Below are 67,504 nucleotides of genomic sequence, written 5' to 3'. Positions count from 1 at the left end.
GTCATACTATACTATGTCGTCGACCTCAATGTCATACTACACTATTTGTCCAAAATCTGACCATTTTTTTGAAAAAACAATTTTGGTCCAAAATTTGACAAAAACGACATACTATACTATGTCGTCCAAAATCTGTAAAAAAATTTGAATTGTTTTTTTTAGCCCAAAATGTGACTGAAACGTCATACTATACTTTGTCGTCGACCTCAATGTCATACTACACTATTTGTCCAAAATCTGACCATTTTTTTGAAAAAACAATTTTGGTCCAAAATTTGACAAAAACGACATACTATACTATGTCGTCCAAAATCTGTAAAAAATTTTGAATTGTTTTTATTAGCCCAAAATGTGACCGAAATGTCATACTATACTATGTCGTCGACCTCAATGTCATACTACACTATTTGTCCAAAATCTGACCATTTTTTTGAAAAAACAATTTTGGTCCAAAATTTGACAAAAACGACATACTATCCTATGTCGTCCAAAATCTGTAAAAAAATTTGAATTGTTTTTTTTAGCCCAAAATGTGACTGAAACGTCATACTATACTATGTCGTCGACCTCAATGTCATACTACACTATTTGTCCAAAATCTGACCATTTTTTTGAAAAAACAATTTTGGTCCAAAATTTGACAAAAACGACATACTATACTATGTCGTCCAAAATCTGTAAAAAATTTTGAATTGTTTTTTTTAGCCCAAAATGTGACTGAAACGTCATACTATACTATGTCGTCGACCTCAATGTCATACTACACTATTTGTCCAAAATCTGACCATTTTTTTGAAAAAACAATTTTGGTCCAAAATTTGACAAAAACGACATACTATACTATGTCGTCCAAAATCTGTAAAAAAATTTGAATTGTTTTTATTAGCCCAAAATGTGACCGAAATGTCATACTATACTATGTCGTCGACCTCAATGTCATACTACACTATTTGTCCAAAATCTGACCATTTTTTTGAAAAAACAATTTTGGTCCAAAATTTGACAAAAACGACATACTATACTATGTCGTCCAAAATCTGTAAAAAAATTTGAATTGTTTTTTTTAGCCCAAAATGTGACTGAAACGTCATACTATACTATGTCGTCGACCTCAATGTCATACTACACTATTTGTCCAAAATCTGACCATTTTTTTGAAAAAACAATTTTGGTCCAAAATTTGACAAAAACGACATACTATACTATGTCGTCCAAAATCTGTAAAAAATTTTGAATTGTTTTTATTAGCCCAAAATGTGACCGAAATGTCATACTATACTATGTCGTCGACCTCAATGTCATACTACACTATTTGTCCAAAATCTGACCATTTTTTTGAAAAAACAATTTTGGTCCAAAATTTGACAAAAACGACATACTATCCTATGTCGTCCAAAATCTGTAAAAAAATTTGAATTGTTTTTTTTAGCCCAAAATGTGACTGAAACGTCATACTATACTATGTCGTCGACCTCAATGTCATACTACACTATTTGTCCAAAATCTGACCATTTTTTTGAAAAAACAATTTTGGTCCAAAATTTGACAAAAACGACATACTATACTATGTCGTCCAAAATCTGTAAAAAATTTTGAATTGTTTTTTTTAGCCCAAAATGTGACTGAAACGTCATACTATACTATGTCGTCGACCTCAATGTCATACTACACTATTTGTCCAAAATCTGACCATTTTTTTGAAAAAACAATTTTGATCCAAAATTTGACAAAAACGACATACTATACTATGTCGTCCAAAATCTGTAAAAAATTTTGAATTGTTTTTTTTAGCCCAAAATGTGACTGAAACGTCATACTATACTGTGTCGTCGACCTCAATGTCATACTACACTATTTGTCCAAAATCTGACCATTTTTTTGAAAAAACAATTTTGGTCCAAAATTTGACAAAAACGACATACTATACTATGTCGTCCAAAATCTGTAAAAAATTTTGAATTGTTTTTTTTTACCCCAAAATGTGACCGAAACGTCATACTATACTATGTCGTCGACCTCAATGTCATACTACACTATTTGTCCAAAATCTGACCATTTTTTTGAAAAAACAATTTTGGTCCAAAATTTGACAAAAACGACATACTATACTATGTCGTCCAAAATCTGTAAAAAATTTTGAATTGTTTTTTCTTGGCCCAAAATGTGACCGAAACGTCATACTATACTATGTCGTCGACCTCAATGTCATACTACACTATTTGTCCAAAATCTGACCATTTTTTTGAAAAAACAATTTTGGTCCAAAATTTGACAAAACGACATACTATACTATGTCGTCCAAAATCTGTAAAAAATTTGAATTGTTTTTTTTAGCCCAAAATGTGACTGAAACGTCATACTATACTGTGTCGTCGACCTCAATGTCATACTACACTATTTGTCCAAAATCTGACCATTTTTTTGAAAAAACAATTTTGGTCCAAAATTTGACAAAAACGACATACTATACTATGTCGTCCAAAATCTGTAAAAAATTTTGAATTGTTTTTTTTTAGCCCAAAATGTGACTGAAACGTCATACTATACTATGTCGTCGACCTCAATGTCATACTACACTATTTGTCCAAAATCTGACTATTTTTTTGAAAAAACAATTTTGGTCCAAAATTTGACAAAAACGACATACTATACTATGTCGTCCAAAATCTGTAAAAAATTTTGAATTGTTTTTTTTTACCCCAAAATGTGACCGAAACGTCATACTATACTATGTCGTCGACCTCAATGTTATACTACACTATTTGTCCAAAATCTGACCATTTTTTTGAAAAAAACAATTTTGGTCCAAAATTTGACAAAAACGACATACTATACTATGTCGTCCAAAATCTGTAAAAAAATTTGAATTGTTTTTTTTAGCCCAAAATGTGACTGAAACGTCATACTATACTATGTCGTCGACCTCAATGTCATACTACACTATTTGTCCAAAATCTGACTATTTTTTTGAAAAAACAATTTTGGTTCAAAATTTGACAAAAACGACATACTATACTATATCGTCCAAAATCTGTAAAAAAATTTGAATTGTTTTTTTTAGCCCAAAATGTGACTGAAACGTCATACTATACTATGTCGTCGACCTCAATGTCATACTACACTATTTGTCCAAAATCTGACCATTTTTTTGAAAAAACAATTTTGGTCCAAAATTTGACAAAAACGACATACTATACTATGTCGTCCAAAATCTGTAAAAAATTTTGAATTGTTTTTATTAGCCCAAAATGTGACCGAAACGTCATACTATACTATGTCATCGACCTCAATGTCATACTACACTATTTGTCCAAAATCTGACAATTTCTTTGAAAAAACAATTTTGGTCCAAAATTTGACAAAAACGACATGCTATACTATGTCGTCCAAAATCTGTAAAAAATTTTGAATTGTTTTTATTAGCCCAAAATGTGACCGAAATGTCATACTATACTATGTCGTCGACCTCAATGTCATACTACACTATTTGTCCAAAATCTGACCATTTTTTTGAAAAAACAATTTTGGTCCAAAATTTGACAAAAACGACATACTATACTATGTCGTCCAAAATCTGTAAAAAATTTTGAATTGTTTTTTTTAGCCCAAAATGTGACTGAAACGTCATACTATACTATGTCGTCGACCTCAATGTCATACTACACTATTTGTCCAAAATCTGACAATTTTTTTGAAAAAACAATTTTGGTCCAAAATTTGACAAAAACGACATACTATACTATGTCGTCCAAAATCTGTAAAAAATTTTGAATTGTTTTTTTTAGCCCAAAATGTGACTGAAACGTCATACTATACTATGTCGTCGACCTCAATGTCATACTACACTATTTGTCCAAAATCTGACCATTTTTTTGAAAAAACAATTTTGGTCCAAAATTTGACAAAAACGACATACTATACTATGTCGTCCAAAATCTGTAAAAAATTTTGAATTGTTATTATTAGCCCAAAATGTTACTGAAACGTCATACTATACTATGTCGTCGACCTCAATGTCATACTACACTATTTGTCCAAAATCTGACCATTTTTTTGAAAAAACAATTTTGGTCCAAAATTTGACAAAAACGACATACTATACTATGTCGTCCAAAATCTGTAAAAAATTTTGAATTGTTTTTTTTAGCCCAAAATGTGACTGAAACGTCATACTATACTATGTCGTCGACCTCAATGTCATACTACACTATTTTTCCAAAATCTGACCATTTTTTTGAAAAAACAATTTTGGTCCAAAATTTGACAAAAACGACATACTATACTATGTCGTCCAAAATCTGTAAAAAATTTTGAATTGTTTTTTTTTACCCCAAAATGTGACCGAAACGTCATACTATACTATGTCGTCGACCTCAATGTCATACTACACTATTTGTCCAAAATCTGACCATTTTTTTGAAAAAACAATTTTGGTCCAAAATTTGACAAAAACGACATACTATACTATGTCGTCCAAAATCTGTAAAAAATTTTGAATTGTTTTTTTTAGCCCAAAATGTGACCGAAACGTCATACTATACTATGTCGTCGACCTCAATGTCATACTACACTATTTGTCCAAAATCTGACCATTTTTTTGAAAAAACAATTTTGGTCCAAAATTTGACAAAAACGACATACTATACTATGTCGTCCAAAATCTGTAAAAAATTTTGAATTGTTTTTTTTAGCCCAAAATGTGACTGAAACGTCATACTATACTATGTCGTCGACCTCAATGTCATACTACACTATTTGTCCAAAATCTGACCATTTTTTTGAAAAAACAATTTTGGTCCAAAATTTGACAAAAACGACATACTATACTATGTCGTCCAAAATCTGTAAAAAATTTTGAATTGTTTTTTTTTACCCCAAAATGTGACCGAAACGTCATACTATACTATGTCGTCGACCTCAATGTCATACTACACTATTTGTCCAAAATCTGACCATTTTTTTGAAAAAACAATTTTGGTCCAAAATTTGACAAAAACGACAAGCTATACTATGTCGTCCAAAATCTGTAAAAAATTTTGAATTGTTTTTTTTAGCCCAAAATGTGACTGAAACGTCATACTATACTATGTCGTCGACCTCAATGTCATACTACACTATTTGTCCAAAATCTGACCATTTTTTTGAAAAAACAATTTTGGTCCAAAATTTGACAAAAACGACATACTATACTATGTCGTCCAAAATCTGTAAAAAATTTTGAATTGTTTTTTTTAGCCCAAAATGTGACTGAAACGTCATACTATACTATGTCGTCGACCTCAATGTCATACTACACTATTTGTCCAAAATCTGACCATTTTTTTGAAAAAACAATTTTGGTCCAAAATTTGACAAAAACGACATACTATACTATGTCGTCCAAAATCTGTAAAAAATTTTGAATTGTTTTTTTTTACCCCAAAATGTGACCGAAACGTCATACTATACTATGTCGTCGACCTCAATGTCATACTACACTATTTGTCCAAAATCTGACAATTTCTTTGAAAAAACAATTTTGGTCCAAAATTTGACAAAAACGACATACTATACTATGTCGTCCAAAATCTGTAAAAAATTTTGAATTGTTTTTTTTAGCCCAAAATGTGACTTAAACGTCATACTATACTATGTCATCGACCTCAATGTCATACTACACTATTTGTCCAAAATCTGACCATTTTTTTGAAAAAACAATTTTGGTCCAAAATTTGACAGAAACGACAAACTATACTATGTCGTCCAAAATCTGTAAAAAATTTTGAATTGTTTTTTTTAGCCCAAAATGTGACTGAAACGTCATACTATACTATGTCGTCGACCTCAATGTCATACTACACTATTTCATCCAAAATCTGACAATTTTTTTTTAAAAACAATTTTGGTCCAAAATTTGACAAAAACGACATACTATACTATGTCGTCCAAAATCTGTAAAAAATTTTGAATTGTTTTTTTTAGCCCAAAATGTGACTGAAACGTCATACTATACTATGTCGTCGACCTCAATGTCATACTACACTATTTGTCCAAAATCTGACCATTTTTTTGAAAAAACAATTTTGGTCCAAAATTTGACAAAAACGACATACTATACTATGTCGTCCAAAATCTGTAAAAAATTTTGAATTGTTTTTATTAGCCCAAAATGTGACCGAAACGTCATACTATACTATGTCGTCGACCTCAATGTCATACTACACTATTTGTCCAAAATCTGACCATTTTTTTGAAAAAACAATTTTGGTCCAAAATTTGACAAAAACGACATACTATACTATGTCGTCCAAAATCTCTAAAAAAAATGTTGAATTGTTTTTTTTAGCCCAAAATGTGACTGAAACGTCATACTATACTATGTCGTCGACCTCAATGTCATACTACACTATTTGTCCAAAATCTGACCATTTTTTTGAAAAAACAATTTTGGTCCAAAATTTGACAAAAACGACATACTATACTATGTCGTCCAAAATCTGTAAAAAAATTTGAATTGTTTTTTTTTACCCCAAAATGTGACCAAACGTCATACTATACTATGTCGTCGACCTCAATGTCATACTACACTATTTGTCCAAAATCTGACCATTTTTTTGAAAAAACAATTTTGGTCCAAAATTTGACAAAAACGACATACTATACTATGTCGTCCAAAATCTGTAAAAAATTTTGAATTGTTTTTTTTAGCCCAAAATGTGACTGAAACGTCATACTATACTATGTCGTCGACCTCAATGTCATACTACACTATTTCATCCAAAATCTGACCATTTTTTTGAAAAAACAATTTTGGTCCAAAATTTGACAAAAACGACATACTATACTATGTCGTCCAAAATCGGAAAAAAATTTTGAATTGTTTTTATTAGCCCAAAATGTGACCGAAATGTCATACTATACTATGTCGTCGACCTCAATGTCATACTACACTATTTGTCCAAAATCTGACAATTTTTTTGAAAAAACAATTTTGGTCCAAAATTTGACAAAAACGACATACTATACTATGTCGTCCAAAATCTGTAAAAAATTTTGAATTGTTTTTATTAGCCCAAAATGTGACCGAAATGTCATACTATACTATGTCGTCGACCTCAATGTCATACTACACTATTTGTCCAAAATCTGACCATTTTTTTGAAAAAACAATTTTGGTCCAAAATTTGACAAAAACGACATACTATACGATGTCGTCCAAAACCTGTAAAAAATTTTGAATTGTTTTTTTTAGCCCAAAATGTGACTGAAACGTCATACTATACTATGTCGTCGACCTCAATGTCATACTACACTATTTGTCCAAAATCTGACAATTTCTTTGAAAAAACAATTTTGGTCCAAAATTTGACAAAAACGACATACTATACTATGTCGTCCAAAATCTGTAAAAAATTTTGAATTGTTTTTATTAGCCCAAAATGTGACCGAAATGTCATACTATACTATGTCATCGACCTCAATGTCATACTACACTATTTGTCCAAAATCTGACCATTTTTTTGAAAAAACAATTTTGGTCCAAAATTTGACAAAAACGACATACTATACTATGTTGTCCAAAATCTGTAAAAAATTTTGAATTGTTTTTTTTAGCCCAAAATGTGACTGAAACGTCATACTACACTATGTCGTCGACCTCAATGTCATACTACACTATTTGTCCAAAATCTGACCATTTTTTTGAAAAAACAATTTTGGTCCAAAATTTGACAAAAACGACATACTATACTATGTCGTCCAAAATCTGTAAAAAATTTTGAATTGTTTTTTTTAGCCCAAAATGTGACCGAAACGTCATACTATACTATGTCGTCGACCTCAATGTCATAATACACTATTTCGTCCAAAATCTGACCATTTTTAAAAAAAAACAATTTTGGTCCAAAATTTGACAAAAACGACATACTATACTATGTCGTCCAAAATCTGTAAAAAAATTTCAATTGTTTTTTTTAGCCCAAAATGTGACCGAAACGTCATACTATGCTATGTCGTCGACCTCAATGTGATACTACACTATTTCGTCCAAAATTTGACCATTTTTTTGAAAAAAACATTTTGGTCCAAAATTTGACAAAAACGACATACTATACTATGTCGTCCAAAATCTGTAAAAAAAATTTCAATTGTTTTTTTTAGCCCAAAATGTGACCAAAACGTCATACTATACTATGTCGTCGACCTCAATGTCATAATACACTATTTTGTCCAAAATTTGACCATTTTTTTGAAAAAACTATTTTGGTCCAAAATTTGACAAAATCGACATACTATACTATGTCGTCCAAAATCTGTAAAAAATTTTCAATTGTTTTTTTTAGCCCAAAATGTGACCGAAACGTCATACTATACTATGTCGTCGACCTCAATGTCATAATACACTATTTCGTCCAAAATCTGACCATTTTTTTGAAAAAACTATTTTGGTCCAAAATTTGACAAAAACGACATACTATACTATGCCGTCCAAAATCTGTAAAAAAATTTCAATTGTTTTTTTTAGCCCAAAATGTGACCGAAACGTCATACTATACTATGTCGTCGACCTCAATGTGATACTACACTATTTCGTCCAAAATCTGACCATTTTTTAAAAAAAACAATTTTGGTCCAAAATTTGACAAAAACGACATACTATACTATGTCGTCCAAAATCTGTAAAAAAATTTCAATTGTTTTTTTTAGCCCAAAATGTGACCGAAACGTCATACTATGCTATGTCGTCGACCTCAATGTGATACTACACTATTTCGTCCAAAATTTGACCATTTTTTTGAAAAAAACATTTTGGTCCAAAATTTGACAAAAACGACATACTATACTATGTCGTCCAAAATCTGTAAAAAAAATTTCAATTCTTTTTTTTAGCCCAAAATGTGACCGAAACGTCATACTATACTATGTCGTCGACCTCAATGTGATACTACACTATTTCGTCCAAAATTTGACCATTTTTTTGAAAAAAACATTTTGGTCCAAAATTTGACAAAAACGACATACTATACTATGTCGTCCAAAATCTGTAAAAAAAATTTCAATTCTTTTTTTTAGCCCAAAATGTGACCGAAACGTCATACTATACTATGTCGTCGACCTCAATGTCATAATACACTATTTTGTCCAAAATTTGACCATTTTTTTGAAAAAACTATTTTGGTCCAAAATTTGACAAAATCGACATACTATACTATGTCGTCCAAAATCTGTAAAAAATTTTCAATTGTTTTTTTTTTCCCAAAATGGGACCAAAACGTCATACTATACTATGTCGTCGACCTCAATGTCATAATACACTATTTCGTCCAAAATCTGACCATTTTTTTGAAAAAACTATTTTGGTCCAAAATTTGACAAAAACGACATACTATACTATGTCGTCCAAAATCTGTAAAAAAATTTAAATTGTTTTTTTTACCCCAAAATGTGACCGAAACGACATACTATACTATGCCGTCCAAAATCTGTAAAAAAATTTCAATTGTTTTTTTTAGCCCAAAATGTGACCGAAACGTCATACTATACTATGTCGTCGACCTCAATGTCATACTACACTATTTCGTCCAAAATCTGACCATTTTTAAAAAAAAACAATTTTGGTCCAAAATTTGACAAAAACGACATACTATACTATGTCGTCCAAAATCTGTAAAAAAATTTCAATTGTTTTTTTTAGCCCAAAATGTGACCGAAACGTCATACTATGCTATGTCGTCGACCTCAATGTGATACTACACTATTTCGTCCAAAATTTGACCATTTTTTTGAAAAAAACATTTTGGTCCAAAATTTGACAAAAACGACATACTATACTATGTCGTCCAAAATCTGTAAAAAAAATTTCAATTGTTTTTTTTAGCCCAAAATGTGACCAAAACGTCATACTATACTATGTCGTCGACCTCAATGTCATAATACACTATTTCGTCCAAAATCTGACCATTTTTTTGAAAAAACTATTTTGGTCCAAAATTTGACAAAAACGACATACTATACTATGTCGTCCAAAATCTGTAAAAAAATTTCAATTGTTTTTTTTACCCCAAAATGTGACCGAAACGTCATACTATACTATGTCGTCGACCTCAATGTCATACTACACTATTTCGTCCAAAATCTGACAATTTTTTTGAAAAAAACATTTTGATCCAAAATTTGACAAAAACGACATACTATACTATGTCGTCCAAAATCTGTAAAAAATTATCAATTGTTTTTTTAGCCCAAAATGTGACCGAAACGTCATACTATACTATGTCGTCGACCTCAATGTCATACTACACTATTTCGTCCAAAATCTGACAATTTTTTTGAAAAAAACATTTTGATCCAAAATTTGACAAAAACGACATACTATACTATGTCGTCCAAAATCTGTAAAAAATTATCAATTGTTTTTTTAGCCCAAAATGTGACCGAAACGTCATACTATACTATGTCGTCGACCTCAATGTCATACTGCACTATTTCGTCCAAAATCTGACCATTTTTTTGAAAAAACGATTTTGGTCCAAAATTTGACAAAAACGACATACTATACTATGTCGTCCAAAATCTGTAAAAAATTTGAATTGTTTTTTTTAGCCCAAAATGTGACCGAAACGTCATACTATACTATGTCGTCGACCTCAATGTCATAATACACTATTTCGTCCAAAATCTGACCATTTTTTGAAAAAACTATTTTGGTCCAAAATTTGACAAAAACGACATACTATACTATGTCGTCCAAAATCTGTAAAAAAATTTCAATTGTTTTTTTTAGCCCAAAATGTGACCGAAACGTCATACTATACTATGTCGTCGACCTCAATGTCATACTACACTATTTCGTCCAAAATCTGACCATTTTTTTGAAAAAACAATTTTGGTCCAAAATTTGACAAAAACGACATACTATACTATGTCGTCCAAAATCTGTAAAAAAATTTGAATTTTTTTTTTTTAGCCCAAAATGTGACCGAAACGTCATACTATACTATGTCGTCGACCTCAATGTCATACTGCACTATTTCGTCCAAAATCTGACCATTTTTTTGAATGAACAATTTTGGTCCAAAATTTGACAAAAACGACATACTATACTATGTCGTCCAAAATCTGTAAAAAATTTTCAATTGTTTTTTTTAGCCCAAAATGTGACCGAAACGTCATACTATGCTATGTCGTCGACCTCAATGTGATACTACACTATTTCGTCCAAAATCTGACCATTTTTTTGAAAAAAACATTTTGGTCCAAAATTTGACAAAAACGACATACTATACTATGTCGTCCAAAATCTGTAAAAAAAAATTCAATTGTTTTTTTTAGCCCGAAATGTGACCGAAACATCATACTATACTATGTCGTCGACCTCAATGTCATACTACACTATTTCGTCCAAAATCTGACCATTTTTTTGAAAAAACAATTTTGGTCCAAAATTTGACAAAAACGACATACTATATACTATGTCGTCCAAAATCTGTAAAAATTTTGAATTGTTTTTTTTTAGCCCAAAATGTGACCGAAACGTCATACTATACTATGTCGTCGACCTCAATGTCATAATACACTATTTCGTCCAAAATCTGACCATTTTTTTGAAAAAACTATTTTGGTCCAAAATTTGACAAAAACGACATACTATACTATGTCGTCCAAAATCTGTAAAAAAATTTCAATTGTTTTTTTTAGCCCAAAATGTGACCGAAACGTCATACTATACTATGTCGTCGACCTCAATGTCATACTACACTATTTCGTCCAAAATCTGACAATTTTTTTGAAAAAAACATTTTGGTCCAAAATTTGACAAAAACGACATACTATACTATGTCGTCCAAAATCTGTAAAAAATTATCAATTGTTTTTTTAGCCCAAAATGTGACCGAAACGTCATACTATACTATGTCGTCGACCTCAATGTCATACTGCACTATTTCGTCCAAAATCTGACCATTTTTTTGAAAAAACAATTTTGGTCCAAAATTTGACAAAAACGACATACTATACTATGTCGTCCAAAATCTGTAAAAAAATTTCAATTGTTTTTTTTAGCCTAAATGTGACCGAAACGTCATACTATACTATGTCGTCGACCTCAATGTCATACTACACTATTCCGTCCAAAATCTGACCATTTTTTTGAAAAAACAATTTTGGTCCAAAATTTGACAAAAACGACATACTATACTATGTCGTCCAAAATCTGTAAAAAAATTTCAATTCTTTTTTTTAGCCCAAAATGTGACCGAAACGTCATACTATACTATGTCGTCGACCTCAAAGTCATAATACACTATTTTGTCCAAAATTTGACCATTTTTTTGAAAAAACAATTTTGGTCCAAAATTTGACAAAAACGACATACTATACTATGTCGTCCAAAATCTGTAAAAAATTTTCAATTGTTTTTTTTAGCCCAAAATTGTGACCGAAACGTCATACTATACTATGTCGTCGACCTCAATGTCATAATACACTATTTCGTCCAAAATCTGACCATTTTTTTGAAAAAACTATTTTGGTCCAAAATTTGACAAAAACGACATACTATACTATGTCGTCCAAAATCTGTAAAAAAATTTGAATTGTTTTTTTTAGCCCAAAATGTGACCGAAACGTCATACTATACTATGTCGTCGACCTCAATGTCATACTACACTATTTCGTCCAAAATCTGACAATTTTTTGAAAAAACAATTTTGGTCCAAAATTTGACAAAAACGACATACTATACTATGTCGTCCAAAATCTGTATAAAAATTTCAATTGTTTTTTTTAGCCCAAAATGTGACCGAAACGTCATACTATACTATGTCGTCGACCTCAATGTCATACTACACTATTTCGTCCGAAATCTGACAATTTTTTTGAAAAAAAAATTTTGGTCCAAAATTTGACAAATACGACATACTATACTATGTCGTCCAAAATCTGTAAACAATTTGGAATTGTTTTTATTTGCCCAAAATGTGACCGAAACGTCATACTATACAATTTCGTTGACCTCAATGTCATACTACACTATTTCGTCCAAAATCTGACAATTTTTTTGAGAAAACAATTTTGGTCCAAAATTTGACAAAAGCTTCATACTATACTATGTCGTCCAAAATCGGAAAAAAATCTTTAAATTTTTTTTGGCCTGAAATGTGACCAAAACGTCATACTATACTATGTCGTCGACCTCAATGTCATACTACACTACTTCGTCCAAAATCTGACCATTTTTTTGAAAAAACAATTTTGGTCCAAAATTTGACAAAAACGACATACTATACTATGTCGTCCAAAATCAGAATTTTTTTAGAAATTCTTTTTTTTAGCCCAAAATGTGACCAAAACGTAAAACTATACTATGTCGTCGACCTCAATGTCATACTACACTACTTCGTCCAAAATCTGACAATTTTTTTGAAAAAAAAATGTTGGTCCAAAATTTGACAAAAGCTTCATACTATACTATGTCGTCCAAAATCAGAATTTTTTTAGAAATTTTTTTTTAGCCCAAAATGTGACCAAAACGTAAAACTATACTATGTCGTCGACCTCAATGTCATACTACACTACTTCGTCCAAAATCTGACAATTTTTTTGAAAAAAAAATGTTGGTCCAAATTTTGACAAAAGCTTCATACTATACTATGTCGTACAAAATCGGAAAAAAATCTTAAACATTTTTTTTGGCCCAAAATGTGACCAAAACGTCATACTATACAATGTCCTACTACACTAGTTCGTCCAAAATCTGACCCTTTTTTGAAGAAAAGAATTTTGGTCCAAAATTTGACAAAAACGACATGCTATTCTATGTCGCCCAAAATCTGATTTTTTTTTAAAACATTTTTTTAGCCCAAAATGTGACCAATACGTCATGCTATACTGTGTCGTCAACCTCAATGTCATACTACACTACTTCGTCCAAAATCTGAAAACATTTTTGAAAAAAAAGGTTTGGGTCCAAAATTTGACAAAACGTCATACTATACTATGTCGTCCAAAATCTAAACTTTTTTTTGAAAACATACAAAATTTGACAACATTTAAAAAAAAAAAATGTGGGGTCCAAAATTCGACAAAAACGTCATTCTGTTCTACTATGTCGTCCAAAATGTGACAAATGTTTTGCAAGAAAAATGTTGGTCCAAAATTTGACAAACGCGTCATACTGTGGTATGTCACCCATAATTTAAAAACATTTTGGGGAAAAAAACTTCTTCCAAAATTTGACAAAAACATCAAACTTCAGTTAGTATGTTTTGGGAAAAAAAAATTTTGGGACCAAAATTTCACAAAAACATCATACTATACCATACTAAGTAAGTTTTACCAAGACAAAAACTAAGCACATTTTCGCTACAATTTGAGTTTTGTAAACACACAATAAAGTTTCAGTTAGCTATCATTTTGTCTTTTTAGCCTTTATTTTTATTTTAGTTCATGTTAAATGTTTTTAAAATTTTAGTTTTTGTTGGCTTTTGTTAACTACAATAACCTCAGTGTGTGAACATATTGTTGCCTTGTTTTGCTCTTTGTGGTTTAAATCAACCAGAAGGCCAGAGAAACTTAACGTTACCACGATATCCTCCTCTATAGGTCCAGATCCCATGAACAGTGTCAGAGTCTTTGCACTGTGCTGTAACAACCTGCTTCGCGTTAAGTGAAACCTATTCACCCATAAATGTTGACCTTTGGACCCATTAACCAGGCACTAAAATTAGGTGTCTTATGGTCTTAGACCATATCAAACTCAAAGATTCATCTCACACATTTGGCAATGTAATCTGATAAAGGAGGAGGTAAAGAAGGTAAAGAAATGCTGTGATAAAGTCAAATATCTGATGAAATAAATTGATTGAACATTCTATTCATGGATTGTTTGTATGGTTCTGCAAGCAGAGCGCACAAATATTCAATGGTTTCTGTCCAGTTGCAAATGTGGAGATCTACTACGAGGATAACAAACTGGACATCTGCTCGTTTATTGTAAACGACTCCGGCCTGTGCACAGTCTCCATGGAAATGATCGTTTCTGCCCGCGGGACGAAGACGGCGAAAAAGAACATGATGTATTGATGACAGAGAGTTTCCTGTGTGTCGGCGCAGGAGACGAGGGTATGCTAATGGACGGCACATCTCAACAGATGGGGTTTGTTTGTGTCCACGGCCGCACAGGTGAGGTCAGCAGAGTGGGGCTGAGAGTGTGAGTGGAAAAGAGGAAGACACGTCTCACCTAAGTGCACTTTAGTGATTAACCCCACACGTCACATGGGAGGGTGTTAGATGATTCATAATCATATGTTGTTCTGAAATTGTGAACAAATATCACAATTTTGAAAGGTCATTCTATGATTCTACGTGTTTTTGTTTATGATAATATCTCACAGAATTGTATTTTATTTTATTATTTTTGAATATTTCTCAGTAACATTTACTTTACATGAACATTTAAAGGTGCATTATGTAATAAATCTAAAGCAACTGGCCATAAAATCCTCCTAATATGTCACAGAGACTCAGGAATAATGTTCATATAACAAACTGAACTCACCAACAACAACAGTACAGACACAATAGTTGCATTAAAAATAACATTTTGCAGACTGCAAATCATGTTTTGGCATGTGGCGCCACCTACCGCCGTCCACCAATCATTGCAGTCAGTAGAGTCTCAGCTGCCGGGCAACCACGGGTCCCCAGTTATGTCAGAAAACGAAACCTAAAAAGACCTCAGTATTTTGAATTTGAATGTAGTAACCGTTTTTGGCCACATTCTTACATATGGCACCTTTAAAGGTATTTTTGAATTATTCAGCGTTCAAATCCACGACTAATCTGCATTAATGTGTCAGATATTCTGACAAATAGTGACGGGCGCACAGAATGAAATCAGTTTTATGTCCTGACGCCTGTCCATGTGAAATAATGAAAGACTCTGTAAACATGAAAATAATCGTGTATAATAAAAAAAAAATTAAAAAAAATGTGTAATTCAAAACTAAAAACAGTGCAGATAAGTCAGGTGATGTTTAAAATTAAATATTAGAATTAAAAACAAAACAATTATGTCATCATGTCACTTAGTCAAATTGAATATGTGTTATTAAGGCTCACAAATAGTCTGATAATTATTTGCACTTATCAATGATATTGTCTCTAATAAACAAAAAAAAATTCTGATTGTCAACAGCAGCAATTTATATGCAGACGTTGGACACTTTTTCCCGCTGAGCGTCCGTCGATGCAGCTGTTTTCAGTACAATAGGTCAGACCGATTATTCGCCGTGCTGTCGCTAATCCCAGAGGTTCCAATCTCAAATCTGTTACAGGGAGGGGGAAAAAAACAAAAAATGAAAAAAAACACAAAATTAAATAAATTGATTGTCAGTACAGATAATCCCTTCTCCATCATTATACAAAAATATATGTGACATGAACACGAGCATGCAAATTTATTCTGCCATTATTCTGGCTTTGGCTCCTTCACCATCATCACTTTATGTGTGTAAACCTGTGCAGTTACAGTTTGAGGGTGATAACGTGTCACACCTTTCTCACTCCTTCTCCCATTATCACCCTGGTCTGTGATGTGAGCCCGAAGAGAGGCTCCTCAGACCTGAAGTAGAAGCCCACGGCAGCAGGAGAACATTGAGTGGGGTCTGTGTGTTTGATCTGCCATGAATGTACGCTTTGAAAAAAAAGAGACGCACAAAGAGTCGATGTTATTGTCCTGATTTAATACGAGTGGTCACTCACCGAGGTGGGAGGTGTTTCACTTTAATGAGCAACTTATGAAGAACTGACCCGGCTCAAATATTCATTAAACTGAGCGACGCGCTGCGTGGAAGTGGGAGGATGAAACAAGCAGTCAGTGCTTTGAAGTGTTAACCTTATCTCACATGTTTCACTGACTGATGTGGAGCGGGTTTCGTTCTTTTCGCCTATGGATTTCTGCGACGCTCTTATTGTCTCATTAAAGCTGCAGTGTTGTTGTCATTGTTATTTTGTTGTTGTTAAAGGTGACATAGAGTGGTCCTGTTGCACATAAATGTTAGTAATGGAGGTCTACTTACATACATTAACTTGTTTTTATGGTCAAAAACCTCCTAGTTGCTGTAAACGAGCCGATAGAAATCCTCTTTTCTGAAGCTGTTTTTCTGCTGCGAGATTTCAGAGTGAACTTTCACCCCCAGAAGACAGAGTCTTGTGATTGGCCAGTACTATCCAGCACAACAGCTCTCAGAAGCGCAGCGCCCCCCTCTGGAACGGTGGATGCACTGCTCCTCATTATCAAATCATTGTTTTAACAGTGTTTAAAAATAGCTTCGTCACGACTCCCCGCCGCAGTCCCTTTGACGACCTTTGACCCAGAGTCAGACCCAGAGTCAGAAGACACTGTCGCTCGTGAAACACCTGCACAACGGACGTTATTCTTCTTCTGCGGTTCAATGTACGCAACCGGATGTGCCCGGACTAGTGCCCGGAGCAGGACGATCGGTTGTTCAGGAGAACCGCTGTTTACGTAACTATTACGGGATTTTCAGTGATCTCGTTGAGCCCAGAGATTACAATAAAACACAGCGTTCTCAGCAGTGGCTGAACTGTTTGTTTCGAACCGTCAGGGCTTCATAAACAAGGTAATGACGCAGATACACACCAAAAAAACAGCGTTAATTGGAACTTCCGGTCTAGTTCCGCTTTAATTCATTTACTTATATACTTATATTATATTATATATGATATTTGCATTATTAAGTAATTAATATAGTGGAACATTTTGCCATTAGCATGTTTAACCCTTTGTGCACCATGGTAATGTATGTAAATAATACATAACTCCTTATATGGACATCCTGGGGGTATGTGTTTTTGGTCACATATTCAGGCTTAAAAAAAAATTCTTATTGAGTCAAAGTTATGATTGATTTTGATCACATTTTTAATCGTGATATAAAGTAGAAATAATTGTGCAGAATTCTCAAAATAAGAGCGTTTTTCTTTTCTTTTTGTTCATAAAAACGAGCCGAGTGAACTTTGAACTGTGACGTATTTTACTAATTCAATCCGATTTTAAACATTTTGAGTACTTTTTTGCTCAGGTGTGTTTATGTAGTTGGTGAAAATGACTTTTTTTTCATGCAAAAAGGATATAAGACACTCTATATTGTGTATTGTGCATGTGTGTGCGTGCATCACTACCTGTATTTTATTATATTGGCTTTGATAATAGCTGTACCGCTAGTGAAGTTGCACTGATTTTCTGCAGCTCTTACACAACACCATCTAGTGCCAGAGATCATAAAATGGCACAGTGTTATCTTGCTTTTAACATATCTGGATGTCAATAAATTACCGTACGTGTGTGTGTGTGTGTCTGTGTCTGTGAGAAAGTGCATGTGTGTTACTCATGTTGTAGGGACCTACATCTGTTTACACAGCCACATTATGGGGACTTGTCTTCCCTTATGGGGAGAAAAATCCAATCCCCGTCATGTAAATTACTACATTTTAAGGCGAGGACATGTTGTATGGTTAGGTTGAGGTTAGGGTTAGGTCAGAAGTTGATATGGTTAAGAGTGAGTCTCCAGGAAAATGAATCTGAGTCAATGTAATGTCCCCTAAAGTCATGGAAACCAGACTGTCTCTCTCTAGCCTGTTTATCTATTTGTGTTTACAGGTTTTAGATACCAGTTATCATCACATCTATCCAATATTATCCCCTAAGTGTAATCTGCACATTCCCTCAAAAACTTTCACCACATAAACATCCCAAAACAAGAACAAACTGCATGTACCATTATTCACTGTCATATTCATCAACGAACACATTATTATACAGATTCATCTGCTGGTGCACATACTGGTGATCATGAAGGTATTAAATACATCCGCTACAGCTGTAATGAAATGGCATTTTCCTCTTATGTAATCACCAGTTAACTAAATGTGCTCAGCCTGAGTCAGCGAGCTCGTCACATATTGACATGAATGTCCTGAACCAGAAAATCCCTGCTTATCTAATCAGAGAGAAAACGGCAAAATATATATATTTTTTTTTTTGGTTAGTTTTTTTGCACAATCGTACGCTCCGTGACAGAAAAAAAATTACAAAAAAACCCCCTGAAATCTCGAGTTTCAAAGTCGAGATCTCGAGTTTCCAAAAAAAGAAAGAAAAAAAACATTTTCAATTTCAATTTTTTTTTCTTAATTTTTTTTTTGGGGGGGGGGGACTCGACGTATTGTGTCGCTAACACATCTTGGGGGTTTTTTTGGGAGCACATCTTTTTTATTTTTTCTCATGTCACTTCGGGGCAATCGTGTGTTGTCTGCTTGTTTTACTGCCTTTGTAGAATTTGTAGAGAGTGGTGGGAACAAAATGACATGAGATCAGTCGTATTTGAACAGTACCACATAACTGAAATGCACAACTTGCACTAATGTTGTGTGGTGTCAGTATGTGTGTGTGTGTGTGTGTTTGTATAGATACATCTGTGCTTAAGTGTTTCAATGGCGCTTTTATTGCACTGTGACTCGAGATAAATAAAGTGATTGAATCGACGCGCTGCTAACGCGCAGCGGGATTAAAAATGATGACTTAAGTGCATTGATTTACGTGAAGAATCAAAGTAACTATTGTTTATTTGCACGTTAAAGACTCAATATGAAACAAAACAAGATGACAACATTGACACTTGTCCAAGAAAAAAGACTATTGCTGGTGTATTTGTAAAAATCCCCTGATTTTACGGATATTGTGAGATACCACCACTCTAAGTCATTTCATTTTGACATAATTGTCAGATCTTATACTAACTAGAAAAGCACTCGGAGAGCGCAGACCTCCGCCAAGGCAGCTCAGCACCCTGCAAATTAGCAATAAAAATAGTGATAGCTTGTACGGATCACGCCCAAAATTGAATCACTTGTTCCTGGTAAACATAAACCTCTTGTCGGAGGTCAACTAATGACTTATTGTTCAAGTGTGATCATTTTCAATTACAGAAAACTACTGATTGCAGCTAAACAGCTTTAGTGTTGAGCAAAAATAAAGTGTTCTTTATTAGATTGGTCACTGTTTACGTTGTGGTTTTGCCCCTAAAAACAGAAGCAACCATTTAAAAACAGTCCTTAGGAGAAGGAACAGGAACCATTAGTTCCTATTTTATGATCATCTTCAGATTCCTTGACGCTATATCTTAACTTGGTGAAGTAAACCTAAATCTAGCCAAACTCTTCTGGGATCTGTCCTGGTATTCTGAAGCCGGTCTGTCCGGTCTGATCCAGAGTGCTCCTCGGGCTGGATGCGGCAAAGCTCCCTCGTGTCTCTAAGGTGCAGCTGGTCCTGTACAGGAACTGCAGGAAGTTCTCGTGGCCTGAGCCCTCATGGCTGGAGATGCCCAGATCCACTGGCTGTGTGGAGTAGCATCGCCTCAGCTTACACAGTTCCTCTCTGATCTGTCGGTTGAGGAGGCCGTAAAAGAACGGGTTCGCGGCAAAGGAGGAATAGGCCAACCAGGTGATGGTCCCGTCCAGGTCTGCAGGGATGTTGGGCGTTGCGTGTATGGACAGGTGGAGGTGGAACGCAAAGTAAGGCAGCCAGCAGATTAGAAACTGGCCAACGATGAGCACCAGCGTGAGAGCAGCTTTGCCGCCGCCAAAAGGTCGATCGCGCATAAACCTGCGCGGGGCGTTTTGGGTTGTGATGATGGTAGTCTGGCTGTTTATCGAGTCCGAGCGTTGCTTCAGTTGATTGTTTGTCCACGAGGGCAGAGTTCCGTGCTGGCGAGCGGCCACCCGGGCCACTTTGTAGACGTTGCAGTACACGGTGAAAATCACGACAGCCGGCAGGCAGAAGCACGCCACGCTGAAGAGCACCGAGAAGATCCGCCTGTGATTGCTGTGGCTCCAGTGCAGGGAGCAGTGTGCGGCGCTGATGGTGCTCAGGCTGCCGTAGGCCGGCCACCCAAACACCGTGGACAGGCCCAGCACCGCCGAGGCCACCCACACCACCGCCACGACAGCTGCCGTCAGCCTCAGCGTCATCTTCACCTCGTAGCGCATGGGGTGGACGATGTAGTAGTAGCGCTCGACGCTGATGGCCGTGATGGTGAAGATGGAGGCGGCGATGAGGACGACGTTGAGGAACACGTACACCTGACACTCGAGCACGTTGAACGTCACGCCGGACAAGTACGGAGAGCTGGACACGATCCCGAGCGGCATGATCACGATGGCGCACAGCAGGTCCACCGCGCACAGGTGACAGACGAAGGTGAATTTCCTGAGATGAGGCGCCTTTATGACGACGACCAGCACGGCAGTGTTGGCCAGCAGAGCCAGAACGTTCATGGTCACCATGAAAAAGATCCCCGCCAGGTCCTTGAAGAGTGTCTGAGGGTTTGGAAGGGTGCCATGGTGTCTGCTGGGTCCTGAGGGCGTTTGTGCCCAAGCGGTGGCGTTCTCATTGCAGCCAGGGGTCGGAGATGAGCCGAGTTCGTCCATGATTCATAATAAAGGTTTTAAAGTGCGCGTGTGTGTTCCATTGTGCAGTCATGAGGCGAATGAAGGATCCTTCAGACGAATTCACTCCTGTAAAGAGAAAATAAATGAGGTTTAACATCTATAAAAAGCTGACGGAGGGAGCATTTGTGTGAATACAGCAGCAGTGCAGGGGCGGACGGAAGCAGGAAGCATCTGTCATGTCAAACTGTTGAACGGTCAGGTTTATTGAAGCAGTAGAATTCAATTCTTGAAATTTACAAAGGTGTTTTTTTGGGTTTTCAGTCATACGCCAACCTTTTTTTTGCCCTTGTCTGTCTTTACGAGCACAGTATTTGCTGTTTCCTGTCTGCCATTTGCTTCTGAAAAACCCTTTTCCCGAAGAAAGGGTTTTTCAAGGGTTCTTGGTAACACTAATGGTTCCAGTAAGAACCATTTTGATCCAGAGAACCCTTTAAAACCCCTTTACCTGAATAAAGGATTTTAATTAAAAGGTTTCTTGGAGGAACCTTTATGAAAAGGTTCTACCTGGAGCCAAAAAGGGTTCTACTATGAGGACAAGCCGAAGAACCTTATATGGTTCTACTTAGCACTTTTATTTCTGAGAGTGTACCGTTCAAAAGTGTTGGGCTCAACTATACAATTTTGTTTGTGTTTTCCGTTAAAAGTCACACTTTTATTCATCAAAAGAGTTGCAAAATGAATAGAAAATCTTGTCAAGACATTGACAAAGTCATTGCACAAGGGTTTTCTAATCATCCAATAGTCTTCTAACACCATTAGCAAACACAATGTACCATTAGAACACTGGAAATGGGCCTCTATACACCTATGTACATATTCCATTAAAAAACAGACGTTTGCAGCTAGAATAGTCGTTTACCACATTAACAATGTATAGAGTGTATTTCTGATTCATTTAATGTTATAGTTACAGTTAAGTGAGCCCAAACTTTTGAACGGTAGCGTAACTTAATGTGTGAATTAATTTTGCAGTGATTTGAATCTGACAAACATTTGTTTGAATTTGAAAAATTAAGAGCTACAGTTTTAAGATACTAACGATGAACTGAACACTGTGTTGGTGTCGTGCGTGTTCAGCTGCAGAGGAAAACAACATTTTCTCTTTTTTTTTTTCAAATGTTTACAGAGACACGTTGACACAACCCAGATGATCATTAGGACGGACAAAGCTCCCCCATCACTGTACTGTGTATGTTAGCACCAGACACGGCAACTCAACGTCGTATTAATCCCACCAAACATCCACGGCTCACCACTGAAGGCCAGTTTGTCCTCTCTCTGTCTCTGTCTCGCTGTTGTGAGGCAAAGACCTGATCTGTGGGAATAATTCATGGAGGACACCCCTGTCTTCCCCTCCGTCCTTACCCTAATCCTTTTGAAAGGAAAGATAATGAGTGTGCTTGTTTTAAACGCCCAGCTGCAGGGAACTATAGGGTCATTGATTAGTATGTATCCAGAGTCACCACAGTCTCAAAGAGGGGACAATATTCTCATCGACACAGCGATCGAATGCTGTGCATTGACAGAATGCACGTCCTGTTTCACATTTACCTCAACTGTATGACGGTGAAATATATAAATAATATGTTTTTGTCCTAAATGTGCTGCCAGTGATCCACTGATGCTGCTGTAATCCTCTCTGGTTGACAGCTATTGGCACACAGCGTGTTTGATCTCAGACTTATCTTCACAAATGACACGCACATGCGTATTTGCATGCATAATAATAATAATAATTGCATAATTATAATAAAGTAAGATTTAATAATCCATAATTACATCTCTTTACTAAAACCTCTGTCATTTTACTCTGCTTCACTTCAGCAGCATCAGACTTTACACAGCTCATGTCCACATGTTCTTACATGACCTCCATGTGTTTTTAAGCTCCTGCTGCATATTTTAAAGGTGATATACACTTTAAAATGCAATATTTTTTTAGGCGAGATAAAAAAAATCCTTCATTTATGCTGTGTTCCATGTGCATTTACTCTGACACAGTGGCATTATTAAATCAATAGAAAGTAATTTTATGTGACATTTGGCTGTAAAAATTTGCATTAATTTTGACTGCACCAGTTGCTGATGCGGTTTTTCATACACCCTTGCATAATAAACTCATCAGTTCCATCTGGGGGTTTCCCCAGGTGTTTTCGTGATTATTCCGTTTGGACTAAAAACTTCAGCAAATTCATTAATTGCCAATATGTCACTGTTTCAGGACAGATGTTTGCCATAATCAGGGCATCGTGGGACACATTGCAAATACATTTCCATATCTCCTCATCATTAATGGAAATTTCTCATAGAAAATTGGGGTTTGTGACGTCATAACTGCTGTCTCAGTAGAGAAAAAAAAAGAAAACTTACCAAGTAACTTGAAATTGGCTGTCGTTCCCCATTAAAAAAAGTTTCCCGTTGAGTCTTGTAAAGCGGAGTCCTTCCAAAGCGAAGTGATGACTCATTCTGAATCCTCAGAAGTCTGTGCTCAGGCATTTCTTCTTCTTCTTCTTCCTTCAGCTCTGCAGAATCTGCTGATCCACTTTACGGAGCCCTCTCAGGAACCACGCTGCCATGTTGCAGCTTCTTTTTCCTCAATGAAACAGATGGATGAGCCTTGAAACAAGATCCCTTGGCAGGCGTGATACAGACAGAGGTGATGTGCTGTGAGTTCAGTGAGGCAGCACAGCTGGCTGATAGGGAGGGGAGGGGGATTGGGGAGAGGGGGGAGGAGCCAGCAGTTGGTGATTGTTCACATCACACCTTTCAACAGTGGATGTCTCTATCAAGTCATCACACACGTGTATCTACACTAGACCTCTGCTAAACCTTTACCTTCCACACTACCGTTCAGAAGTTTGGGGTCACTTAGAAATGTCCTTATTTTTTAAGGAAAAGCACTTTTTTCAATGAATCTAACATTAAATGAATCAGAAATACACTCTATACATTGTTAATGTGGTAAACGACTATTCTAGCTGCAAACGTCTGTTTTTTAATGGAATATGTAGTTAGGTGTATAGAGGCCCATTTCCAGTGTTCTAATGGTACATTGTGTTTGCTAATGGTGTTAGAAGACTATTGGTTGATTAGAAAACCCTTGAAAACCCTTGTGCAATGATGTTAGCACAGCTGAAAACAGTTTTGCTGGTTCTTTGACGAAAGGGTAAAATGATTATTTGGAATAAAAATCATTATTTCTAATCTTGTCAATGTCTTGAATATATTTTCTATTCATTTTGCAACTCTTTTGATGAATAAAAGTGTGACTTTTAATGGAAAACACAAAAAAAAATTGTATAGGTGACTCCAAACTTTTGACCGGTAGTGTAAACTAAACACCTACCACCAACCTGTATCCTTATTTTTACCCAATTTTGTGTTGTGTGGAACCTCAGAACACTGATTTACAGCCAACACGTGTCTCCACCTCCATAGAAAGACATCACAAACACACTTTGACCCCAAGAAAAGACAATTAATCGAACAGCAAAGCAATTTTCCAATATGTGTCTATAGTTAATGGCTTTACCTATTCAACGTGATATAAGGTGTTACAGAAAACAGCAGTCAAACAGCAAAGAATAGAACTACGGACCAATTATTGCTCTTTTCATGACTTTTTGGTGGTTTGTGTAAAACTGCTTTCAATGTAGCATGAAACAGAGTTCAGCACTGACATCTGTTGGTTGCTTTGAAAACAAGACTACTGTATTATTCCTACGGGAGCGACCTGCTCTAACAGGATATCACCTCCAGAGTTTTATTATCCTCTTCGTGGTGAACAACATAAACCGTAGCAGTAAGAGCAGCAGATGTTCTGGAAGCGTACATGTTCCACCTCTGGCCTTAAAAACTAAGAAAGAGAACCTGAAAACATAGTATTTACTACATGTACGATGCACGATCTGTAAAGAACAACAAGGCACAGCAAGATCTCTTGAGATTTTGAACATTTCAAACATTTACTACTTTCAATTCGGGTTAAAATGTACTAGAAATGTTTGACTAGGATCAACTTGACAAACCTGCTGTTCAGACACAGTCACGTCGGATTAAATACAAACGTTTGGTTGTTGACTACGCACACACACACACACACACACGCACATTTAACAGTATTGTTCAGTGACTTGAAAATTACCGGGTTAGACTTGGTACAGTCTGCACACATAATACAGTTAAAATAGACAAAAATCTAAGTAAAAAGGGAAGAAGTCTGAAAACATTAACTGAATACAAGCTCTAGATTCGTTTACTAAACTAGACGTGGATTCTGTAACACATTGATTCTACAAACGAAAGGCAGAGCTGAAGCGTTATAACTGAGAGTCGTTGCCCATTGCTTCATTTTCAGGCAGGAGCGAAGAGCCGTGGCAAAAGCTTTGATCGATGATCGCTTTGTTGTCAGGCTTCGCCATGCCCAACCTCTTCTTTAATAGTTTGTCCTCATTATTCAGCTTTGTCCGGATTGCCGTTTTTATTTGACTGCAATCGACGCCAAACTTGTCCGCCACGTGGTCTGAAAAAGAAAAGTTTGGAATGAAGGCTTTATTTCTGAGTGTTTTAGCTTCTTAACTTCTTCATCCCTGACCCTCTTTTTGGAGTCCCTGCTCGATAATGACATGTCCGAACTAAATAGAGTAAACCTCTGCAGTTACAAGCTCTATGTGGATTATGGTATGAAAATAAAGAAAACACACCAGAGGTGTAAGTTTCACTGTAGATGCCACTGTGTCAGAGTAAATGCAGATGGAACACAGCATAAATGAAGGATTTTTTCTCTGGCCTAAAAAAAATATTGCATATTAAAGTGTATATCACCTTTAAAATATGCAGTAGGAGCTTAAAAACGCATGGCGGTCATGTAAGAACATGTGGACATGAGCTGTGCAAAGTCTGATGCTGCTGAAGTGAAGCAGAGTGAAATGACAGAGGTTTTAGTAAAGAGATGTCTAGGCGTTCTCTCATTTGGCACAGTTTGGCACCATCTGTGCCATTTTAGATTTCTTAATCCCATTTAATTTTGTCACTATTGGTCTAAAAAGAACTTGTTGGTACAAAAACTGGCCGTAAATCGTAGCTCTCTGCGCGGGCATCCGTGAAGAAGAGGTTAAATGTGAATGTTTTCTTTGTTTCTTTGCTCCACATAACAAAGAATTCATTAAAACTGAATCATATGAGACATATGAGAACATCGTCATTTCCAGGTTTGACAAACACTGATCAACTTCTTTTTTTTATAAAGTTTGTAATAAAAGCTTTAATCTCCACTTTGCTTTATCAGATTTATAAATAATTCACAGTAAAACACAGTGTGCACTATCATCTCACCAATGATACTCCTGAGGATCTCAGGTGGTAGCTGCGGCTTGTGGCAGTCCTCTCCTGTGAAGGTGTTCCTCCGGCCCTGCAGAGAGTGTGTGGCCAACGTTTCCCTGTCAAAAAGTATCATCAGCAGCGCCGAAGTGTATTTCTTGTAGTCTGCGATCTCCGCGATACGCTCGTAGAGGTTTCTGGGGACTCGGAGATTCTCAGCGAGAAACAGCAGGTTCTGGTCGTCCTGAGGGTCAAAATAGGGAAGAGAAAAAAGTTAGTTCCAAAAAACACACACACACACGGACGTAATCTGCTGTTGACAAAACAAACAAATCAATACGGGGGGAAAGCAGAAATATGAGCTCAGACCTCTGGGATATTGTGGGCTGCTCTCATCTCGGCCTCAGACTGAGCCAGGAAAGAGCAAGTGCTTTCATCCTGAGAGTTCTGCGGTCCGACTCCTGCCTCGCCTCCGTGGAGAACATGATCCAGGGTGACTCGTAGCTCGTGTGCCGTGTGTCTCATCTGCATCATGAGAGTGTTCATCTCTGCAAAGTCAAAGCGTTGCATCAGTTTAGAAAATGTTGACCCTGGAGCAGGTTTATTTGTAAATATTAAAATCAGGTGTTTAACTGAATTTTTGCTTCCTTACTTTACTTTAGCAGTTGAGAATAAGATAACCCCTTTATTGAACTAGGTTACGTAACTTAAAAAGGAGTGTTTATTTCCCCAAGTTGTAGGACGATCAACTATACTCATGAAAATAAAAATAGAAGTCAGTTAGAGCTGCAACTAAGGATTATTTTCATAATCGAGTAATCTGTTGATTATTTTCTCGATTAATCAAGTAATCGTTTGGTCCATAAAATGTCTGAAAGCGTTAAAAACGTTGATCAATGTTTGTCAAAACTGGAAATAACGATGTTTTCAAATGTCTTGTTTTGTCCACAAACCAAAATGATTGAGTTTAAATTATTTATATGTTATCATTCGTTATCGCTATCAACATTTAAGAAGCTAAAACAACCAGAAATCTTGTTTTAATGTTTAACAAAATTAAATTAAAATTTCAATAGTTGACGATTCATTTAATAATTGACTAATTGATTTCAGCGCTAAAGTCAGTGAAAGAAACTCTAAATTTAAATACAATTAAATAATAAAAATGTTTACTCTTATTGTCAGGTGACTCTTTGGGATCTTCGCTGCTCATTTAATAATTATTTGATTTAAATAATTAAAAACTATTTCTCCTTGTATACTATAACAATCAAGGTGCACTGAAGTTTCCTGGGAATCTTTGTGGCAATTATACAGAAATAACACACATATAAAATAAATAAACTTACTTGCTTATAAGCTGATAACCTTATACGTATCATTCGTAAAAATACATATGTAATACATGTCCAACTTTCATTTGGCTGTGCTCTCCGAGTGCTTTCTCTCGATGATAAATACGCCATCTTTTTTTTTCTTTTCTTTTGTTTAAACCACCCACCTTTCAGCTCCCTCAGCTCTCTCTCGGCCAGAATCCTACACCTGCGTTCATACTTGAGCTGAGCCTGCAGCTGCTCGATTTTCATCAGGAGACTGATGGTGTCTGTTCTGATTCCTGGACTTGAAATATTCTCCTCATCGAACTCAATGGTGTCATTCTGCCACGATGAGAAAGACGTCCAAAATCAACATGGTCCATGCACAGTTGGATAATAAGATACATGTATATATTGTATTATATATTTCCCTTTATTTAACCAGGTAAAAAAATCATTGAGATTTAAAACCTCTTTTCCAAGTGTGACCTGGCCAAGACGGCAGCACAAACACAGAATAGTTACATTCAACACACAAGACACAAGTAAAATATGATCTCACGCACTACATCACACATGTCAAACTCAGGGCCTGGGGCCCAGATGTGGCCCGCCACGTCATTTTATGTGGCCCTTGAGCAATTAAGCGGTTTTAAAAATCTGTGTTAAAATAGGTCTATGTTGCTTTAAGGCGTGCGTTGACCATAAACTAAACTAAATTTCCCGCCACTAGATCACAGTGTATCATTGTATGTGCATCATGCGACGAGTGAAATTGAGATTGAGACCGTGATCGCAGCAGAACGTGTTCACAAAAGCCACAACCAAATATGACGAGGCAGTGAAAGCTATAGCTTTATTGTGGCTGAAGAAATCACCCGTGCTTCAAAGTCTTTTTCTGAGGGTGCGACCAGATACAGACTTTTAAAACTTTGTCAAGAAACACCGTCGCGGACTGGGTTACATCTATAATGCATCATATTTGTAACTTCGATAAGTATTAAATACAGAAAGTTATTTAGCGATGTGTTACGGAGTAGTTACCTTTACTTTACATTATATTTGGTGACATTTGGTTATGGTATGACAGTTGCATGAGGCCCTTTGAGGGTAACCATTATGCTGATGTGGGCCTCAGTGAAAATGACTTTGACACCCCTGCACCACAGAGAAAAACAAAAGTGGGATTTCAGGATCACACAGTGCAATCACAAGATCCAATCGAACTCATTTCTCCGACTTTTATAATAGACTTGAATTCCGCCCCAGAGTTATGAGACGTGTCAATTTCAAGTCCTTCTGCACATTGTTCCAGGTAGACTGGGCGGAATATAAAAAAATACTTTTTGCCCAGTTCAGTTTTGACTCTCGGGACCTGCATCTGATGTATGATGTCCTGAGAACGCAGGCCAATATCGGCTGAGGATTCTACACACATATGTAGGCAGAAGTCCAAGGATGGATTTATGAATAAAAGTCAGCCAGTGAGAGAGTCTGCAGACATGGGTTTTTCTATGTCTGCAGACAATGTCCATCAATTAAGAGGTTGTGAAAACTATCACGTTTGAGAACAAAAATGTGTATACTTGCATATATAAGTTAAAATCAGGCAATGCATTTTTTTTAAAAATCACTGATTTCAATTCTTAAAAATGTAAATAAAAAAAAAAGAAGTTAAAAATGGCTGATTAATAGGTTCTATCTCTATAGTGTTTGCCCTGTTGAACGCTAATAAAAGTGCCTCACCTCGTTGTTGGGAAACGGTGAGTATCCGGACTCTTCGGGGAGTCTGTATTTATCCTCCACTGGATCACATCCAAACTCCGGTGCCTCCGAGCTGAGCTTTATCATCTTCATTGGCGGCTGTGCTGAGGTCGTCCCTGCGTCTCTCTTGGGAGGCATTTGGGAGGAAAAAACTACGGAGGGAGAAATCTAATCTGAAGGAGAAGAAATAGTCATAAAGTGTTGCTTTTCTGCACGGAATACAACGCAAACTTCAAGTTTAACTTTGTTTTCTCCCTCCTCCCCTCTCTCGTGTATATTACGCTTTAGTGGAAAACTCACTCATCCGACGCAACAATGAAAAGTTAGTTCCTGAACGCATCCCTCCTCCACCCCCTGCCTCCACACCACACACCCACCAACTAATATCCACACTGGAGACAAGTGAGTGACACAATATGTCATTTCGAGCGTTTTCCCCCCGCAGTAAAGGTGGTATTTTAAACGTTAAACGTGTTCAAATGAGGCTCACCTGGCCGCGCAGCTCGACCTCAAGGATAAACAGTAACGACTGAGGACTGAGGACAAAGCCAGCGCAGTAAATAAAAAATACTGCGTAGTAGAGGAAGTAGTAGTACTACTGCAGTAGTACAGTACATAGATCCTGCTACAAGTGTGGCTCATTAGCAACAGCCGGGCGAAATATTTGCGGTTGAATATGTGTGAAATAACAGCCACGGGCTTGTCTTCAACTCTAAATGTCACACATATTTATAAAACCACTGTTTATATTTTTTTTACAATTAAGCGCGGAACAAATTTTCGAAAAATCATTCCCCGAGGGAAGATTTTTCCCAGGTACAGTTTCCTGTCCGTCGTAATTCTAGCATTCGACCAATGGGAGGTCGGAGTTTTCAGAGGAGGCGGGACAACCGCGAGAAACCGACAGCATCAGCCAATCAGCGTCTCTCTTCCACTCAGACCGGGCGTCCAAGGTTTGGTTGGCGTGTACCCATGTGGGTCCACACTGTGTTGATTTGGAGAGAGTTAACGCGTCCGCTGTGGAACGTACGCGTGTGGATTTTTTGACAATGTCGTCGTCTTTTTTCATAAAGTCTAAAGGAAATCCCAAAGTATCAAAACAGGGGAAAAATACAGCGGGAATCAAACGGAAGGTAAGGTTTGTCGTGACAGTTAGCAGCACGTAGCTAACCCAGCACTTCCACTACAAGTTGGGGGTGCAGTCTAAACGCCCCGTGTCACTAACGTGATCTTCTGATCGATAATCACGATTACGTTGTTTTTCCTGCTCTAGAGCGATGGAGATCCCGGTGCTAGGAGCAAAGTGCGTGCGAAGAAACCCAGCTCTAAATATAACGAAGAAATTTCCAGTGACTCTGAGCCAGAAAGGTGACTTTTCTCATGTGCTATAACACAGGAAATGTGACTGCGATTTCAACACATTTGAGCAGTTGTGGTGACTCGTTGTGTTGTTGTGTTGCTTTTGCTTCAGTTCCAAAGTGCCCAGGAAGAGGCAGCCCAAGGAGGACAACGATTATGCGGAAACGCCACAAGAGAAGAAGCTCAGATTGGCCAAAGTTTACCTGGAACAGCTGAAGGACGCAGGTAATGAGTCCACAGTGTGTTTTTATTCATACTGCAAAGGAGCTCTAAACACCATAAGACACACAGTGTGTGTTTATTTATTTATTTAAATTACCTGTGTGATATGTGTTTTCAAACAGAGGAGAGGAACGCTGAAGACGAGGAGCTGGACACTGATCTGGTTGCAGGAAAACTTGAAGAAGAAGTGGTGAGAAGTGTTCTCAGGGGTTAAAACAGTATATATGACATGGGTTTACAGTTTCTACTGAAGACACAATCCTGTATCAGAAGCCTAGTGTTACTCACCGCCTAAAAGATGTCCATCACTAAACAGCTGTGGTGTTTTTTTTTATCTGTGGTTCTTCATTGAACCATAAAATAGTTTCAAATACTTTATTATGCTTTAAGCTTATACATTATATGCTTTATTTTCTGTCTACTTCGTTTAAAGCCTATGATACACTCACAGGCCATATTATTGGGTACAGACGATGCATATTGAAGTGGTAGGAATGGTTCCCATTGCGATTGTCTTGCCGCTGTGGCCCGTCTGCTTCAGGGTCTTCCATTCTCTGATCCCTGTCATCAAAAAGGCATTCACTCACTGTATTTAGACCTATGTCTATGTGAAGCCTGGGGATAGTTGTGTCAGAAAACCCCAGTAGGTGAGCACTTTTCTGAAATACATAGACCAACAACCACGACTGCTGAAATCACTCTGTAGAAGACAGTTTGATGGAACAGCTGTCCGGCCTCTGTCATTGCAATATCAGGCAGATATTAATGGTAAAACTTTAAATTAAGGAACACGTATTCACCAACAACTAGGTGCTTTCTAACATGCATATAAGTAGCATACTAGCTAGGGATGTGAATCTTTGGGTGGCTCACGATTCAACTCAATTCCGATTCTTAGGGTCACGATTCGATTCAAACGATTCTCGATTCAAAAATTGATACAATGCATAGTGTGTTAAGGCAAATGATGGCATCAAAACAATACAGCTTGTATAAGATAATGTGATCTCACAAAGGCAAACTTAAGACAAAAGTTAACATTTATTCATTCAAAACAAATAAAAACTTACTTACTGTACAAAAAAATAAAATAAATAAAAGCTTAGACTAGCTGCCTTTTTCTCCCAGAAGTTACAAAATAACACAAACTGGTGTTTTGTGTGGTTTTTCAAAATAGAAACTTTAACTTTTTTTTTTTTTTTTTTTTTTCAAAAGTCCATTTTTGAAGTTTATTAGATTAGATTAGAATCATGGATGATTAGAATCATGATTCCTATGTGAATCGATTTTTCCCCCCACCATTAATACTAGCCATTTATTAGTAAATATTAAGCACATATTAACACCATATCTAGGAAAAATCTTAATTAATGTCGTAATACAGGTAGAACAAGGTGTCATTTATTTTGGATGGATGTCGGATCACTTACCTCATATTTACCTTGCCGTGTACGTTGTTCTCCTCAGCTCGAACAGAAAGGAAAACTTCAGCGACTTATTGCCAAAGATGTAAGTATAGAACTCGTCGTCTCCCGTCCTGTGTCACCTTGCCATGAAACTACAAAAAAAAAAAGAAAAAAGAATCACCTGCTCATTAACAAACTGGCTTTAATCACAGCTCATAGAGCCGGATGCTTCAGAGATCCGAGTTTTACGAGGACACAAACTTCCCATCACCTGTCTGGTCGTATCTCCTGATGACAAGTACATCTTTTCTGCTGCCAAAGACTGCTCCATCATTAAGTGTGAGTACACAAAAGACTCGCTATAATAAGGTGTTTGTTTGTTGTTGTTGTGTTTTTTTTGGCAGCGTAAGTTAATTCTTTTTTTTTTTGTCTTCCTACATCTTAAGGGGATGTTGAGCTCGGCAAGAAAATGCATACAATACATGGTGGAAGGAAAGGCACAGAGGATCGGCACGTCGGACACACGGCTCACATCCTGTGCATGACTATATCATCAGATGGGAAATACTTAGTGAGTTGTGCTTGTTGTGGTGGTTTAGTGTTAGTGTTGCCTCATGTTGCAGTAACATGAAGTGTTTCCATATTTTCAGGCGACTGGAGACATGAACAAACTCATCATGATTTGGGAGGCGGAAACCTGTAAACATCTTTATAAATTCACAGGACACAAAGGCCCAGTGTCGGTAGGCTCCTCCTCTTTCCATATCATTTGCATACGTCTATGACGAAAAATTTATTGTGAATTATATCAAAGTATTTTTTACTTTTAAGGGTCTTTCATTCAGACGGGGATCTCACGATCTGTACAGCGCGTCTCACGACCGTTCCATCAAGGTCTGGAACGTGGCTGAGAACGCATACGTGGAAACTCTGTGAGTGACCGAGCGGAGGAGACTTGACATTATTGATTAAATAAATATTTGGATTTGTCTTGTATGACTCAAACTGCGACTGTACATACTGCGTGTCTCTGTAGGTTCGGGCATCAGGACGCCATCACGGGGCTGGACTGTTTAAGCCGCGAGCGCTGCGTGACGGCGGGAGGACGCGATCGCTCCGTGAGGGTGTGGAAGATCGCCGAGGAGTCTCAGCTCGTCTTCCACGGACACGAGTGAGTCTCTCTCTCTCTCTCTGTGTGATTCTGTTTCCTGCTCGGTGGAACAAGTTCAGATTACTATTAGGCTCGTGCTGTAAATGGGCAAGTCATTAAAAAAAGCTATGATTTGACAGTTGTTACTCACCTAGCAGGCTTTTAGCTCAGCAGGGCGTCCGGGCGTCCTGGGCCCTGTACTGAAAACAATAAGAAATCAGACGCAGGACGCCCTAAAGACGTCCTATATTTTCCTCCCGTTTCCCCCGGTAACCACCGAAACGATGTTGTGATGACGCGCGCAAAAACTGCGGCCAGCGCGCGCATGTCTATACCCGCTTAGAGTCTGTCCAAGATCAGTTTGGAACGCCAATAAAACGATTCCAAACAAGATGTGAGTACACGGTGGAACAGCACCTATTAAATGCTGAAAAGTCTCTTTGCACAAAAGTGAAACTTATTTTGAACTCCCTGCGGCAGAAAAAAATAGCCAAGTATTGGGTTATTATCAATAATACATTTTGCAATAGTTTTAGCACAACTTTCTGACACGTGATTTTTGTTTCCCTGCAGAAGTTCGATCGATTGCATCCAGCTCATAAACGAGGAGCACATGGTAACGGGAGCCGATGACGGGTAAGACGTCAGCGGGACGCACGTTTTCAGATTTTGTTTGTGTTTACAGAACCGCTCACTCATGTTTTCTCTCTCTCTCTCTCTCTCTCCCTCACTGACCTCAGGTCTGTGGCTCTGTGGAGCGTGAACAAGAAGAAGCCTCTGTGCACCGTGAAGCAGGCTCACGGTTGCTACGGCGACGCGGAGCTGAAGCAGCCTCACTGGGTCGCCTCGGTCGCGGCGCTGCAGAACTCCGACACCGTAGCTTCAGGTGCCTCTGGCTGTGAGAGTCATTCTTAGTTTTTTTTTTTTTTTAAGAACACCTTAGAAAACTAGTTGGACAATTAATTTGATTTTACAATCACTTGTTTATTTACTTACGTTTTTGTCCGTACAGGTTCACACAACTCAGAGGTGCAGCTGTGGAAGTGTGGTCAGCATTTCCGTGGTCTGCAGCGTCTCTTCAGCGTCCCAGTGGTGAGCCACGACTCTCTCTTTGTTTTTAACCCTCATATAAAGTTTGATTTAAACACTTCACACACATTATTATACACACAGGGTTATGTTTTTGGTCTATTTGTCCGTCTCATAAAAGGAGTAAAGGACAGATTCAATTTGAGATGTAGGTTATGTACTAAAGGACTCTTTCTGCATCTGGAATAAAACAATAATTATGATTATTTGGGTCAAAATTTAAGTCACTATTAATTAAAATGATTACTCATTGACTCGAATTTCTCGCACACACTAAAAAGATGACATTTTGAATTTACCTCAAAATAACTATCAATTACTGTATATTGTTTAGTTTAATTTCATTCACAATTTCAGAAAACGATTTAATATAAACACAAAATTGTCTTGAATGAAAAGGAGCAGAAAAATAATCTTATTTACTCTGCCCCTTTTATCCCAGTTAATCAATTTCCATAATACATAGAAACAAATTACAATAATATACACAAAATAACACAAGTAAATAAAATAGTCCAACACAGCCGCTCACTTTCCTCTTGTTAAGACAAAAACACAAATTATAAAACTTAATCAAATGGATATTTTTGTCGGATGACGAGCGGGACAGAAAGTGAAACAAACATTTCAGAATAAAAGCCCCTGTATTTGTAATAATCATTTTGTTTTTCAATTATAATTGACCTCCGCCAATGAGGTATACGTTTGTTTATCTGTCTGTTAAGCAACAGAACTCGAAAAAGTCACAGACAGATTTGGATGAAAGACAGGGTGTGTTTTGTAGGTACTTAGATGCCTTTGCGGAGGTCTGCGCTCTCTGAGTGCTTTTCTAGTTTTGTTTTTGTCATCGTTTGGGGCCGTCATTGAAACAATTTTTTTTCCCGTTAATTTGCAAAATGTAGATTTTTGTCATCGACTCATTTCTGTGTGGCTGTTGTAGCACAACACACATTCCACTTGCCTTAGGCTACACACCAGGAAGTCTATCTGTCCCTCACTCATGTACAAGTCAGCAGTTGACGAATAAGAAGACATAAAAATGATGATTTCCTAGTGAGAAATCATTGTCACTACTGGAATTGAATAGAGTAAGCTTTTTTTTTTTTTTTTTTTAAATGTCTCTGGTTTTTCTTGCAGTCTGGTTTCATCAACAGCCTGAAGTTCTCCAGCTCCGGTCAGTTCTTGGTGGCAGGAGTCGGACAAGAGCACAGGTAACTGTGTGAATGTATTAGTTTCCATAGAAACAATGGAGTTTTCATCTATTGGCAGTGATTTAAACAAATAAAATAAAATAAAGGTCCACTAGGTGGCAGTGTTCATCTGCTCATTAGCATCTGTTATAGAGACGATGAAGACAAATCTACAGTTAAAGCCTCAATTATGAGTTTTTCTCAATAAAAGCACAAACCTATTATAGAAAGACAACGGTGGAGAGTTAATAATGAGAACATTATTCAGTATAAAGTCAACAGAACAATCTTACTTTGCCTTCTTTAAGTTCATGCAATGACATTTTCACCTTAATCTGACCCCGACATCAGTTTTTCAACCTTTCATCGTCTTTGAGGCCTGTTTAGCATTTGGTTTGAATAATTTAAGACGTATCAGCAGAAACATGACCTTAATTTGGTTTCAGACAACTAATGAATGTGGTTTTAATTGGATTTGGAGAGGGTTTTTTTTTTTTACTGCCTGAAGATAATAATAATTAAAAAAAAAACTGATTCCAATCAGAGCAGACACTCATCTGAATACAGACGCAACATATTTTTACTCTGTAATATGAATTCTAACAAAGTGTTGATCAGGGCCAGACGATGGAGCTGCATCCAAACCTGACAGTTAAATAAAAACGACTCTGAGTTTGAACTTAATGACTGATTTTTGTATTATTCACTGTTTTCACACCATTTAAGGTTGAAGGCACTGCTAGAAAGATGGTTATTTAATTGTGTTCGTCCTCAGAAGTGTTTCTTTGAACTTTCTGTGAAGGAGAGTTGGTCGTTAAAAAAAACTGGGACTCGTTACCTCAGAGTCATAGTTTTGTGTTTGTACTTCTTCAGATTGGGTCGATGGTGGAGACTTAAAGAGGCCAAGAATGGGATCTACATCATTCCTCTCAAAAGGAAGTCTCCTAATCCAGAGGAAGCTGCTGTGGATGAATGAATAGTGATTTACCAATTTGTTTTCTTTCTTTTTTTTTTTATTAAAGTTTAATAATCACCTTCTGAATAATGTCTTTATTTCTGGATTGTGTAGTTTTAAAAATACCCTTCTTGGATGGAGTACATAGAGGTGTTGTATGTGACTGTGCTTCCACAGAGCATGATCCATAAAATATTTAAATTTGGTGACATACAGCTACTTTTGAATTTACGTTATTGAAAGTCCTTCTTAATTACGGCTCGTCCATTAACCGCTGCTTGTAAGAGGGTTGATGTTTTTTGTTCTCGTTTGGACGACACCGAGAGCATCGTCATGGTAACCGCTGCTTCTCCACGGGCTCAATCAAATGTTGAGAGTAATGTCAGAGTCGTTTACCTGCCGAGTCTTTTAACATTTAGAATATAAAGGTATAAGCAATAAGACATTTACTGAATGACTAAGACTAGGTGCACCCATGCTAATTTGCAGTGGGAATAAAACGCAACTCCTTATATGGACATCCTGGGGGTGTGCCGTTATAGGTCAAATATTCAGGCTTTAAATTGAGGGTTTTTATGATTAATTATATATAGACATGTAGTATATATATGTATACATATACATATACACATATATACATGTATACACATAGATAAAAGCCTGAATATGTGACCTATAACTGTACACCCCCAGGATGTCCATATAAGGAGTTGTAGTGATGTAAAGTAGCAGTAATTAAATAGACGTGTTTTTTCACAAATTCAATCCGATTTTAAACATTTTTGAGTACTTTTTTCATCAGATTGCTTACGTTGTGCTGCAACAAAAAACGGATGTAATTCACTCTATTGCACATACTTATAGCCTCTGTCTATACTGTACTTTTAAACAAGGTAAAGAGAAAAAAGCAGCCGAAATTCTCCGTGTTCTAAGGGTTAAACATGATCTGACTGTCAAAATAATAGAGTGTCAGTGGGACAATGTGTGTTTTTAATAATTCTTGGTGACAGTGTGATATCTCCGGTGACATTTCTTATTATAGAAATATATATATACCTTGTTTAATTTTGCAAATTTGCACTTTCCTCAGGTTTCCCGCAGGTGTCCTTGTGGCCTTCGGCTGTGAGCGTCGCTCTCCCTGTTCCTGGCACATAATGAATGGTTTTTAGACATTTATTGGCACAAAAAAACACACAATATTTTCCACTTTTTACAATCAAACATAATATTATTGTCTGTGGTGTTTCAGAATAAAAGGATGGAAAAGTCTTGGGCGTACAAGATTTGGAATATTTTAATACACACTGTTCTTGTACAACTAGTTATTACTAGTTACAGCATAACAAACACATGTCACAGTAGTAGAGCCGAGTTAGAAATTCATGCTGCACTGGTTTTAAAAAAAAAAAAAAAAAAAAAAAAGAGTTCATGCAAACTTTTTGTCCCTTTTATCTCATACAATTTTGATAAAAACAGTCCTGAAAGTTAAATAAACTGAAATAATAAATGACAAATTAACATCATTTAGAGAAACTGAATCCCTCCCTGTGTGCGTGAAAAGCTAATTTCTCTGAATTACTACAAAAAAACTTTGAATAAACGTCGGACAACGTGATGTTTCATCTTTTAATATGAAAAAAAACATTGTATTTACATAAATTACAAGAAACCACTCACTATGACACCGATCTACACGTCCCTTATATTATATTATAGTGGTCTACGTCTGTATAACGTTCACTACGCTTAGTCACGTACTTTTTAAAAAAAATTTTAAACAGAAAGGGCTAATTTCTTTAAATTGTATCTATTTTTTTCTTGGTTATATGTTGACAGCACTAAGGATGAGATAAGAACAGCGTTAACACGATCGCTTCAAAACACGACACGACCCATTTGACGACAACGGCGACGACACTTTTGTTTTTCCCGGACAAGGCACGGTGCATTTAATCATCACATCTATACGACTGTAATCTGAAGAAAAAAAAAAAAAAAAAAAAAAGCATATTAAATCTATAGAAAAGAGGCTTTACATTTGATACATACTTGTACTGCTCGCTGTGGGAACATCCTTTAGCTTTCACAGTTAAAAGTTACCTTGGCCACTGACGGTCAGACGAGCCCCCGCACACACACACACACCTACACACACACACACACACACACGCACACACACACACACACACACGCACACACACACGCACACACGCACACACACACATTCTTGTACTTGCTGCATACTGAGGACCAGCATTTCCACTTTATAAATCAACACAATTACAAATATCTACTTCATGAATGACTATCTATCAAGAACTACTGGGTGCAGTACCATAAAATGTCTGCAGGAGGAGCCCCAGAGCAATATGTGTGTGAAACACTTGGACTGGAAAACGGGTTTTTGTACCAAATTGAGAACCTGTGTTAAAAAAAAGAATTAAAAAAAAGAGCATAGCATGTTATAGCAACCTAAGGAAGTGATTTCAATGAAAACAAAGTGAGGACCGGCCAAAATGTCCTCACTCCGTAAAAATGACCTCGCTTTGTTGGTTAAAAAACCCTCACTGGTCCTCAGTATGCCGCAAGTACAAGAACACACACACACACACACACACACACACACACACACACACACACACACACACACACACACACACACACACACACACACACACACACACACACACACACACACACACACACACACACACACACACACACACACACACACAGGGGCTTCTGCTGTTCACAGTCCTGTTTGATGAAGCGCTGACTGGTGCTGGGTAAGGGTCTCCTTTGTGCTTATAGAGGAACTTTTCTTTTTCTTTTTATTATTATTATTTAATTTTTTTTTATTATTTCACAAAGACGATGTCGTCGAGTCCACCACCTCACGGCCGTTGCAAACTGCTGGCACGTAGTTGGAGGCCGATCCTGGGAGAATAAAAAACATGGAACGTGAGCCAGGGAAGATTTTTCTATTTGTTTTTCTCTTTCTCTTCACTGTGTGGAAACAGAACTGTGAAGAAGAGATAAAGGCTGAGAGCAAACCACTGCTCCATCAGGGGCTCAGAGTCTTACTAAGTACTTTTGGTAACACTTTAGATTAGAAAACACATATTCACCATTAACTCTGTGCTTACTAACATGCAGATAAGTCGCGTACTAGCCCTTTATTCGTAAAATATTAAGCACGTATTAACACCTTATGTAGGAATAATCCATCTAATCTAATAATCGAGGTAGAACAGCGTTACGTAGAATAAGGTGTTAATCTGTGCTTAATAATTACTGATAAAGGGCTAGTATGCGACTTATATATGTTAGTTAGCGGATACTTAAAGGCGCCACATGTAAGAATGTGGCCAAAAACGGTTACTACACTCAAATTCACTGAAATACCGAGGTCTTTTAGGTTTCGTTGTTCTCCGCCAGACGTAACTGGCAACCCGTGGTTGCTCGGCAGCTGAGACTCTACTGACTGCAATGATTGGTAGACGGCGGTAGGTGGCGCCACATGCTAAAACATGATTTCAAAACATATACATGATATGCAAATATTTTGGCTGTACTGAACATTATTCCAGAGTCTCTGTGACATATTAGGAGGATTTTATGGCCAGTTGCTTTAGATTTATTACATAATGCACCCTTAAAGGTGAATATGTGTTCCCTAATCCGAAGTGTTACCGTACTTTTACTTCCCTGAGTCCCTGCTCCAGAATACTGACTCTACTAATACATTATTTAACCCTCAGTGCTCACACGGCACGGATATGTGACGGCACGGAGGTGGGAATAATACACAACTCCTTATATGGACATCCTGGTCGTGTGTGTGTGTTTGTGGGTCACATATTCAGGCTTTAAAAACTTCTTACGTGTTGTTGAGTCAAAGTTATGATTCATTTCAGTAGTGATATAAAGTTGCTGAGTCTTTCAAAGAAACACTATGTTAACATTTAAAATATAAAGATACAAGCAACAAGACATTTACTGAATGACTAGGACTTAGTGGGAATAACACACAACTCCTTATATGGACATCCTGTGGGTGTGTGTTTATATGTCACATATTCAGGCTTTAATTTATCGCAATTTTTAGTTGTGATATAAAGTAGCAATAATTGATCAGAAGTCACAAAGTACACGTGTTTTTATTTTATTTTTGTTCATAAAAACGAGCCAAATGAACTTTGAACTGTGACATATTTCCAAATTTCACAAAATTCTATCCGATTTTAAACATTTTGAGTACTTTTTGCTCAGGTGTGTTTACATAGAAAGCTGAAAAAAGACACTCGTATTTTGCACATTCTTATAATTTCTGTAAAAACTGTATGTTTAAACATAAAAAAAAGCACCCGAAATGACGATAAATGAGAGTTAAAAGCACTTATTTTGCTGATTTACTTACAAAAAAACTAAATAACTATATGAGACAGTATGACGAAGAACAACAAAGTGTCCGACTCTCCCGTCTCTAAAAGAAATAATGGTACGACGAGAAACGTGTTTGTGTTTATTCGTGACAATTGTACCATGAATGACTTGTCAGTTCATTAGTGAGCTGTAGATAAAACGCTCGCTCTTATCTATCATGAAAGCAAACATAATAAGTGGCTTTTTAATTGCTCAGGCCGGACTGATGCAAAACCAGAGACACAAAAACCTGTGAAAGTTCCCACTGTCAAAGCCACGGCTGCTCTAAACGAACAGCACTGGTAATTATCAAAAACATTATTTTTGAATGTGTCTGTAATGGTTAATGCTGAAATGTTAATGCTAAAGTATAATTATTATTGTTATCATTCATTTTCTTTTCCCAAATTATCATTATCATTATTATTTCTTGATGAAGACGTCAAATTATAGTTATTTACTTATTATTTTAGTGGCTGAACGTTATGCTCGATAAATGTTGGACTTCTCAGAGAAGAAGCCCAGTGATGCGGCTCAAATGTAAGGTGAGTTCAGCAGGATTCTTGGTTTTTAAGTAGTTTTTGGAAAGATTTCTAAAACATTTGTCTTTTCTGTTTTGTACGACAGATGGTCGAGATTAGATTAGATTAAATAGTCCTTTATTTGTCCCGCATCGTTACAGCAGCCAGACAGTAAAGATAAGGATAATAAATAGTGAACAAACCTTACCGAAAAAAGTACCATATAAAAAGAGAGTATATATATAAAAAGAGAGTGTATATATATATATATATGTGTTAAGCACTGTATAATATTAATAATAATAATTATATATATATAATTAAATGTGAAACAACAACATATGGCAACACTGTGCACGTTACAAAACGCAAAATATTGCAACTCAGTTGCTGATGGCACAGATACAACAAATGTCCTTTTATGGAAACTTCAAGTACTGTTACGTATACATTTACAGCTGGAATTGTGAACAAAAATCACAAATTAAATTAAATTTCTAGTTTATAACATTGATTACAGAGTTAGTTTATGCTGTATTTATTGCTTTAGGTATATAAATATCCCTTATGGCACCTATGATCATTTGCTGTGGGAATAATACACAACTCCTTATATGGACATCCTGGGGGTGTGTGTTTATAGGTCACATATTCAGGCTTTAAAAAATGTGTGTTTTGCAGTGATATAAAGCAGCAATAATTGTGCAGAAGTCACAAAATAGACATCTTTTTTTCTTTTCTATTTGTTCATAATAACACGCTAAGCTAACTTTGAGCTCACTTCAATCCGACTTTAAACATTTTGAGTACTTTTTGCTCAGGTGTGTTTATATAATTGGTGAAAAAAAAAGGATATAAGACACTCTATATTGCACATTGTTATAGTCTCTGTATAAACTGTTATGTTTAAACATAGTCATGGGAGAAAAAGCAGTGTAAATGCTCTCCTGGCAGAGTGTTTTACTGTGGGTGTTTGCTGCTGCTACCTTTAGAGTAGCTGGAGCTGGGGGCGGAGGCAGACGTGGACACGGTGGCGCTGAAGCGGTTCGTCGTCACCCTGAGCGTGGTCACGTTTTTCTGCGGCTGGAACAGGATGATGTGGATCTTGGGGGCAAAGAGGCAGCCGAGCACCACCGAGCCGCTCAGGCTGACGGAGATGCACATGGTGGTGGTCTGCACCTGTGAGGAAGAGGAGGAAGAGTAGTGATGATGATGATGAATATGTGACATTTTCCATTTTTGTTAATTTTGCTCAAGCACCATGGTCCCTCTCCCTGACCCACACAAACACACAGAGTTTTTACTAAACTGAACCAGAAGTCCATCAACAAAAAGTCAACAGTGACAGTGACTATTTTGATATAATAAAGTTTTAGGAAATTGTGAAAGGTCTTTTTTTTTTACATTTATTTACTCATTTAAGTGTACAAATAACATGAATAATTAATAACACAGTTGGTCTCTCGAGGCATATTCTAATTGCGAGGTTTCTTGTTTTTATATGAATACAATTTACACACATTTCTGGCCAATGTTGTTTTTTTTTCCATATATCTTTCTGTAAGTTTTTCCTGAAATATGAAGACATTATAATAATAATAATAATAATAATAATAATAATAATAATAATAAAAATAAAAAAATAACTTTTTCTGTTCTGAAGTCTGAAGCGAAGTAAAATCCGTATCTGACTTTTACACTTTTTAATCTCTCATCTCTTGTATGTATGTATATATGTATATATGTGTACACATATATATGTACATATATATATATATATATAGACAGACATACATACTGTATATATGCATGTATATACACACATATATACACATACATATATATGCATATATACACACATATATACACATACATATATATGCATATGCATATATACACACATATATATGCATATATACACACATATATACACATACATATATATGCATATGCATATATACACACATATATATGCATATATACACACATACATACACATACATATATATACACATATGTACACATACATATGTGTATATATATATACATACATGCATATATATGTTGAAAAGGATGCAATGAGAGCAATGAGCCTGAAAGAAATCAGGACTGTAAAACTACATATTATTTATATTTAATAATACTTAATACTTATTATTATTATTAGTATTCATAATAATAATATGTAAATAATATGGGTTTTCCCTCTAAAATATTGTAAATAGTGCGATTGCACAAAAAAAAAAAGCCCTTTTCACATTTGCATGCATTTATCCGTCTGACATTTTCCACATTTCCCTTTTCCAATTGTGCGCGTTAGCAAGTCTAATCGTGTGCTAGATGCATATGAAAATGAAGAATGTGAGATACAGGACACACAGCTGGTCGTCCTGGAGAGTCAGAGGCCGTGTTAGTCATATTTCAGCTGCTTAATGTGAGCTGACTGCTGGGGTCATCTCCCTCTTCCCACCCCACTGGTTACCCCTGCAGTCCAGGAACTTCTATTTGAAGAACCACAGCATGAAGTGAAATCTCCGCCTAAACACACTGCAGCGCTGCAGAACTGACAGAATTTCCTCCTGTATTTTTTACCTGCAGTCGTATTTTTTTTTTTCTCAGACTGAAAATGTCTTTCTCGCAGCTGTTTTCATTTAGACAGATACAAATAGTAATTATGAAGCACTGTGAGGACACGCTGTGGCACAGTGTGGAGCCCTCTGGGCTCTTAATTTGATAGTGACAGCAAAGAGAACCACTGGTTAAATGATATTTGTATTTAATTTTGACAAATGGGAGGTTTTACTTCACATATCCATTGTCTTTTATGCCTCAGTTTTCTTTTTTTTTTAAATTTACTGCAGTTTAGCTTTCAAAAATCTCTTTAACACAGTGGGGATGAGTGTGTGCTGAGCCAGTGATTAGTTTTCACAACGAGGAAACTGATTGTTTCCATAGATGATAATAGATAGATGATAAAATATGAATTAGGATTTAAAATGTACTACAATCAAAGATTCATATGGAGGAGTTTTAGAGCCATGTGAAAATAAAAAAACAGCATGAATTCTGAGATCAAAGTCATAATTCTGAGATCAAAGTCATAATTCTGAAATTAAAGTTGTAATTCTGAGATTAAAGTTTGAATTCTGATGAAAAGTCAGTCTTTTCAAAATAATGAGAAAATAGTGAGAATTCTGAGATTGCCGTTGTAATTCTGAGATTAAAATCGAATTCTGAGATTAAAGTGAGAAGTTGGAATTGTGACTTTAATCTCAGAATTCTGAGGAAAAGTGTTTTCTAAATTCTGAGATATAAATTGGAATTCTGACTTTAATCTCAATATTCTGAGGAAAATCTCTTTTTGGAATTCTGAGATTAAAGTCATAATTCTCAGATTAAAGTCGGAATTCTAAGATTCATATTGAAATTCTGAGATTAAAGTCGTAATTCTGATTTAATCTGATAACTGAAGAAAAAATTCAGAATTATGACTTTGCTTTTCTAATTTATGAGATTAAAGTCGGAATTCTGGGTTTAAAGTCAGAAGTAGAATCCTGAAGAAGTGAGATTTCATTTTTTATTTTACATGTGGCCCTACTTTGTGAACTATATCCATTTTTAAATCTTCATGATGATTAATTGGGCAACAGAGTCTAGAATTTCAGTAAAATCTTTGCCTAACACTGAAACCACAGCTATTCTCTGTATTGAGTTGCAGTCAAAGCGCCTTACGTCTCCGTCTCAGAGTCTCGTTCTTTCAGCCCCAAAAACCTCACGTTCTAATATGTTCCTGGTCCTAGTCTAATAAATCCCACCCCAGAAAAGCAGGGAGGTGAGGGTTTTCAGTTCACGATTGGACGCCATGAAGGCTGATCACTACTGACATGAAAAGCCTGAGGTAGCTCGTAACGATACAAAGGTTGTGTGACGTCCCCCTCGTCTGTTTGCACAACAAAGGCCTTGCTGCACAGCCTGGACCATCACTGTGGCAGCAGCCTTGAGTTCTCCCGTAAGCAGAAGCACTCTTAACTTTCATGGCCTGTCAGCTTTATGCTTGATGTTCTGACTTATTCATCTTACTTTGCACTACATGGAGAAAGACATTGGTTGTGTGTCTATGTAGCTGCACGTTCTGTACTTGAACACAAAGGAAATGTATATTCTAATTATAGTCGTGCACATTTACAACAACCGAGCAGAAGAAATGTCACATTTTCCTCTGACGCCGAGAGAAGAGCTGCTTTTTTTTGGTTTTTTTAAATAAATTGTCATGATAGTTACGGAACAGTATTAGAGCCACATCTAAATTCGATAAAATACATCCTGCATTAATTAACCAACCTTAATCAAAAATCGGAATACTGATTTTTTTTCTGAATTCTGATTTTTTTCTGATTTTAATCTCAGAATTTGACGTTAATCTCAGAATTCTGACTTTTTCTAAATCCTAAGGAAGAGTATTAGGGCCACATGTAAATTAAATAAAATACATGCTGCATTAATTAACTAAATTAACTATTAATTAAAAAACAGAATTATGATTTTTTTTTTCTGAATTATGATTTTAATCTCAGAATTTGGATTTTTTTGATTTTTCTTTATGAAATCTTAAGGAAGGGTATTAGAGCTACATGTAAAAAATAAAACACATAGTCATGATTCTGATTTCATTTTAATCTCAGAATTCTGACTTTCTAAATCCTGAGGAAGCATATTAGGGCCACATGTAAAAAAAAAAAAATCAGCAATAGTCATAATTCTGAGATTATTGTCATAATTCTGAGATTAAAGAAAACGTCATAATTCTGAGGAAAAAGTCGTAATTATGACTTTAATCTCATAATTATGACATATTTCTAAGAATAAAGTCAGAATTCTTAATTCTGATCTCAGAATTCTGGCCCGAATTCTCCTCCGTAGATAGCAAATCAGGTGATTGTTTAAGGTTTTTTTACACATTTGGATGAAGAAAAATAAACCTTTGGTTTACGCCTCGTTAGTCCTTCCATTTGTAAAGTGAGGCCTCGTCTTTCTCCTGAGTCTTTGTTCTCATCTTTAAAGATCTTTCGCGCCACATGAAAAGAAAGACGTTTTTCTTTCATCACTCTGGATGACGGTGATCAAATGGAATGTGGAAGTGACACCCACGTCTTCCTTAACACACAAGGGATAGAGCCATTTATAAACCTTTTTTTCATTCCACAACACTGAGCCTGTGCAGTTTCGAAAATACTCCACCAGCTTCCTGAAAAACAAACAGTTTCATGCATAGTTACCCTGTAGTCACTGGCCGTGACGTAGAAGATGGGCTGAAAGGCCAGCCAGATGATGCAGGTGGTGTACATGGTGAACCCGATGAACTTGGCCTCGTTGAAGTTCTCGGGGCACTTGCGCGTCTTGAAGGCGTAGACCGTGCAGAGGATGATGAGGACGCAGTTGTAGGTGAGCGACATGAGCATGCTGGAGTCCCTGCTGTTGCACTTGAGCGTGACCACGTTCCTCCGCTCCGGGCCCACCTCCTTGCGGACGCCGGGCACCTCCACCAGCAGCCAGATGACGGCGACGAGCAGCTGGCAGGAGATGAGGGCGCCGCAGATCGCCACCTGCGACGCCGGGCTGATGAGACGCGGCCGCTGAGCGCCGTCCTTCACGCCGCTGAAGATGCGAGCGATGCGGTTGGTCTTGGTGAGCAGAGCCGAGTAGCACACGGCGAACGAGGTGCCCAGGCCCAGGCGGCGCAGCGTGCACACGGCGGTGGAGGGCTTGGCGATGTAGATGAAAGTCATGCTGTAGCACATGAGCACGCCCAGCAGCAGGATGTAGGAGAGCTCTCGCCCGCTCGCCTTCACCACCGGCGTCTCGTTGTTCTTGAAGAACAGGCCCACGACCGACAGCGTGCACAGTATACCGAGGCAGGAGATGGTGACGGGCCCGATGGCCCAGGCGTCCTCCCACCGGATGTACTCTTCGGGCAGGTGGTAGCAGCCGGTCAGGTTGCCCAAAGGCCACTGGCCGAAGCTGCAGTCGGCGCAGGTGAACTCGTCGTGCAGGTACTGGTACGGCTGACAGGGGATGCAGATCCAGCAGCACACGTCTCCCGGCTGCATGCTCTTGATCTCGTTCTTCCGGCACGGGTCGCTGCACTGGGACGTGGGCGGCGCGAGGCCACGCCACGGCACCAGGGTGGTGTTCAGGGTCAGGTTCTGCTCCCAGTAGCCCACCTTCCTGTAGGTGAACTTGCCGTCCTCTTTGTGGTAGTGGAAGATGTTGTAGCGGCTGATGCTGTCGCCGACTGAGTTGAAGCGCACCATGTTCTCCGTGTCTGCAGGTCTGAACGGAGCTGACGGGGGGAGAGGGAAACACAGCCAGTAAAGCACTGTATTAGTCTATAAGTCATATTGTTGTCCGAAACAGTTATTCAGGGTATATAAACTGCAACAGAAACACTCATGCACTGTATTCTCCAGCTTCAAGAGACAGAGGTTCCCCTCCCACTGATTTCACTTTGCTTATTCATGGAATATATTTAGCTTATTGAATAATCACAAAGCTTTTTTTTTCTTTCAACGTAGAATGCATTTGAAGTCTTAATCCACTGCTCTGTGTGTTTGTAACCTACATTTCCAACATTAGTTTTGCTTTAACCCGTTAACACCTAAGCCTCTGGACTTTTTTTTCTGCTTATTTTAATGATAAAAGGGCCAGAAAATATCATGTGACTAAGTGTTTTTGCCCATTTTCCCAGAATCTGGCAATTATTTACAATTAACTGCATGTTAAAGGTGCCATATGTAAGAATGTGGCCAAAAACAGTTACTACATTCAAATTCAAAATACAGAGGTCGTTTTCTGACGTAACTGGCAACCCGTGGTTGCTCGGCAGATGAGACTCTACTGCAGGGGTCACCAACGTGGTGCCCGCGGGCACCTGGTAGCCCGCAGGCAGCCAATACGGTGCCCGCGGGCTCACTTCACTTCACCTCACTTGCATGTATCCGTATGATCGCTCAGTAAAATATCTTTGATATTGTTTATAAAAACTGGTAATCGTTAGGAGTAAGCACTGGAATTAATGTGTATGCAGTTGAATGCATAATATTAGTCATTTAAATGGTAAACAAACAAAAAAATATTATATGGTAGCCCTCCATATTATTTTTTACCCTTAAGGTAGCTCTCTGTCTCAAAAAGGTTGGTGACCCCTGCTCTACTGGCTGCAAAGATTGGTAGACGGCGGTAGGTGGCGCCACATGACGCCAAAACATGATTTCAAAACATAAACATGATTTGCAGTCTGCAAAATATTTTTTTAATGCAAATGTTGTTGTTGGTGAGTTCAGTTTGTTATATGAACATTATTCCTGAGTCTCTGTGACATATTAGGAGGATTTTATGACCAGTTGCTTTAGATTTATTACATAATGCACCTTTAAAATAGTGTATTAACAATTTAAAATGAAGAAAAACACAGTGGTTGTACATAAAATAACATTTGTTTGAGTCTTTGTCTCAATGTCCAAAAAACTATGGAAACTATGTACAGGCGTTTCTCCAGCTCTCTCCTCTCTGGTGACAAAGACACTGATTCGCTGATTCCTGCAATAGAGAGTGCAATGAACCACACGTTGACTTTGACGTGGAACTTCTCAGCTTTCAGAAACCGCTGGAATTTTTCCGATACCACAAACCACTGCATATTTACGGTCATGCAAAGTGTGAAAATGTGTCGTCTGCGATACGTTCTGTGTTAAAGGGTTATAACGTTTTTCAAGGGATTTAATACAAATCGCATCAATTTACATGAAAGAAAAAAAAACAGTACATATCACAAATACATTTGTTCCTACCTTCAAATCTGGTCTTCAGGATGAACTCCTTGTAGAACCTTTTGCCGTTACCTGGCTTCATGGCTTCACACACCTTGGACGTGTTGGTGCACACCGCTTGCCTCATGTTGTGCAGTGAATAGGCCATGGCGTAGACGGCGTTCACCACAAACATGATTTTGGACTCCTGCTCAAAGGTCCCGTCCCGGAGGCTGCGCTCACTGCAGCCGTGCTCCTGGAGGCTGCAGCCAAACTTGTGCTCCCAGAACTCCTTGAACCACGGGTTCCTCGTGTTGGTGTACGGGTTGAGCTTGGTGAAGTAGTCTTCGAACTCCCTGATGGTGTAGGAGGCCAGCTCGATCGTGAAGGCGCCGTCCGCCGCGCTCTCGCTGCCCCTCACCACGCTCTCCTGCGCTCCCCACCCGTCGCTGGCCACCCAGGTGAAGGTGACATTCATGCGAGCGGCGGCCACCAGCAGCTCGCGAGCGTCCTCGCTCCGGGTGAACAGGATCACGACCTTGGCGTTGGACTTCTGCTGCAGCGCGCGGATCACGTTCTCGTAGCCCTGGCGGTTCATGGAGCGGCTCACCTTGGCCGAGGTGGCGATGCAGATTTGGCGAGTGCGCGCCTCCTGCTGAAAGGCGTCGATCCCGGTCTCCCCGTAGTCGCCCTCCGAAGCCACGGTGGAGACGTACGTCCAGTTGAAGTAGCGCAGGATCTCGGCCATGGCCTTGGCCTGGTAGAAGTCGGGCGGCACAGTGCGGGCAAAGTAGTCGTAGCGGGTTTTGTCGCTGAGCTTCGCGCTGGTGGACGCGTAACTGATCTGTGGGATCTGGAACAGTCGCAGAAGGTTGGCAACCTGGAGAAGAAGGAAATTTAGGTTAATTATTTCCATTCATTTTAATCTCACATCATCTCAGCATAAACAATTTTAACACCAGGATTCCTTTACCATTCGTGCTCATTCAATTCAATTCCCTTTTTATTTGTATCGTGCTAAATCATAACATACATTATCTCAAGGTACTGTCCATAGACAACATCATGCAGAGCAGAGAAACCCAACAATGAGCAAGCGCTAGGCATCAGTGGAGAGAAAAGAACTCCCTTTTGACAGGAAGAAGAAATCTCTGACAGAACCAGACTCAAAGATGTGCAGCCATCTGCCTAGACAGGTTGGGGTGAAAGGAAAAATGGTGGACAGAAAGAACAAGAGGAAGTAGGCTTATGCGGCACAGATCTGTGCTGAAGGTGCACCCATGGTAATTTGACATGGAAATAACACATAACTCCATATATGGACATCCTGGGGGTGTGTGTTTATAGGTCACATATTCAGGCTTTTAAAACATGTTGTTATTTTTCCGTCTTCTTATGTGTTGTTGAGTCAAAGTTATGATTAATTTTATATCGCATTTTTAGTCGTCATATAAAGTAGCAATAATTGTGCAGAAGTCACAAAATAGACCATTTTTCTTTTCTTTTTGTTCATAAAAACAAGCCAAGTGAACCAAATTTCACAAATTCAATCCGACTTTAAACATTTTGAGTACTTTTTTCTGCTCAGGTGTGTTTATATAGTTGGTGAAAATGATGTGTTTTTTTCATCACAATGCCTAGGATGTGTTAAAAAAAAGGATATAAGACACATTCTTAAAACTCTGTATATAATGTATGTTTAAACATGCTGTTAATTGAAGTTGTGGAATAAATGAGGTGAAATATGCATCTCAACTGCACATTTGGTGTATCATTACACATAGTGTTTTTACCCACTATGAATAAATGTCAATTATAGCTGCTTGGACTGTTATGCATCTGAAAAATTGCACAAAAATTTCTCAACATTGCATCATTCCTGTTGTTTCCCTAGAGGCCAAAGTCCAGCTTTGAGTCCGGTAAGGTCGAAGAAATCTGCTTTAATTGGGATCAATCTGTCTCAACTAAATGCAACAAGGCTGCGTTTCACATTCGTCTCAAGTCTTTTTTTTGTCTGTGTGTAACTTGAAGATAACAGTGGAGTGTGTTCAAGCACACAGATGCTGTCTGATTTGCGGAAACAGCAACAAATTCAACAAATGTTCCTCCATCTCTATCGCTTCACAGATAACGTCAGATAACAACAGCAACAACGGAGATGAGAATTTGATCAATCCATTTTCCTCAGGTTAAGGCCACTCTGCCACGACGTTTAGGTTCTCATGACAGATTGTGCCAGACGATGCGATGATGCTCCATTTATTGATTCCCTCACAGAGGTGACAGTCAGAGCCGAGTTCAATCAGGGTGGGAAAAAAATTAGTTCTGACTGAAAACTGTCCATGTCGGACACGAGCCTGCTGAAATGGTTCTCTTCTGGAGTTATTATATTCAATCCTACCAATTATTTTCCCCCCCGCACAGCGACGTGTGACAGAGAGCCGGTGAAAACTTGTCATTTCGCAGGATCCCTTATGAGATGCAGAGGTAATTAGTAAAAAACCCATGAGCTTCAATGTGACTACCTCCTCCCTGAGGCATCTTTGTACGCCTGGAGGCTTCCCAAACAATGCCATCCCCATGGATGTAATTGGATGCCTCCATTCTCTCACTGAGTCCTGGTAAAAGTATAATTCTCTCTAATATATATATATATATATACTGTATATGGTGGATGTGGTTTGTGTTGATAAAATGTTACTCAGCAGTCTTTTTTTTTTTTTTTTTTTAAGCCTTTAAGGGATAGAAATGTTGGTCATGGGGGTCAACACTTCAATCCAGACTTGGATATTAAAGGGGCAATATGTAAGAAACAGAAATAAATAAAACATGTGAAATTGAAAAAAATGGCTTCACTGATAACAGAGACTTAAATCACAATTAAAATTTTCTTTTGCATATTTAATCTTTCGAGAATAAAGTCATAGCATTAGGAGAATAAAGTCTCAACATTAGGAGAATAAAGTCGGAATATTACAATAAAAAAGTTGTAATATTATGAGAGAAAAATACCAAAATAATAAAGTTGTAAGATTACAATAATAGAGTTGTAACATTACGAGGATTAATCCATTTGTCAAAGTGCATCAGGGAAAATGGATAATTTCCTGAATTTCAAAAATTCAGGAAAATGATTCCTTAAGAGCTTTGCAAATATTTTCAACAGATCCTTGTTCAGGGCGATGCCGACTATTATGATGGTAAATTTCAAGTCATTCCGAGATACTATTTGTTTTTGTGAAGAAAGTCAGCTCACTGTCAAAGTGCATCAGGGAAAATTGATCATTTCCTGAATTTCAAAAATTCATGAAAATTATTCCTTAATAGTTTTGCAAATATTTTCAACAGATCCTTGTTCAGAGCGATGCCGACTATTATGATGGTAAATTTCAAGTCATTCTGAGATACTTTTTGTTTTTGAGAAGAAAGTCAGCTCACTGTCAAAGTGCATCAGGGTAAATGGATCATTCTCTGAATTTCAAAAATTCAGGAAAATTATTCCTTAAGAGCTTTGCAAATATTTTTTTTTCAATTACCCGCAAATAGTTTTGCGGGTAATTGCACTTTGAGGTTTGCAAATACTTTCAAGGTTCTTCTAAGTGTTTTTTTTAACAATGAGAAATGTTATTTGGTGGATAGTTTCAAACGTGTCTTATAACACACACACACACACACACACACACACACACCTCAGTCATAAATATATTAAAAAAAACATTTACATTTTTTTTATGCATAATTAATTAGGTATAGCTCTTGTTCGGGAGTAATATACTACTATTATGAGAAGAAAAAAGTTGTAATTACAGAATTACAAAAATAAAGTTGAAACATTTCAAGAATAAAGTCGTAAAATTACGAGAATAAAGTTGAAATATTCCAAGAATCAAGTCAAAATATTCTGAAAATAAACTCAAAATATTACAAGAATAAAGTCATTATTATCATTATTAGTACAATGACCTGTCATATTCACAGAAGATGATGGGACAGTTGTGTGTGTGTATGTGCGTGAACACAGTGTAACACCAGGCTTGAGCTCAGGTCCTTTTGTAACTCAGACATTTTGCCATTAGAACTGGGCCTGCGGTAAAAAAAATTTAAATGCTAAACGTTGCCGTTTAGCAATTAAAATTTTGGTCGCCGTACATATTTTACAAGCCATTAACAGCTTCGGCTATTTCCCACGGCCTCGCAGCTTCATCTCGTCTTAAAACACACATCAGCAACACCAGGGTCTAAAGGTCTGGGACCATTATATAACAAAGAAAATGTCAACAATCACAAACAGAAATGCATCAGAAATGACTGATTCCTCATCTGCGGACGCCTAAACTCCATACGCTGAAACGCCCAGAGGATTAAAAGCAGGCTACACTGGAAGCTCTTGAGGGGATATATGAAGTAAATATGATGTATTTGGACAGGCGCACTGTGCCCAGCAGGACTCCTCGCCCATGTTTCTCATAGAATATAGGCCAGAGGTCTTATCAAATTACCCACCGAGAGATGTGATTTGTGTTTCTAACGTACAGGGAAGCCCAATAAGAGCCACTGATTCATTTATGCTGCCTGGGATATACTGCATGTACATATATATATATGCAGGTTTGTATTCAGCGAGCTAAAACTACTTCACTCTGTAACACTTGAATGTTAATAAGGTGGTTTCCTGTTGCGGGTAGTTGGTTTTCATCAGTACACTCTGGGAGAAGCTTGACAGCAACAGCTTCCAGGACAGCGGCGGTGGAGTGAGTGACAGCAGCTGTCTGTTTACCCTGCATGATGGCATTTCTCTGCTCTCGCTCTCTGCATCGACAGGTCAGATTTAAAAAAGAAACACACACACAGTCCTGGTTGAGGAGAGTCTTTATAGTTCTCCACTCAAAAACCTCAAACTTGCATTTGATTTCTAATCTAGTTTAGTCAACGTTAACCCTTTACGACACCGTTTGCGCAAGTGCACTTTGCGTTGGCGCAATTACGTGACGGTTTGTGCTATCGGGAAAAATTCCAGCAGTTTTTGAAAGCTGTGGAGTCGCACGTCAAAGTCAACGTGTGGTGATAATCATTTTGCCCTTTTGTCAAAGAACCAGCAAAAGTGTTTTCAGCTGTGCTAACATCATTGCACAAGGGTTTTCTAATCATCCAATAGCCTTCGAACGCCATTAGTAAACACAATGTACCATTAGAACACTGGAAATGGGCCTCTATACACCTATGTACATATTCCATTAAAAACCAGACGTTTGCAGCTAGAATAGTCGTTTACCACATTAACAATGTATAGAGTGTATTTATGATTCATTTAATGTTATAGTCATTGAAAAAAAAGTGTTTTTCCTTCAAAAATAAGGACATTTCTAAGTGAGCCCAAACTTTTGAACGGTATTGTACGTTATATTGAACTAGTCAGAAGCCGCTGCGCGTCTTTCTGGACCTTTAGTGAATGATGAGTGAGTCGCTGCTCTGTACATGACATCTGTTGTACGTCTCAGCTATACAGCGACCTCAGGGACACGCAAATGGACTTTCCTTGTTTAAAAAAAGAAAATGGTCATGACAGACACATGAGTAAGAGACTGCCCACGGTCCAGCTGTCCACACGTCTTTCCTCGGCGCTTCCGCTCTTCTAAAGAAATCCCATTATACTGTCGCATCTCTTTTACATCACATCACAGCGCAGTGTAGACTTCATGGAGTCTTGTCATCTAATGATAGTGTAAGAGTTACCTGCAAACGCCAAACTTCTCTTCTCATCACTGGAAATTATAGACAGGAAATTCACTTTATTCTATTGTTAACCCTTTAATAGCTAAGCCTCAAAATGTCTGCCAGGACTTATTTGTTGTTGCTTATTTTAACCATAAAAGGGGCAGAAAATGTGCTGTAACTTAGTGCTTTTGCCCATTTTTCCACATAACATTCAATATCTGGCAGTTATTGACCATTTACTGCATGTTAAAATAGTGTATTAACTTATTAATTGAACCCTTAGAACACAGAGCATTTTGGCTGCTTTTTCCCATCACTATGTTAAAACGTATACAGAGGGTATAAGAATATGCAATATGTGCAATATAGAGTGTCTTATATCCTTTTTTTCGGCACAACCTAGGCAATCTAATGGAAAAATGTTTTTTTATAATTTCCATCAATGATATAAACACACCTGAGCAAAAAGTGCTCAAAATTTTAAAAATCGGATGCAATTTGTGAAATATGTCACAGTTCAAAGTTCACTTGGCTCGTTTTTATGAACAAAAAAGGAAAAGAAAAGCGTCTATTTTGTGACTTCTGCACAATTATTGCTACTTTATATAACTGCTAAATATGTGCTATAAAATGAATCATAACTTTGACTCAACAACACAGACGCATTCTTTAAAACCTGCATATGTGATCTATATACACACACCCCCAGGATGTCCATATAAGGAGTTGTCTATTACAGATCTGTGCTGCATGAGCACTTAGAAATGTCCTTATTTTTGAAGGAAAAGCACTTTTTCTCAATGAATATAACATGAAATTAATCATAAATACACTCTATACATTGTTAATGTGGTAAACGACAATATAATGGAATATGTACATAGGTGTATAGAGGCCCATTTCCAGTGTTCTAATGGTACATTGTGTTTGCTAATAGCGTTAGAAGACTATTGGATGATTAGAAAACCCTTGAAAACCCTTGTGCAATGATGTTAGCACAGCTGAAAACAGTTTTGCTGGTTCTTTGACGAAAGGACACAATTATTATTTGGTATACAAATCCTTATTTCTAATCTCTAATATTTTCTATTCATTTTACAACTCTTTGATGAATAAAAGTGTGACTTTTAATGGAAAAACACAAACAAATTGTATAGGTGAGCCCAAACATTTGAACGGTAGTGTTCATCTAGTTCACATAGTGATTATTTTCATAGTATAACCATCACAATGTTGTCTAATTTCAAAAAAAATTATCCCTGACAAGGTTGGGTTACAGGTCCAATTTGGGAATAAGCTGTGATTCAATTTGAGCAGTAATTTCCATTAACCCTTAGTGCTCACGCAGGTGCACCCGTGGTAATTTCTCCTTATATGGACATCCTGGGTGTGTGTGTGTTTATAGGTCACATATTCAGGCTTTAAAAAAATGTGTCATTTTTCGTCTTCTTATGTGTTTAATCAAAGTTATGATTTTTAGCCGTGATATAAAGTAGCAAATAATTGTGCAGAAGTCACAAAAATAGACAAGTTTTTCTTTTGTTTTTGTTCATAAAAACAAGACAAGTGAACCTTGAACTGTGACGTATTTCCCCAAAACTGTGGACTAAATTCAAGGAGTAGGTGTAGCTGTCACTCTGAGAACAAACAGTGCAATGATTTGACACAAAAATCATAGTCTCTCTAATAAAATTCACCGTCTTAACACGTGTTTTTTTCCCCCATCTTTCATTAGAAAAAATAGCTGTTCGGGACTCATTTAGATACAAGCTGCTTCAAATTAAAAGTGACACCCAATCAGCTGCAGGACAGATGTTTGCATGTTACAGATGGTTCAGGCGGCTAAATGAGCCCGCGCTGCACGAGCTTCACTGACAGGCAATATAAACAAGAAAAATATCAGAAAGTTTGGGTGAAGAAAAAAAAAAAAAACACAAATGCAAACGTGTTCCAATTTGGAAAAATGACCCAGTTTTGTCGAGGAAGCCTCGAGCGCAGAGAGACATTGTTAGAACATGGTGTTTTTGGTTTTTCCTCAGATTATTGCAGCGACACAGAAAATAAGACGTGCGTTTGATACACGACACGATCAGGGTTTGTCATTCACACGTTCTACTTTTCAATCATATCGACTTTACACATAATCTACTCCACCAGTCGAATACGTGCCTTAAAATAATGCTAAAAATCTTCATTTACCTCTTTATTCTTATAGCACACACCACTCAGTGTTTGAGCATATGAATAATTCAATTCAACGTAGACTATGATGGATGAATTATAACATACTGATATGAACTTTGTCTAACTTTACATAGACAGACAAAGAAGTAGATCTTTTTTTCCCTTTTTTTTCGAAATAGAGCTTGTTTTATCGACGTTTTATCGATGTTCATTATTTTCAGTTACGACTTTATCCTCGTAATACTGAGACTTTATCGTCAGAATATTACGACTTCATTCTCATGATTCTCATTCTCGTAATACTGAGACTTTATTCTTGTAAAACAAATTTATATATAAAATAAATAAAGCAAATTTAATCTCAGAATATTACGACTTTATTCTTGTGATGTTACGACTTTATTGTCATAATGTTACGAGTTTATTCTCATAAGATTACGGCTTTATTCTCGTAATGTTACGACTTTATTCTCGTGATGTTACGACTTTATTCTCATAATATTTTGACATTCTTGTGATGTTACGACTTTATTCTCGTAATTTTACGACTTTATTATCATAATACTGCAACTTTATTCTTGTAATGTTAAGACTTTATTCTCATGATGTTACGACTTTATTCTCATATTACTGCAACATTATTCTTGTAATGTTACGACTTTATCTCGTAATGTTGCGACTTTATTCTCGTAATGTTACAACTTTATTCTCACAATATTCTAATAATATTACGACTTATTCTCATGATGTAAAAAATGTATTCTTGTAATAAGTTTAAATAAATGTAAAATGTAAATAAGTTTTTTTTTTGTTTTCTTTACCGTGAGACACAGAGCATTTTGGCTGCTTTTTTTCCCATGACTATGTTTGAGCCCTAGTGCTCACACGGCACAGATCTGTGCCGCAGGTTCACCCACGGTCATTTGGACGTTGTGAAATAAACTCGACCAGCTCAGTAATGTTGAACATGCATGATTGAGCCTGGAGACAGTTAGTTATTCCATGTCACAGCCACAGGTTCTGAGCGAGGACTGATCATTTATTCCTGTGATAGTGTGTGAAAACAAACACCGTAATACTATTGACAGTGTTGATATTGACTATAGCCAGTGTTGGTTCTCATCATCACTGTGTTTCCTCCTCACTTTGAAAGACATTGTGATGATAATAAAGAGAGTCGAGCTCTGTTCGTCTGAATGTGCTAAAACTTCCAGTTCCAAAATAGCAGTTTCATAGAGAGGAGAAAGGAGGAGGAGGGGAGGAGGGGATGCTGGAGGAGAGGATTCAGCTCTATCATCACATGATGCACAAAACCCCTTTTGAAGTTAACACCAAAGCAGATTTTCATTTTTTTTTTCTTCACCCGATGCACTCTGTGAAGATGGAAACACAATAAAGACAAAGCTCTCTCCCGCTTCCTCTGCACGACACCATGCACACATCCAACGACTTAAACAAATAAATAAATTAAACATCAGTATACAGTGTGTGGAAGGACAGAGATGAACTTTAATAACCTCTAATTAATGAGGAACTTCCCAGCAGCTGCAGCGGTGTGAAGACAGCGTCGGTCTAATGGGTCCAATACAGCATCGAGTGGGTGCTCACGGAGCAGATTATGTACATATATATACAGTATATACAGTATATATACTGTATATATAAATCACCACTTAACTGACTGTGTTCAATTCAGTCTAGATGCAGGTTGCAGAATTAGGATTTTATGAATCATAACTTTTTAGGAAGAGTAGGATCACATGTAAAAATAAAAAAAAATTGAAAGAAATTCAGAATTCTGGGATTTGAGTCAGAATTCGGAGAGAAAAAAATCTGAATTCTGACGTTAAACACAGTCGGAATGTTGACGAGAGGAAAAAACAATTCTGACTTTAATCTGAGAATTATGGAGGGAAAATTCTGAATTCTAACTTTGATCTGGGAATTATGAGAAGAGAGTCGGAACAAGGCAATCAGAGATGGCAGACATCACTCGATTCACGCAACAAGCCTCTGGCGGCCTCTGCTGGTCATGTTGGCAAGTGCAAGTGTGGAAGCACAAACAAACCGGCCACAAAATAAACCGCCCACAGCCGAACAGACTGGTCCAGATAACCGGATATAACCGTGTTATTCTGCAGCTGCAGATCTGTCAGCATCAGTGTGGACACACGTCTTCTCCACAGCAGGTGACGCGACGACTCAGTCCATCGTGTCTTTATAAACTTTTGAGAAGTAGTTTGAAACAACATCATAATCTGTCACAGCAAGAGACAACACTCTGTCTCTCTCTCTGTCTGTGCCGGTGTGTGTGTTTACAGTACATCCGAGGGAAAAACAAAGGCAAATCAAGGACAGGAATATATGGCAGGATGAGAAAAGACGGTAATGACAGCCTCCAAAGTATTGCTTGGCGATTTAGGAAAGCATTTTCTTTTCTTTCTTTTTATACAGGCTGAGAAGAACCTTGGCTCTTTCTCCTGTTGTCTTTCCCACATCTCATCCTTGGCCTCTGTCTCTGACAGCATCAGCCTCCTCTTCTGCACACCCAGGTGCATGGACACATCATTACCAGCCAATAGGGATGAACCCCACAGATGGGGAGGGGGGGGGGTGTCGGGGGGAAGCAGCTCCTATCAAACTCTTCTCAGACCATTGCTGGCACTTGTCCTCCTCAGTTTTACAGCACAAAGTCTTTCTCTGGGATTGAAAGAAGCTGTTTTAAAACCAACCATGTGTCCTCTCTCACGGCTCGATTCATTAAAGAGCCCAGACGCTGACAAAGAGACTTTTGAGGGTGTAGTGACAGTAGAGGTATGTATTCAAATCCTCACACACACACACACACACACACACAGAAAAACACTCAAAAGCACAGAGTTTCCTCTCCAGTCTTCGCTGTAGGCGCATTCACACGGAGACACACATAACGTCCTTTTCATGCTTCTCAAAAAACACGCTGTTCTGTTGTCAAAGTTACAAGAGGAGACACTTGATATCGTCCACTTCTTTGCAAAAAGTGAAGGCACTCTGCGTTTTAACGGGGCCTTCAAACGGCTCCAGTATGGTAAGATATGGTCGTCCTCAATGTCAATGTCTTCATTCAGCTTCCACATAATACAGTAGTAGATGGTGAAAGCATGCACTTCTACAGAATCCCGGCATGAACTCGTCTGCAATTAGACTGAATTCTGGTGGATTTAGCAGAAGCTAACAAGGGAATCGCGTCACGCGGACGAGTAGTGGCTAGCGTTAGCCTCACAGCAAGAAGGGTTAGCTAGTTTGAATCTCGGTTAGGGTTAGGGTTATACGTGAAGCAGTTGTTTTCGGTGTAACTTAATCATTAGAATCAAGTTAATTAAGGCTAGCTTTACACGACAACGCTCCCGGGTGAAACCGACAAAATATTTTATCAGATGTGCCTTTCGTTTAGACGGCGACTGCATTTTTGGGCCCGATCTAAACTCGAAGGAAGTTTCAACGCATGCCCGCGATCCTGGTGTTGTTGTATGGCAGTGCTTCACAGTGCCACCTAGCCACCTGGCATGCACACTACATCAAATTTCACACATTTTAGCGTCACCATGTGCATGCAGATTTCCACCCAAAGACGCTCGCCTAAACGCGAAATAAAAAAGTCGCAACGCCAGATCGTTGTCGTGTAACGCTAGCCTAAAAGATTAGTTCAATTCGTTCTCCATGACCGGAGCACAGACCTACAGCAACATTTGGGTTTGTGAAGCCGCTAGCTAACGCAGGGCTTTCAGCAGTGCTGTCGCTAAATACACCAGACTCCTCTGTTAAACTATGCGATTTTTTTAGACACTTCCTTTGCTAAATGTTGGAGATTAACGCACATTTTCAGGATTGTTAAGTCGTTTTAACTGATCTGGAACCTCGCCTGAGCAGGTACTAAAAAAGTACCAGGTACCAGGGTTTACTGGGTTATTCATTGTTTATTTGTGATTTACTTTATAATAGTTCGATTTTTGCCTGCTCGGTTTCAATGAAAACTTGTCAAATCTTTGATTTTGTGCGTATTTCCTTGTTACGTGCGTCTATTTAAGAACACTGTATGTCCGGCTTTAAATACGCACGGCCGGAATTTTGAAATATTAATGGCAACACGGTGTGTGATAACGGCAACATGGGCCCGTCAAAAATATTTTCTAGCATAAAAAATCTGCCGGCTACTATCGCTAATGGAAAAGCAAAATAACCGTGCGGAGTCTCGCGAGTGGAAAACACGCCATCAGAGTGAATCTCTCTCTGTCGTCCCTGCGACGGCCCGGAGATCCGTCCTTCTGCCCAGTGTCAGATGGGATTGGCTACGGCTCGGCACGAACTCTCATGTGGAGGATTAAGTGGAAGACAATGAGTGAGTGAAGGTAACAAGTGAATAACAGTCAGAGAGGCTGCAGCACTCAACTTATTCAAAGACTAAGTGGTCCGTGTGTGGAGAAACGGGGGGGGGGACGTTAATGGAATCCAAATCCGAATTTATACACCTACAGTATACCCACAGCGAAGCCTTGTAAGAATAACACATGAATCAGGTTTATCCAGAGTTTAAAAAAAAACTAACTCAGTGTGGATGAAACACGAGGCCAGATGTCAGGAGAGGCTTTAAAACCGTAGAAATCAGGTATAGATTAAAAACTAGACAATGTGAAGGGAATAAAAAGGGTTGTTTAAAAAGGTCAATAGCACTTTTTTTTTCTTTTTTTATTTGTGATTATATGTGATGCACGTTTTCACTGCAGACAAATGCTCATAAAATCTGTTATTGCAGCTATAAATGAAAAGCATCGAGGGGCAATATATGACCTTCATGGGAAGTTGTATAGACTAACTTTTTTTTTGCCATCGTCAAGACATAATTTATGTTCTATGATTATCTAAAGCTCTTTTTCGTACTTATTTTTACGGCACTTGTGTACAGCTAACAGTGTTGCCTTCGTACACTGTTTAATAGAGCGCAATAACAACGCCGCATATTCATGAACAGTCGTTTTCTCCGGTTTCTCAGGCCGTTTCATATCAAAAAATGTCTCATATATATGGTGAATCGTGCTAAAAGACATGTTGTTTATGCTGTTTAAATTGTGAATCTGGTAATCCTTGTTGTTACTGTTTTAACTCTTTAACACCCATGCCTCAAAATGTCCATATGGACTTTTTTTTTTTTGCTTATTTAACCATTAAAAAAAAGGGGCCAGAAAAGTGCTTTTGCCCATTTTTCCAGAGTAACTTTCAATATCTGGCAGTTTTGCATTTTAAAGCAGTGTATGAAGAAAAACACTGTCGTTGGTACACGAACACCAGATTTTGAGTGTTAAATTTGCATTTGAACATAGAAAAAAAAAACTTTAAAAATAACTTCTTTACGCCTGTGCTTGTGTGTAAAATGATCACGTTGTGGCCTGCAGTTAATGGAAAGTGTTACCAAATGAGTCCGATGCACTTTGTCTCACTAAGCTGCTTTGCATCATGGTAATTATTGTGTTGAGTTAGCCTCAGATGCATTACTACCTCTGGCAACCTTTTCGTGTGTGTGTGTGTGTGTGTGTGTGTGTGTGTGTGTGTGTGTGTGTGTGTGTGTGTGTGTGTGTGTGTGTTATTGTACTTGCAGCATACTGAGGACCAGTGAGGGTTTTTAACCAACAAAGTGATGTCATTTTTACAGAGTGAGGACATTTTGGCTGGTCCTCACTTTGTTTTCATTGAAATCACTTCCTTAGGTTGTAAACATGCTATACTCAATTTGTCAAAAAAAAATTTTGACGACATAGTATAGTATGACTTTTTTGTCAAATTTTGGACCTACTTTTTTTTCAAATTTCGGACGATCATATACTATGACATTTTTGTCAAATTTTGGACCAAAATGTTTTTGTTAAATTTTGGACGATCATATAGTATGACAATGTTGTAAAATTTTGGACAACATTTTTTTTCAATTTTTTTTTCAAATATAGGACAATTTTTTTTCAAATTTTGGACCAAAATTTTTTTGTCAAATTTTTTTTTCAGATTTTGGTCGATCCATAGTATGACGTTTTTTTTAAATGAAATTTTGGACAAAATTTTTTTTTTGAAATGTTTTTTTTAAATTTTGGACGATTGTATAATATGATGTTTTTGTCAAATTTTGGACCAAATTTTTTTTGTCAAATTTTGGACCAAAATTTTTTTTGTCAAATGTTGGACCAAATTTTTTTGTCAAATTTTGGACCAAACATTTTTTGTAATTTTTTTTGTCAAATTTTGGACCAAACATTTTTGTAAATTTTTTTGTCAAATTTTGGACCAAAAATGTTTTGTAAATTTTTTTGTCAAATTTTGGACGATCGTGTATAGTATGATGTTTTTTTTTTTTTAATTTTGGACCACATTTTTTTGTTTAAATTTTTTTTTTAATTTTGGACGATTGTATAGTGTGACGTTTTTGTCAAATTTTGGACCAAATGTTTTTTGTCAAATTTTAGACCAACATTTTTTTGTCAAATTTTGGACCAACATTTTTTTGTCAAAGATTTTTTCAAATTTTGGATGACATAGTATAGTATGACGCTTTTGTCAAATGTTGGGCCATACATTTTTGGTCAATTTTTTTTTTTTTTTGGTCGACAGTATAGTATGACCAAAAATGACACAAAAAAAAACCGTGTAATAAAGTAAAAGTTTTACAGCCCATTTTGCTCTGGGGCTCCACCTGCAGACATTTCATGGTACTGCAACCAGTAGTTCTTTGTAGATGTCATTCATGAAGTAGATATTTGTAATTGTGTTGATTTATAAAGTGGAAATGCTGGTCCTCACTTTGTCAGCAACCCAGTCCTCAGTATGCAGCAAGTACAAGAATCTGTGTGTATGTGTGTGTGTGTGTGTGCGTGTGTGTGTTTGTGACTCAGTCCACATGAGGATTAGGTAGTGAAAGTGTATCCAAGGCCAAGTTGTTGAAATATGTTATACATAATCAATATTGACAATAGTATATTGTCATGGTCACAGTCAGCAGATTGCTTTGATGTGTGGATAATGTTGAGGTTCATGAAAGGCTATAGTTTCTTAAGTTTCTCTCAAAGAAAGAGTTTCAACCTCACCAGGAGTGGATTTGTTTGTCAGTTGTTGACGTTGTTAAAAAAAAAACACAAACCTTCTCTGAACACGCTGTTGTTCAGCGTACCCTGAAACACCTGTCAGGACAGGACAGGAGAGTTCAGAGCTAAAGCTGCTCCACAGTTCAACACCTTTGTAAAAACATTTACGTTTTATTTGCCAAATTCTCGTTCGAGACTGGATTAACGTTAACTAGCAAAGTGACCCTGTAGTTCATTTAAAAGGTGGGACTTTACTTTAGGCCTTAAAGGTAACATTAAGTCGAGTCTCTTTAGTGAAAGTCAAAGTCTTACTTTCTACCTTGCTATATAAAGAATAACCCTTTCAAGCATCAGTGCAGGACGTCGGACATTCATTTTTAGCTCTCAGAGATACTGAGCTGGAAAATAATTCAAATAACGACTTTCACTTAGTAGTGAAATGATGCTGTGTGCAAAAAAAATGACTCCTTTATTGTACATTAGCACTCTAAACAATGCTTACTTAGGGCTTTTGGTATAGGACCTGATTATGGCAGTGTGGTAATCTGTAGATTCAACTTCTTTTCAGCATGCACCTGGATATCAAACCTCTATGATTTAGCTGTGTTGACTTGATCAAACTGTAACACAGTGGTATGTTACCGTATGTTTTAGCTGGTATTAAAAAGACTGCAGAGTTCAGGTTGGCTCCAGTGACCCACGACCCTCATGTGGAGGATAAAGCGGTACACTCTTAGAAATAAGGGTTCTAAAAGTGATCTTCTACAAGGGCTGAGGTTCTACCTGGAACCATTTGCTTCTGAAAAACCCTTTCCAGAAGAAAGGGGTTTTCAATGGTTCTTGGTAACACTAATGGTTCCAGTAAGAACCATTTTGATCCAGAGAACCCTTTAAACCCCCTTTCCTGAATAAAGGGTATTAAAGGGTATTCTTTGGTTAACATCATTGGTTCTCAAAGTGCGGCCCGGGGGCCAATGGCGGCCCACAGAAACATTTCTGGCGGCCCCGCAATGAATTACAGTTGATAGTTTTAATCCAGGAGCTACTAAGCTTGTTAAATGTTTATTGGACATTACTGGATACAGACCAATAAGTGTAAACAAAAATACTGGGTATTTACCTGGTTTCTATATGGTGAATTTTAGTGTATTATTGGGTTATAAGCTGGTAATAAGCAGGTAGCTACAGCCCCCAATTACTAGCTATTTACCCAGTAAATATATGGTAACAGAAATGTGTTACTTGGTATTAACCTGTAATTAGAAGGTAAGAACAATGGCCAAAATACTGTGTATTTACCCAGTAAATTATAAAACGTTATTATATTAACGCTTAAATGACATTATATTAACGCTTATATTACTGAAAGCTAAACTGTAGAACTGCAATCTGGTCATTAAAATTTGTTTCTGTTTTTTTTTTCCTTTGGCGGCCCTCAGTCCAATGTTGGGTTCCTAAATTGGCCCTCAGGTATCAAAACTTTGAGAACCCTTGTTCTACAGGTAGGGTATGTTGCGTTAGTAACTTGTTCTGCTTTGTATATATTCATATATTTCATTTTAGAAAGTGAGACAATAGTCTGGAAATAACACAAACATTTTCCATATGTTTTTCCCCTTTTCCATACTTTTCCAGACCTGGAAATGACTTAAATTAAATTCCATACTTTTCCATGCTGCGTAGGAACCCTGTAAACGTTTCCCCCCACACACTAAATTAATATTATGGTGTCTTTACCTGAATGGAGACGTCGCTGTAAGAGCCTCCGATGACCCCAGAGATGGCGAGCGGGACCTCGTTCTGGATCGGTCTGGAGCCGTCGGGACAGATGAATCCCGGGTCGTGCACCTTGGTGAGCGAGGCCCTGACGAAATCCAGAGACTGCTCCAGAGCGTACGTGTCCTTGGAGCAGGTGTCGAGAATGTGCGCCCCCAGCCGGAGTCCCGGGAGGATGCGGTTGCTGGCGTTAATCTCGTCCAGCGCCAGCAGCATGGCCTCCAGTCTCTGGATGCCTCGCTCCTCGTTGATCTTGCCGCAGTCTTCCGTGCCGTCGCCCTTGTGGTGCACGGGGAAGAGGCCGCCGATCACCAGGTCTCCGTCCAGGAGGATCTCGCGTTTGGCTGCGGGGGGCAATCTGGAGACGCTGGGCAGGACTCCCTGCATCAGCAGCTCCAGCAGGAGCACGTGGAGAGGCCAGTAATTGGCAGCTTTGGCCAACGACCCGGGGCGGAGCACGACACTCGGCATGGTGGGATCAGGTAGACGGGGTTCAGACGGCTCACAGAGTCTCGGGGCAGATGGCTTTCAAGTCTTCTCTCAGTGGGTACGGCATGTTTGATATTTCCTGAGTGATGAAGAGGAGAGAGAAGAAGAAAAAAAAGCCTGTGATTATGGTCTATGTCTCTTTTAATTCAGCATCTTTGAGGCGACTGGAAATGAGCCGGGCAGCACATTATACCGTTATTATTGACGCC

General features: G+C 37.6%; 4 protein-coding genes across 5 annotated transcripts; 1 reads left to right on the top strand and 3 right to left on the bottom strand.

Moving 5' to 3' along the window:
• Window positions 1-20,205: 20,205 nt before the first annotated feature.
• LOC310930004 (putative G-protein coupled receptor) lies at window positions 20,206-21,486 on the bottom strand (the record flags this gene model as incomplete). The annotated part of the gene is made up of 1 exon (XM_083892891.1): window positions 20,206-21,486. The coding sequence occupies one exon, from the start codon at window positions 21,484-21,486 to the stop codon at window positions 20,206-20,208; it is 1,281 nt and encodes a 426-aa protein (XP_083749017.1).
• A 3,967-nt stretch (window positions 21,487-25,453) lies between these two features.
• On the bottom strand, window positions 25,454-30,116 carry LOC310929924 (uncharacterized protein). Its single transcript, XM_083892788.1, has 5 exons — window positions 29,889-30,116; window positions 28,328-28,484; window positions 27,196-27,374; window positions 26,842-27,070; window positions 25,454-26,029 (listed from the first exon to the last, which is right to left on the bottom strand). Exons 1-5 carry the CDS (start codon window positions 30,042-30,044, stop codon window positions 25,827-25,829), a joined length of 924 nt encoding a protein of 307 aa, XP_083748914.1. The 5' UTR covers window positions 30,045-30,116; the 3' UTR covers window positions 25,454-25,826.
• A 792-nt stretch (window positions 30,117-30,908) lies between these two features.
• Window positions 30,909-37,311, top strand: rrp9 (ribosomal RNA processing 9, U3 small nucleolar RNA binding protein). Its single transcript, XM_083893082.1, has 15 exons — window positions 30,909-31,039; window positions 31,180-31,274; window positions 31,378-31,490; window positions 31,610-31,677; window positions 32,955-32,996; window positions 33,106-33,232; window positions 33,340-33,464; window positions 33,544-33,636; window positions 33,725-33,825; window positions 33,930-34,064; window positions 34,617-34,679; window positions 34,784-34,929; window positions 35,056-35,135; window positions 36,270-36,343; window positions 37,196-37,311. Exons 1-15 carry the CDS (start codon window positions 30,956-30,958, stop codon window positions 37,296-37,298), a joined length of 1,449 nt encoding a protein of 482 aa, XP_083749208.1. The 5' UTR covers window positions 30,909-30,955; the 3' UTR covers window positions 37,299-37,311.
• Window positions 37,312-40,140: 2,829 nt separating this feature from the next.
• Window positions 40,141-67,277, bottom strand: grm2b (glutamate receptor, metabotropic 2b; the record flags this gene model as incomplete). 2 transcript variants are annotated; one of them, XM_083892197.1, is made up of 5 exons in its annotated part: window positions 40,141-40,214; window positions 43,210-43,402; window positions 47,500-48,563; window positions 50,071-50,908; window positions 66,768-67,277. In XM_083892197.1, the coding sequence occupies 5 exons, from the start codon at window positions 67,275-67,277 to the stop codon at window positions 40,141-40,143; spliced, it is 2,679 nt and encodes an 892-aa protein (XP_083748323.1). The 2 variants fall into 2 exon arrangements, with proteins under 2 accessions (XP_083748323.1, XP_083748324.1); XM_083892198.1 differs by having other exon boundaries at window positions 40,141-40,190; window positions 66,768-67,037.
• Between the last annotated feature and the right edge of the window lie 227 nt (window positions 67,278-67,504).

The sequence above is a fragment of the Microchirus variegatus genome (genome assembly GCF_963457635.1).
Source record: "Microchirus variegatus genome assembly, chromosome: 7".
Taxonomy (NCBI): domain Eukaryota; kingdom Metazoa; phylum Chordata; class Actinopteri; order Pleuronectiformes; family Soleidae; genus Microchirus; species Microchirus variegatus.
Note: the sequence above shows the minus strand (reverse complement) of the source record. Positions and strands in the feature narration are given on the sequence as shown.

Bases quoted from the DNA above. Each gene is read 5' to 3' on its own strand.
- LOC310929924 (XM_083892788.1), bottom strand. From the start codon at position 30,044: ATGCCTCCCAAGAGAGACGCAGGGACGACCTCAGCACAGCCGCCAATG. The intron at 28,485-29,888 runs GTGAGGCACTTT...TCATCGTGGCAG, and splicing joins CACCGTTTCCCAACAACGAG to AATGACACCATTGAGTTCGA. The intron at 27,375-28,327 runs GTGGGTGGTTTA...TTGACTTTGCAG, and splicing joins AGAGCTGAGGGAGCTGAAAG to AGATGAACACTCTCATGATG.
- rrp9 (XM_083893082.1), top strand. From the start codon at position 30,956: ATGTCGTCGTCTTTTTTCATAAAGTCTAAAGGAAATCCCAAAGTATCA. The intron at 31,040-31,179 runs GTAAGGTTTGTC...TTCCTGCTCTAG, and splicing joins CAGCGGGAATCAAACGGAAG to AGCGATGGAGATCCCGGTGC. The intron at 33,826-33,929 runs GTGAGTGACCGA...GTGTCTCTGTAG, and splicing joins AACGCATACGTGGAAACTCT to GTTCGGGCATCAGGACGCCA.